This window comes from Carettochelys insculpta, chromosome 1, assembly GCF_033958435.1.
Source record: "Carettochelys insculpta isolate YL-2023 chromosome 1, ASM3395843v1, whole genome shotgun sequence".
In the NCBI taxonomy this organism is placed as follows: domain Eukaryota; kingdom Metazoa; phylum Chordata; order Testudines; family Carettochelyidae; genus Carettochelys; species Carettochelys insculpta.
In genome coordinates, this window is record NC_134137.1 from 231271307 (window position 1) to 231341495 (window position 70189).

The window sequence follows — 70189 nt, forward strand, 5'->3', positions numbered from 1 at the left end:
GGGGTTGTGTTTTCGGATGTGCTTTTCATGTTCAATTTTCAAAATTTCTTCCCTTTTTTCCCTCCTAGTCTAAGCTGTTTCCCCTTTTAGTTCATAGTAGGAAGAAGAAATGGCATGGGAGAGGAGCGTGGAGTAGGAAGGGAGGTGTGGGGCAGCAGCACAGCTGGGGTATGGCAAGGACCGGGCTGGGAACAGCCACAAGCCAGTGAATGCGGGAGGGTGCTGAAAGGACAGCACCAGGAACATAATCTGTTTTGTGGAAAAAACAGACCAGCAGTCCTGTAGCACTTTAAAGACTAACAGAATAATTCACTAGGTGATGAGCTTTCTGGTGGAGAGCAGGTACTGGTGGCACAGAGGACTAGCTTACGGAGTCCCTTCAGAACTGCAAGGGGAAAATCACGTGGTCCCTGAGAAGGCAGAGTTGGAACAGTGACGAAGGCAGCGGGGTTTAATGTCATCCTGAAGTACAGTCGAGTTTGGGAGGCTCTTTCAGGAGTGGAAGAATCTATTACATCTTGAACGTGAGCCCCTCAGGCATCCCAGCTCCTGGCTCTAATACATGTTTGATTAGCAGCCAAGGGATTAAAGAGAGAATGGCTGCTGGAGTCAGTACATTTCTGCTCTTAAATCAGCAGATAGGCCTGTCGGGCAGGAGCGGGTCTGACGCTAATGTTCCCTCTCCACCAGGAAGAGAACCTGCGACAGGACACGAGCCCCCTAGCTACTGTCGCCAGTGTGTAGAACCTTGGGACAGTAACTAGGGTGGTCTGGGCCCCATCTCCACTGGGTTAAGGTCTTGGAACAGCAACTGGGGAGCCTGGGTCTTATCTCCAGCAGGTGGAGGCCCTTGAATAGTAACTGGTGGGTCTGTATCCATTCCCCAGTGGGAAAGGGTCCCAGACAGTAGCTAGGGTGGCCTTGCATCCCATCCCCAGTGGGAAGGGGCCCCAGACAACCGGGGAAGGGGCAAGATCCGACCTCCAAGGGATAGAGGCCGTGGGCTACAACCTAACTATCTGAATCTGCCTGTTGCTGTGGTTTGCAGCATGTTGCTGTGGTTTACAGCCCTCCCCGCACACACATGCTTCTGCCCACCCTTCCAGTGATCACTGCCAGAGTTAATAAAGTGGGGGAGTAAAAGGATACAAGGATGCTTAATTACAGAGCAGCCCTGGAAACCAGCAGCAGCAGCAGCAGCAGCAGCGTGGCCAGGAGGGGAGGCAGCACGGCTGTAAATAGAAATCGCGGAGGCAGCCGAGGGGAACGGAGCAAGCGAGTTTTCTGCTCTCAACATATCTCTATCTTCCTCCTTTTCTTTCAGCTTTTCCTCTCCCTCGTCTCACTGCCACTCTGCTTCAATCAGAAATCATCATGTGATGAATAGGCCAAGACGGTAGCTAGGAAATTGCATGTAAGGGTGGAACAACAACCCTGGGACTGAACATGGAGCCCGAGTCCTGTGGCAGAGAGACAGAAGGCAGGGGGGGTCCCCAAAAGAGCAGGGAGCAATGTATATGTATTAGAGGAAAGGGCTGAAGCCCAGGATTGAGTGGGGCTGAATTCTGCATCCTTTGTGGCCAAGGACAGAGACTCGTATGAGTGATGCCCCCATCCCTGTCCCCCTAGGGTGACGGCTCTCTCGGGCTCCCTGCGCGACACTATAGACAGCAGCAGCGGTTTTCAGTATTTTGTAAAGGTTTATTTAAAAATGTTGAAACTTACATCCCACAAGAACTGAATATTTCACCACAAGGAGAAGAGAATCCTACAAAAATATATATCACAGCGCGCAGGGGTGGGAGAAGGAAAGAGTGAGTCAAGGGGGCAGACACAAAGGGAAGAATAGAGAGAAATGGGCGGGGGAGAACAGAACAAGACAGAGTAGGAGAGAGAGAACAAGAAAAGGTGGGAGACAAACAGCAGGAGGGAAGAGATGCAAGGGGGTGGGGGCGTGAAGTGAGAGTGGGAAGAGCTAAAATAGTGGGTAAGAAAAACAGCAGGCCCAGGAAGTAGGGACTGGCAGGCAGCGAGAGAAGGTGGCCTGTTCCTGTCTCTCTGCCCCCTCCTGTCTGAGGCAGGGCTCAGGCTGCAAGAAAATGGTGACTGGGGTGTGCTAGGGGATCTGGAGCTTAGCCCAGGTGCCAGTCAGGACTTTCTGGTGCAGGACTGTGGGGAGGGAACGTGGGGGCAAACTGTTAGAGTCACAAAGGAGAGACAGAGGGCCTGGTTCTCTCCACCTTGTTCTGTGCGTTGTCACTTACACTGCACAGACTGAGCATGAGCAAAGGGAGAGTTTCAGGCCCAGTGTATGCAGGTGAAAATGATTACTTCATAAGCCTCCCGGCAGAGAAGAATCAGGAGCAGTGAGATTATTTACCAAATGCAGGAAGTGTGAGTAACTTGACTGTACAGCACAGTATTTTGTACCCCCCCCATTACAAAATAAAAAGACCTTTTTATATATAACACTATTACAAATAGTGAAGATAAAGTGGGGCTTCGTGTGGAGGCTGACAGCTTGCAAACCTCTACATGATACCTCATGACCCTCTCTGAGCGGCCACAACCTCTAGTCTGAGAACCCCAGTATGTTTCCCATGAGATGATAAATAATAACAGTAGCCTATTAAACTAAATATTTAGCCAGAAAAATCAGACTCAGAACAGTTTACATGCGCAATATATTCAATATAATGTTGCTACAGACGACTTCTCTTCTATATTTACTGATTTTTGCTCAAACTTAACATTGCATTCACAATATTTTTCATTTATTATGTTTATTATTTTTCTTTTAAATAAAGTAAATCAATATACTGAGAGCTTGCAGATTGTACAAACACAAGTGAGCAAAAAATAGATTCTTCATTTTGGGAGGCCAAATCAGGAAAAAAAAAACCAGACAAACCAATTTTTAATGTTTTTTCCCCAGCTTTTCAGTTTGACAAAAAAAATTCATTTTAAATTTGGGTAACTGTTTTCATAGAAACAGAATGCTAGAAGATGAGGGTTGAAAGAGCCCTCAGGAGGCCATGTAGTTTAAACTCCCTGCTGAAAGCAAGCCTGACCCTGGCTATATCATCCCAGCCAAGGCTTTGTCAAGCCTTAAAAACCTGTAAGGATGGAGATTCTACCACCTCTCCAGGCCACCCATTCCAGTGCTTCACCACCCTCCTAATGAAATACATTTTCCTAATATACAACCTACACCTCCCAACTGCAACTTGGGAACTTTGCGCCTTGTTCTGTCATCTGTCACCACTGAGAACAGCCTCTCTCCATTCTCTTTGGAACCTTCCTTCAGGTAGTTAAAGGCAGGTATAAAATCGCCCCTCCCCCCCCCCCCGAATTCTTCTCTTCTGCAGACTAAAAAAGCCTAGTTCCCTCAGCCTCTCCTCGTAAGTGACATGCTCCACCCCCTTAATAAACTTTGTTACCCACCACTGGACTCTCTCTAATTTGTCCACATCCTTTCTGCAGGGAAGAGCCGAAAATGGATGAAGTACTTGAGGTGTGTCCCCACTGGTGCTAGATAGAGGGAAATAATCACTTCCCTAAAGCTGCTGGCAATGCTCCTACTAATTCAGCCCAATATACAGTTAGCCTTCTTAGCTACAAGGGAACACTGTTGACTCATATCCAGCGTCTCATCAACAAGAATCCCCAGGTCCTTTTCTGCAGAACTGTAACTTAGCCAATCAGTCCCCAGCCTGAAGCACTGTATGGGATTCTTCCCTCCTAAATGCCGCTCTACACTTGTCCTTGTTCAACCTCATCAGATTTCCTTAGGCCCAATCCTCCAATTTGTCTTGGTCATCTGGATTTTTTTCCCTAGCCTCCAGCTTATCTACCTTTCACCTCATCTTAGTGACATCTGCAAACATGCTGAGGGTGCAATCCATCCCATCATCCAGACCATTAATGAACACGTGGAACAGAACTGGCCCTAGGACTGACCCCTAGGACACTCCACTTGATACCAGCTGCCAACTAGACATTGAGTCATGGATCATTATCTGTTGAGCCCAGTGATCTAGCCAGCTTTTTATCTATTCATCCAGGCCACATTTCTTTAACTTGCTGGAAAGAATACCATGACACAACCTATCAACAGCTTTGCTAAAGACGAGGTAGATCACATTCACTGCTTCCCCTGTATCCACCAAGCCAGTTAGCTCATCAGAGAAGATAATTAGGTTGATCAGGCATGAATTGTGCTTAGCAAATCAATGTTGCCTGTTCCTGATAATTTTCCTTTCCTTTTTCAAAATGGATTCCTTGAGGAGTGGCCCTGGGATTTTTCCAGGGACTGAGGTGAGGCTGACTGGCATGTAGTCCCCCAGCTCATCCTCATTTCCTTTGTAAAAGATGAGCACTATATCTGCCTTTTCCCAATCATCCAGAACCTCCCTGGAGCACCAGGAGTTTTCAGAGCTAATGGCCAGTAGCTCTGCAATCACATCAGCCAACTCCCTCAGCCCCCTCAGATGCATTAGATCTGGCCCTATGGACTCATGCATGCCCAGTTTTTCTAAATAGCTCTTAACCTGCTCTTTCATTACTGAGGGTTGCTTACCTCCTTCCCACACTCTGCTGCCCAGCGCAGCCACATGGGAGCTGACATTTCCTGTGAAGATCAAGGTGAAAAAAGCACTCAACACCACGCCCACCAACTGGGGGGGGAGGGGGAGGAGAGGCAAAGGGGGCAATTGCCCTGGGGCCTGGCAATTCAAAGGGGCCCAGGGCTCCTGGCTGCTGCTACGGCAGTGCAGGCAGCTAGCACCTCGGGCCCTTTACGTTGCCACCGGAGGACTACTCCGCACGCTCCGAGCTGCTCTGAGGGCTGCGGGGAGTGAGAGACCCAGTGCCACAGTCCAGGCAGTGCTGATGGATGGCTGCCCCAGCCTCACCCCTTCTGCCCAAGGCTCCTGCCCACATCTTGCCCTGGGACTCGCAGGAGCTGTTGGCCCCCTGTTGAGTACGTCAGCATTTTCCAAATCGTATGTCACTTTCTTGCCTTCCCCCTTCAGTAAGGGTCCCACCCTTTCCCTGGCTGCCTTATTACTCACACACCTGTAGAAATACTCTCATTATCCTTCACATTCCTTGGTAGCTGCAGCTACAAATGTGCTTTAGCCTTCCTGACTACAACTCTGCATGCTTGAGCAATGTATTTTTACTCCTCCCTAGTCATCTGTCCAAGTTTCCACCTCTTGTAAGCTTCCTTTTGGTGTTTAAGCTCAGCAAAGATTTCTCTGTTAACGCAAGCTGGTTGCCTGCCATATTTGCTTTTCTTACTGCACATTGGGACGGTGTGCTCCTGCACCTTCTGAAGGGGTCTTTAAAATACAGCCTGCTCTTACAGACTCCATTCCCTCTTGTTAGCATCCCAGCGGATCCTCCCCACCAGTTCCACGAGAGAGTCAAAGTCTGCTTTTCTGAAGTCATGGGTCCATACTTTCCTGCTCTCCTTTCTTTCTTTGGTTAGGATGGTGGATTTGACCATCTCATAGTCACTGTTGGCCAGGTTGCCACCTATGTCGACTTCCTCTGCCAATTTTTCTCTGTTTGTGAGCACCAGATCAAGAGGAGCATGACCCTTACTTAGTTCCTCCAGTGCTTGCACCAGGAAGTTGTCTTCAGCACTGTCCAAAAACTTCCTGGATTGTCTGTCCACACCTGTATTGCTCTCCCAGCAAATATCAGGGTGATTGAAGTACCAAGGTCCGTGATCTGGAAATTTCAGCTAGTTGTCCGAAGAAAGCCTCATCCTCTTGGTCTGGTGGTTTATAGCTAATGCCCACAACATCATTTTGCTCTTATCTCTACACTGAACCCAAAGATTCTGCACAGGCTTTTTCCAGTTTCCTACTGGAGCTCTGAGCAATCATAACGCTCTCCTACATACAGTGCCACTCCTCCACCTTTTCTCCCCCGCCTGGTGACTAAAGATGAAATACTCACGGAGAGGGGAAAGCATTATCGTTTTCAGAATGTTTTCACCCTTCTCAAATTGGCCAAATTTTGAAAATTAAATGCAATTTTGAAAAGTCAAAACAAAATGTTTCGAAATGGTTAAACTGAAACATTGACTTTTTCATTGTTTCAGCCAAAACCATTCAGGCAGGCCCAGGGCTTTCCTTGTTCCTGTGATTTATCTACTGGAAGTTTCTGTGCTACCGAGTCATTTCTCTTTGGCTGAGACTTTAATTAAAAAGTGGCCTCTTTCCCCTGAGATGACTGTCTGACGTCGGCTAGCTCACTGTAAGATCCTAGTGGAGACAAGGCATAGGCACTTTTTACTGCCGGATAGATAGGTGAAATCAATGCTGTACCCCCACCCAGCCCATAGTTGATATCACCTAGGTCCATGGCAGGGACTCCAGAGCTTTGTCTCTGTTAGGATTGTGCAAACACACCTTCTCTGAAAGTGACAACGTAGCCATTGTGTCCCTAGGTATTCAACGCCTACCCTAATCACTGTGAATATCTCACGTCTGTCTGTCTGTCCTTGTCTCTCTCAGGCGCTGTCTGATGGGTTGGAGTGCTTCAGGAGTGATGGACCGGCATAGAGCATGGTTTCCCAAACTTGGGGGGCGTGCCTTCCTGGGGGCGTGTGAAAAAATTCCGGGGGGGGGGCATGAGTTGACCCAGCCCCCCCCTCATTTCCCCCCACCTGAAGAAAGAGCCAGCCTTTGCTTCCGGCTCTCAGCCCCTGCCATTTTACATGGGTGACCCGGCGCAGCCGCTATAAAAAGCAGGCAGTCAGCAAAGACTCACATGGAGCTGGCTGCCTTCTGCAAAGGCGAGTGAGTGTGGGTTGGGGGGAGGAGGACAATGAGGTTAGATGGTGGGCTGGGGGTGCCTGGCTCGGGTGACAAGGATGGGGTAAGAGCCTGGGGGCTGGTGGTGTCTGGCTTTGTGGGAGGGGAGGGGCTCAGGTGGGTGACTCGCAGGGTTTGTGGGGCTCAGGCGGCCGGCTGACTTGTGGGACTTGCAGGGCTTGGGCAGCTGGCCCCAGCAGTGTGGGGCTTGGGTGGCTCAGGATGGCAGGCAGCTGGCTGGCCCTGGCAGCGTGGGACTTGGGCAGGTGGCTCAGGAGGCTGGCCCATGGCTGGAGCCAGCAGCTGGTGGGCAGGCAGTTGGTTCCAGAAGCACAGGGTGTGGGTGGGCAGGCAGGCGGCTGGCCCTGGCAGTGTGGGGCTCGCGGGGCGGGGAGGTGGCTCTGGCAGTGCAGGCCTCAGGCAGGTGGGCAGCTGGCACAGGAATCTCTGGCGGCTGGTATGGGCCTCAGGCAGCTGGCCAGCTGGGGCTGCACCAGGCACCTGCAAGGGGTCAAGAAAAACTATTTGTGCTTATTTTAAATAACATTTTCTATCAAGTTTTTGTGTTCAATTTAAATTACGAATTGAATTTTTTGCTGAAGTGGGGGTTGAATGATGGTTAAGAAGAGGCAGTGGGCGTGAGGATTTCTCAAAAATCAAAAGAGGGGCATGATGCCAAAAAGTTTGGGAACCACTTGTATATAGCATCCTCAGAACATTCGCATGTGTGGCCTCTGAACTGCTTCCAGTTGTATCACGGACAGTGGGGGCCCCTCTTTGTCTGTCTCCTGTGGCAACACTTCTTTGCTGACTCCACTGCTTTCTCCTCACCCCACTTGGGATGCTTGGGTCCTAGTAGTTTTAGCTGAGCCTTCTATCTGTGTTAAATCCAAGCGATTTTCCCACCCCAGGCCAAGCCAAGGCCACAGTTCCCCGTAAGAGCTCTGTCTAGCCACTCAGGCCCACATGTCATAATTCAGCTCCTTTTTCATTAGCCCTGACTATAAAAGACATGCTCTGAGTTGTATGTAGGGCAATTACCTTGCGTGGGATTGTTTTTCATACTTGCTGAGCCACAATATAGCCAGAGGATTTTGTCTTAAGCTTTCTGGAAACATCACCTGGGAGTGGAGACCAAATGGGTCAGGAAGTTCCAAACAATGCAGGGGCCTGGAAGCAGGGTGAGCATGGGAAGTATTTTGCAGCCTTCCCCAGTGAGAGAGAGAGAAGATGACAATGACCAAGTGATAGAGGAATAGACAGAGAGAAGAGAAAACAAAACAACAGCACTGACAGAGGGAGAGGCAAAGTTCCTGGGGCAGAGATGGGGGCAGGTGCCGAGTGAGCTCTTCCCAGCACCCACCAGTAGCTGCTGCCAGCTCCTTGGTCCCTCAGGAGAGGACAGGGCCTTAGCAGAAGACAGCCCCACCCCTTAGGAATCCCTGCCTAGGGCTGGGAATTCTGCAGCCACTGGGCTCCACGTACTTGGAGACACCTCAAAGCACACAACACGGGAAGGAACAAACAGAGTGGTTGGGGCTGGGGGTAGGACCTTGCCTCTCTGCCTCCCCTACCCCCATGTTAGGCATGCACTGGCGGGTTATTCTCAGGGATCAAAGTGCGTGTGTGTATATTAGGAGAGGATCGGGAGGTTAAAAATTGCACAACATCAACTGTTCTTGCACCCCCAGATACCACTCTCTTCTCACCCCACCTGGTGGGTTACGCCCAGGCTTCCTCTCCTGCCCCTCCCTCCCACGGGGCCAGTGAAGCCCAGTCTATCCATTGCCTAAGCACATCCTGGGACAGTTAAGTTAATGATGGTAGTGGAAAGCTGTGGTACAAGCAACTCATTCCTGATGTAGCAGAGGCAACAGAAGTGGATGCTCCCTGGCTGGGACTGGAGGGGTTGTGGAAGCCAGCTCCGCTGTTCTCACAGGTTTACCAGTGGGATCCTGGAGAGAAAAAAAGAATCATAGATGGAAGATGCCTCCTTAGGTCCCCCCTCCCTCCCTGGCTAGGGCTGTTCCCCACCCCCAACCTCTCCCCAAGGCTCCTAGTAACTCAAGTGAAGGGGCTCCAGGCCCTTCCCTTAGAGAAAGGACACCAGGGACTCTCAGACTTCTTAGCACTGGAGGACAGTTCCTCAGCTCCCTTCCCCAGATACACTCTTTTTCCTCACTTTGTCCCCCACCAAACAATGCCACCGTGCTCTGAGTTTCAAAGACTGTCATCGGTAAATTTCACTCTCCCTCCTTCCATTTGCAGTCTCTTCTTGTTCCATCATTCTTTTCCTCCTCTCTCTCCTCCCTTGTCTCTGTCCCCATCTTACTGCCCCCCTTTCTGTCACTCACCGGTTGAGCTGGAAGGTCCTGCTTTTCCCCTGGCCCCCCAGTTTCTCTACACCCTCCTGGACCTGCCTGGGCTCCTCCATCTCAGATGTTGGGACCAGTGTGTCTCCGTAGGGTCCCAGGATGCTGACTGTGGTGGGTGACAGGTCCGTGAGTGGCTGCTGACTCTCCTGCTGCCGCACTCCACTCTGCTGCCCAGAGTGACGACGACGCTTCTGATTACGGTCCCAGCTGCCGTGAGAGAGAGTCACTACAACTAAGGGAACCCTCCTCTCCTCAGGTACTCAAAACCTCAAGAACAATGGGATCTGTACCCTTGTGTCCCCAGGGAAACCTGGCACGCTGAGAGCAATGGGGTCCAGGCTCCAAACCCCCCCCATGCACACAGCCCCATGAGCACAGGAGATCCTTGTGCACAAAGCCCCTCCCCATAAGTCCAAGCAGCGGCTCTGGCCCCATAGGCCCCCAGAGTGCGTGAAGTCCACGCACTTGCAGCTGCCCAAGCAGAACAACGTCCACGCCCCCGCAAACCCCACTCACCAGAACTTGAATATTATCCCAGTGGCAACTAGGACAATAATGATGGAGATGGTGATAGTAACATAGAGCTGAGGATCCACACCTAAGAGAGATGGACGGAGCATGTGAGAGCCACAGCTGGCACCCAGCCAAAGGCACTGCAGGGAAAGGGACAGGAAAGCTTGGTAGGGAGGGTCCCCGCCCCTCTGAGTGAACTCCTGGCCTCTCTCAGCAGGAGGTGCCATGAGGACCAGCTTGAAAGAGATGCGGAGCAGATTTACCTTCCCCCCGGGGCCCGAACAAGAAGGGCCTCAGTGTAGCAGGGGTTTCCCGCAGGTTGAGCCCCGCATTGTGCAGCAGCGAGTGGGAGTTGGGTTGTGCTGTTGCCATCCCGTGTGGTGAAACAAAGGTGTAACCCAGAGGCGGGAAGCCTGGATTGGCTGAGTTGGTGTCACCTCCATCCTCGTCTGACACCGTGGGGCCCCATACGATGGCCCAGGGGTACTGGGATGAAGACAGCCCCTCCTCAAACCCAGAGGGGGTGGCAGGCCGGGCCCCTGGGGTCTGGCGCCTCCGCCGCATCGGATGACGCAGCTCCCCCTCCTGTGGGGTCAGAGGCCGCTGGCGCAGTGTGATGAAGCGAGAGTCTCTCTCTGGGGGTGAGATCTTGTCCCAAATGCACACAGGCCTGGCAGCTGCAGGGCTGCGACGGGCACAGAGTGGCCGGGGAGCGAGCGGACTCCGGGAGCGAAGAGACCAGACACCATGTGAAGAGAATGATAAGGCCAGGAGCAGGAGGGTCCAGAGCTGCAGTGAGTGGAGGCAGGAAACCAGTGGGAGCATCACACTGTGGGGAGAGGGAGAGAGAACTGTAAGAAGACACCTCCTGCTGGGAGATGCCAGGCCGGGAGCTGCTGAGATGTCCCACCACAACCAGCACTCCTAGGCCTATTCCTACAGTGGCATACCTGAAAGTTCCCCCCATTAGCCAGTATGCCTTTCCCATTCTGTGTTGTGTCTTCTACATGGCTGGTTAACTTAGTTGTGAACCTACCAGGTACCTGACTCCATAGCAGAGGCAACGGTGTCTTCACTCAGCATCCACCTCGTCTCATATTCTTCACTAAGGGACAGAAAAAGGAGGTTCAGTGCATGTCATCTCCCACTCCTGGTGTCCCTCGGTAGCGATGGGCAACATTGAATCATGCCTGCTTATTCACAGACCAGGCCCGGCCACACAGCCCACAGGCACCCATCTTGAACAGACTCACACAGGCACACACCGAAGTCCCCCATTCTCCCACATGCACACATATACACACAAAGGCACATGCACGCATTTAGTCACACCCAACACTGCGCATACACACCCAGCGACTACTGTGTTTGAAGGTCAAAAGGGGAATTAAGTCTTTGTCACTAGCACAAGTTGGAATCTGCGTCCCTATGTTTGTTTACAGTGCGGAGTGAGTAATCCATTTATTAAAAAAGAGACTCCTCCATTGTGTGTCAGAAAAAAGAGAAAATGGGAAAAAACAACAGTGATAAAAAAATAATGAAAGTGGGAATGAATCATCGAGAAAAATCCAGATCGCCTAAAGAATTTGAGAGTAAAAATGTGCCCATCAAATATTTAGTCTTTACATTCTCATTGGCTAATATGGAATTAGCTTTTCCATACTGACAAGTATCAGAGAAGTAGCCGTGTCAGTCTGTATCTTCAAAAACAACAAGAAGTCCTGTGGCACCTTATAGACTAACAGAGATTTTGGAGCATAAGCGGGTCTTTGCCCACAAAAGCTTATGCTCCAAAACATCTGTTAGTCTATAAGGTGCCACAGAACTTCTTGTTGCTTTTCCATCCCCTCCGTTCCAGGTGTCTTCTCTTTCTCCACTGCTCTACCTCACACACACAGGCACACTCCTTTCTGAGGTTTTCCCACTCTCTCTATTAAACTATTGTTACCTTGCATAGATACTAGTGAGCTAAAGGCTGACTTAGTGGGTTGGATTTACATTTTGGCCATGTTCGTTCTCCTTACATTTTAGCCTGGCACTAGCAGACATGGTGGTGCTACCTTTTGTGCGCCAGTGATGCTCCAGCTCTCAGCCCTTCCTCTAAGCAATGTCCAGTGGAGACTCAGACTCTTTTCTGAGATGGGGACTTCAGGGATGACAGGCACGGTGGGCTCCAGGGCAAGGCTATCTCTGCCTTCCCAGAGGGGCGGGACTTCAGGCAGAGAGGGGTGGGGCCAGGATAGCCAGCCCTTACCACTGCATGGACCTCCTCCTCCTCCCCTGCCTGCCCCCTGCCCTCAGAGTTGCGCAAATTGCCTGGTGTGGCACACCGGCGGTGGTTCACAGGTGCCCAGGGATCTGGCTGCTGCCAGAGGGACAGCAACAGTGGCCAGGAGCCTGAAGCCCTTTTGAATGGCTGGGCCCCTGGGCAATTGCCCTCTTTCCCTCCCACCCCCTCAAGATGGGCCTGAATGGGAGGTGATGAGGTGGCAGACATTGGGAGTCTGTTATAAAACAAAGCCTTTAGGCAGGAAGTCAATACGAATATTCTGCAAATTTCCTAGAGGTAGCTACAAAATATTCACCCCAGGGTGAGTGAGGTGGTCGGTGGGGAGGACACATTGGTAGCTCCTTGCAGCTCCGGGGTAGTATCCTGGAGAGGGGTAGGAAACTGCCTGCATGCAAAGATATGGCAGAAGCTCGTGACTGGGTGAGCACGGAGACTGTCCTGCCTGAGGTGACTCAGTGGGATGACCTGTTGCACAACCTCCACGCCCAAGCTCCACACAATCCTTTGGGGGATTTTGCCACATACATACACGGACACAAGACACAGTATCCCCCGTATGCACCACATACACACAGTCTCACCCTGCAAGCCATGTACCCCCCCCTCCCCGAACACACAGAGAATCACCCCCCTGCAAGCCATCCATTAGAAACAACCTCCCCCAACCTTTTATAAATTAAACCCCTTCCTATGGGTAGGTGAGGAGTGTCGTGCCAGCTGTATGGCCAGGAAGGTGCCCTCTCAAGAGCACCTGGGGGGTGCAGAGGTTAGCATGAGATGACAGCCACCCTGCGGGAGTGGATGTCTCGCTGCTGATGTGTTAAGTGTGGATATTTTTAGGTTGCTTCTGCTAAATATTTAAACAAGGTTCACAGAGGAAAAGAATTCTCATCCATCTGCTAATGCAGCCAGCCCCACTCCCACACACGACAGGATCACCCTCTGAAGAGAACCTGGGGTTCCCCCAGTATGAAAGTGCGGGGAGATCAGCAGCTGCTGTGTCTCATTGATGCAGAGGTTACATTACTCCCAGGCTGTGAGGGACAGTGGAGCCTAGCATTCATGTGAAAGAAGTTTAAATCCAAATCCTGATGCTAGTGCCCTGGGGTCCGTCCGGAGCCCTCTGTATTTTGGAAATGATAGTGCTGGTGTTCCAGGGTGTGGATCCCACCAGGCTCAGTAACTTGGGGTGTGAATCCTGTCAAGAGCGCACTGAAGTGCAGCTTCCCACCTGCCTGGGCTGCACTAGCTGTTAGGGCCTCAGGATCTGGCTCCTGCTGTGCTTTCGGTGGTGGCAATGTGAATTTCAGATGTAGTGCTCGATGGAGTACGTCCTTCTGCACTCAATGGCAGGGAGTAGGAATTTGAACGCTATTGTCCTAGGGGTGGGAATCTTATATGGCTGTGAACCTAAAGCTCTATATAAGCAAAGGGAAGCTTTATTCCACCTATACGTTGGAGGGTGATGGTGAGATTGGAATTTAAGCACTATATAAAGTTTACATGTGAGTTTACGTGCAGGTGGCATGAGTCCCAGTGCTAAGATCCTGTAGTGCAGATCCTGCTGTGCTTGGGGGCTGTGTGAATTCATTGGTGCCTCAGGCTGCGTTAGAGGTCTGGGAATGCAAATCCTGCTGCTAGCAAACTGCAACCTGTGTGAATTCCAGCCCTAAAGTTCTGAGGGGTGGATGCCACTGCCTCTGGCAGCTGTAAGTGTGAGCCCCAGGCCGCTACCCTCAGGTGCGGATCTTGCTGTGCTCAGGAGCTGGGAGGCTGAATCCAGCTTTGCTGAGGTTCTGGAAGCAGTGTTCCCTGAAAGCTGAGTGCTTGAGTGGCCACCCAGAAGAGAGTCAAATGCTGCCTAGCTGATTAGTAAGATCTGAAGAAGTGGATCATTTTGTTAGTCTTTAGAGTGCTACATGACTGCTATTTCGTTTTGCCCTAGCTGATTAGCAGAGCACCCACAGCTGACAGCATTTGTTTCTACTGGTGGTTCACATTCGCACATGCCTCAGTGCATATAACAAAATCTATTCCACACATGGATGGAAAAAATTAGAGGAAGCATTGGCAGGAAGCATTAGTTCTGGTGCCCTTAGATGGGAATTCCATGCTGATGCTGGCAGACCAGGTTCCAGCTCATGCCAAGGTCTCCTTGTCTCAACTGAAAACTGACAGACTACTGAAATCAGTCTGGCTCACCTGGATGTTGTGAAAAACTGGTATTAGAATGATAAAAATGTGTTTAGTGTTTAGACTCCATTGAATGTTTATGAATTGCTGCATTCATTTCTCTCACAACATCTGTGTCCTATATTGTAAGATAATATATGAGCAGTTGTATTGTGAACCTCTGAACTGTGTAAATCCCCAGACAGGAGACAGACATCAATTAGAATTATGTGGAGATTTTCAACAGAATCCCAAAAAGAAAAATCTATCAATGCCAGACAGACTATTGTGGGATGTTGCAACTAGAATTTCCCTGTGTACCAACAGAAGGATAACAGACTTCTACTGTTCTTCTCTTCTTCCTGTGCACTTCCATGCAAGTAGAGTCCTTCCATCAGCTAAATTTGCAAGTCAGAGCATATGGCAGAGGGGGAATAAATCCCCCAAACAAATGGAACTTGGAATCTCTATGAGCTTGGGCTCTGGAGCAGCAAGACATTTCTAGGCATACACAAGAGATCTTCAGCTGCTTAGCCAGGGTTAGCCCTAATGGACATGTAGATTTTTTGGAGCAGAGAAGCCTCTATTACCAGATGCGTCTTAATTCTGAACCACATTGTTGTTTGTAAAGTTAAAGCACGCAAACAGATACAACTCTTTAATTTCTTTTTCCTAAATAATAAATCTGTATAAAGTCTATTACAAGCTAGGCTGCAAATGTCTTTGGGAGGAAATCTAATGTGCAACTGACACGGAGCAAGTAACAGATCCTCTGGAGCTGAAATTAACATGAATACTCTTGTGATTCTTGGCGGAAGAGACCATCTATCACAAAGGTAGGCTCACCTGGGCTGCAAGATAAATCAGCATACCCAAGGAGACGGACAGTGACTCCATGTTAAGGCTGTTGTATTACCTGAGGAGTTTCCATTTGACATGTGGTTGCTGAAATCTAAGTGAAGAACTCACAACCAATTGGGAGTTTGTGCAAGCTCTTCTAACACTCTGCCCTGAGGTTGGTATCCTCTCTCTTGAGTCACTGCAGGAAGCATCACACACGATACATCCAGACTCAGACTGTGTATACTGAGGCTCATGTACTAACTAGAAGCAGATCCCATTGCAGGTGGAGGCTGGGAATGGGGATCCAATGCTGCCACTCTGGGTTATGTAGCCGGCTGCACACACACACTGGCTCTGGCTTCCTGTGGCAGAGAGCCCACTGTTCTTAGGAACTGGTTTAAGTCTTGGTGCTTATGCCACAAAGCATGGATCCCACTATGCCAAAAAACTGGCAGTATGCCTGTCAAAACTAATGCCCTGGGCAGTCTGCTGCACTCCTGGGCTGAAAGAGTGCATGCCTGTGTTAGTAGGCTGAACCTGAGGTGGTGTTCCATTTGATTGTTGTGTATATGATTCCCACGGCCAGTGTCCTGAAATGCAGATCCTGTTGCAACCAGATGGATCCCAAAAATTCATTACAGACAACTGTTTATCCATGCTGATGCCCCTCATAGGAGGGTGGGAGCCAAGGATGCTCAATTCTGCCATCCTATTCAAAATAAAACTTAGAGAGAACTAGAGAGACTGCACGACACGATCAAGGTGCCAGTAATGATAGCCAGCTACGCATCAGCTGTTATCTATACAGTCCAACTGCTGGAAGCGGAAGTGAGACAAATTTAAATAAGCTGCAAATTTTTAAGAATGAGGATCCCACAATAGAACAACGTACTTAGGACAGTGGTAGATTGCCTTTAATTGGATGTATTTCCAAAAGCTATGATGTAGTGTCTGTAGAAGTTATGGGCTTGATGCAGGAAAGAAAATTGGTGACATTCTCTGTGCTATACAAGAGGTTACACAAGATGATCACAATGGTCCCTCATGGCCTTGCAAACTATAAATCTCATAGCTTTCTTGATGCTTCGTGGTAAACAACATCTGAATGATGAGCAACTGGCTAAATCTGAATACATATGAGGCAGGTCATGCTAGTGGGAAGAAGGCAAGCCAGGATGGTCAAAAGATTGCCACTAATTCTATCTGACATGGTTCTGGGCATAGTGATCTGTATTTCTGTAACATTTAAATAAGACGATTGCAATACTCTGTATAAGAATGAAGCACTTTCCCTTCAGAGAGCTTTGGCTAATTCAGAATGCATCAGCCTGTTTGTTCTGCAACACATTTTTTGCTGGAATGGCTCACCCTGGTTCTCTGCACCCACACAGGGCCCCCATTCAACGCAGGGCCCCCATTGAACACAGAGCCCAGTCAGGATCTCTGTCCTGATTTTCAAAGCTCTGTATGGGACTGACCCCTGAGCAATCAATTGCCTCTCCCTCTGTGAAAATGGCTACAGATGACAAACACCTTCCACTGGAATAATGAAACTGTGAACCGGATTTGGGACCCCAGGGCGGGGGCAGGGGGCTCAACATTTAGAGGAGCTGGAAGAGTTCCAAGACTATGCAGATCACTAATTACCCATTAACTCCACCTCACTGAGAACTAAAGGCACCTCTTTGCCCAATCAGATCCGCACCAAATTCCTATTCTTTATAATAATTCAAAACAAAACTGAGTACGACCCACTTCCCCATCCCCCCAGCCAAAGAGAATGATATCATGACTGTCAGCCACAGCCAAGCCTGGGACTGCGAATCCCACTGGTAGTGTCTACTATCAGACCCTACCGAACCTGGGCACTGGCAGCGTGAATATCAGGACTAGTGTGCCAGGGTGCGGGTCTCAACATACTTGATCAATAGGAGTGCAAACCCTGGTGCTAGTGGCTCAAGGCATGACTTCCTCTGCTTCTGAGAGGAGAGAGCGTGAATCCCAGTGCTAGAGAACAGGGACAAGGATCCCACTGTGCTGGGAAAGGCAATTGCCCTAGGGTGTGGGTTCTCCTGGGCGGGGTGAGGTTAAGCGGCTGGGAGTGTGAATGCAAAGGCTAAGGCCCCGAAAGGCGGTGGGGGCGGGGTGTTGATTCATGATACAAATGCACGTGGGGTATCCCTCTCCGCAGGGATAGGGAAATGAGGTTCCCACATGCTGCGAGATGTTGCCGTGTTTGGAGGCTGAGTTTGAACCCAGGGTGATGAGTGTCGGTGGATGCTGTTGTACTTGTTGGCTCTGATTGCGACTCCTGTGCTGGTCCCCCTCCCGCTCTGTTGGTCCCATGGTGCTGAGGTGCTCGGAGTATTGACCCCACGTTATTGCAATGGGGTGAGGATCTTGCAGTGTTCAGTGGCTGGCAATGGCAAGCCCAGTGGCCCAGTGCTTGAGCACACTAGGGCTTAGAGCCCCATCCTGCCCGGGCGTTCAGGCACAGTGCAGTGAGCCCTGCCCCTGGGGCCGGCGGCTGGGGAGCGTGGATCTCCCTGAGCTTGGGCCGGGCTGTGAAATCAGAGCTTGCGCTCTCGGCAGACCTGCAGCTGGGAGCGGAGTGTGACCCGCGGGGGCAGCTCTGCAGGCGCGGATCGGGCACCCCGCGGCTGGGCGGGGAGGGTCCCCCGCAGGTGTCACGAGTCTGCCGATTCTCTGCCCCTCCCGTTCCCCCCCAGCGGCCGCCCCCGGGCTCCGCAGCCCGTCTCCCCGCTCGGTGCGCCCGGCCGCTTCGGGGCTGGGGGACCCTCCGGCGGCGGCTCCGGCACAACAGGTCTCCGGGCGCGCCAGGGCCGGGGAGGTGAGGGGCGCTGGCCGGAGGGGGGCTGGGGGCGCGGGGACCAGGGCGCCGGGGAGCGATGCGCCCCCCCCCCGCAACCTGCCGCGGCGCCCGAAGCCAAACTCACCTGGCGGGCGGGCGCCCGAGGGGCCGGCGGCGCGGGGGAGCCCGGGGCTGGGCGTGCCCGGCTGGGGCGGCCGCGGCCGGTGCCTCGCATGGCCGGGCGGGCGGCGGGCTGAGCCCTGGCTGGAGGAGCGAGAGACGGGCTGGAAATAAACAGCTGCCGAGGGCTGGGCCAGCCCCGCCGCTGCCGCCCCTCGCCGGCGCGTTAACCCCCTGCCTGCCGGCGGCGGTGCGGGGCCGGGGGCGGCGGAGCCGAGCCGAGCCGGGGGCCCCGCGCGCAGCGCAGCGCAGCTTAGCGCAGCCGGGCCCCGGGAGCCCTCACCCCAGGCGCCTCGATCCTGCGTCTGCCCGTCGGCCGCCGCCCCCCGCCCGCCCCGCGGGCTCCTTCCCCGCCCCCGCCCCCGCCCCCCACACCTGGCCCCGGGGCTCCCAGCTGCCGAGCCCCCCCCCCCCCCCCCCGCGCCCTGCAGCAGGACCCCGCCCCCCACCCCCACCCCCGGCTCATCCCGCCGCTCCTTGTAGCGGGAGGCGATCACGTTGCTATGGAGCGAGGCGTCTCCAAGGGCCCGTCACTTGTGGCTGGGGCGCGGGCTGGTGCAGGCCGAGGCGGCGGAGCCCGTGCCCGGGAGCAGTGAGGCAGGGAGACACCCCCCCCGCCCCGCCCCTTCCCCCCAGCCCCGTTCCTCAGCCCCCCCCCAGCACCCCCGCCCCAGCCAGCCCTGCCGCCTCCCGTCTGTGAACGCCTCTCCCCACCCCCAAGAGCCCGAGCGCCCGCCCTGCGTGGCCCCCTCCAGGCCACTCCCCTCCTCTGGGGTCTGAGCTGTGCCTCATTATCCTACCCGCTGGAGTCAGCCCAGGAACCCTGCCCCTCTGCCCTGAACCCCTCCTCTGGGACCCCCAACCCAACAGCAGGGTGCCCCATCCGAACAGGACTGCCCTCGCCCATACAGCCAGCCACTTGCCCTGAGATCTCCCGCTTTCTAACACCCTCCCAGGGCTCCCCTTGCCCCGGACCTCCGCTCCTCACAATCTGTCGCCCCCTGTATAAACCTGGGCCCCCAGTACTTCTTCACTTCTAAAATCAGGCTGTGAAAGCTTTGCATGTCTGGGGAGGTTTGGGGGAGGAGGGTGGCAGAGAACTGAGCGTCACTGTGTATTTTGGGGAGCGTGCCAGTGTCCACATCCTGTGTCTGCATGCCCTGCTCTGTACTACGGGGTGTGTTGCCGTGTTTATTTGAGGATGGCTGTGGAAATGGTTACATGTCAGTATGTGGAAATGGGTTTGCCTGTGCCAATTTAATAGTACTTTAAATAATTTGTTGGTATGACAAGCTATGCAAGTGTTGCCAAAATGTACTGAGGCAGGTGCCCACCAGAAGGGAGTATGATTTGCCTAGGAAAGGGTTTCACCTTGTGTTTGGTATTTGATTGCCTACGTCCATGCCTGGTTATTTACCTATGGAAATAATTGTGTTTGGGGGAAACATTGGGAGGGGGGCAGGGGTGTGTATCTGAGGGGTGAGGGTGTTTCACCAGGCAAACATTTCCTTTATCACAAAGCACTAAACACAAAGCATACTTTAAATCCAGAGGGGAAGAACTATGCAACCACCAGCTGACAGAGGCAAAAGGAAAAGAGAAAGACATTTTCTATTCCAGAGTCTGAAATATGAGGGAACAAGAAGACAATTTCCTCACATTCTCATCTCCCAAGGGATGAAGAAGGATTGTTCCTAACCTTGGGAGACAGAAATGGTAGGGACAGCATCACACTGTATAGCAACCTGCCATCACCTTAGGAATGGATATTGATTACAAATAGACACACAGGATCAAACCACAAGAACAGTGTGAAGTCTGAAACAGATAGTACCTACCTTTGACGGACACCAGAAGAGTCTGTATTTACTGCACTTTGTCACCACTTCTGTAGATTGTCATGCCAATAAAGGACAGTGAGTCAAGAGTGTCAGTATGTCTATTTCGTGTGTGTGTGTATGCAGTTGGTGTGTGCTTCTTATGTGTGGCTTTTCATGCATTTTCGAGAGAGTCAGTGTGTTTCTTGTGCTTAGAGAATCAATGAGTATGTGTGGCTGGGGGTGTCAGAATGAATGTGTGGATGTTCATGAGGTTGATGGTGAGAGCTTCTATGTTTTGAGGGATGTCAGTGTGTATGTCTGGTGTGGAGCTGAGGAATTGTGTGCATTTGGGAGAATTTTTGGGTGTGTATTGCTGGAGAGATGTCTGTGTATGTGTGCCTCGGAGCCCCTCCCTTCTCCCTGCTTCTGCACAGTTTTCTGTGGAGATTATCCAGACTTCTCTCCCATTCTCCACACTGTTCAACTCTAACCTTCCTGGGACTTGTGCAAATGATCTGTACAAACCACACTCTGCTAATCCTCACCATGTTTCTTTATGCAGCCAGGGATACACAGGACCAGAGGCACCCCACTGTGAGTGGGAGACATGGCACCACTTCTCCCAAAATTAGAACACGTCTTAATCCTATGCATGTTAGTATGAAGTCTTCCACTGGCTTCCTCCTTGTCTCCCACTCCCTCCTTCCCAGTTCCTGACCTAGGGTTAGCTAAGGGGTATGAGATCCTGGGGGAGGGGTGGGGAGGGGGACTAAACGAACCACTCAGGCTCCTGCTGACCTTTTCAAGTTCTGGTGAATGCATTATTTATAATTAGGAAGCACAAAAGAGAGGAGAAAATTCAGTCAGGAAAAAGGTCAGTTAAAGGGTAAAGATCCAAATGACGCAAAGACTGAAAATCCCCCCAAGAGCAAAAATGCAGACGAAGGAAGAAGCCAGAAAAATGGAAGATACAGAATGACGTCCCCCCGATATCTGAGGTGAAAATAATGAAAAGATGATGTCCAGAAAAAGGAGACAGACAGGTGAGGGAGATAGTCCGAGGGGGGGGGAAGGTGCGAGGCTGATATCTGGGTGAGACTGGGCTAAAGCCAGGGGTTATGATGAATTTAGGGGGAGGGCATGTGGGAGTGTGTGATTAAGGGACTTTTTATTTTAAGAGACAGAATGGGCAGGTCATAGTGAGGTTAGAAGAGTGCTCTGGCTGAGGGGTTGAAGTATTATTAGTCTGAGAAGGTTCTAGTGACACTGGAGTAAGAATTTGGGTGAGGCTGGTGATGGCACTTGTTACTATGAAGCTGGGATGAGGTATGTTGTGCTTAGGATACAGTGGAGATAGATAGGGTGACATTATACACAGGGTATCACTTGGAAGGGGGTAAACTTAGAGTGCCGTAAAGGTTAAAGGATCGGAGTGAGACTGAAGTAGTGATTAGGGTGACAATACCAACGTGAGCCTAACCTCATGTCTTATTTGTTACTATAATGATATATCCTAACCTCCCCTAACCTAAATCTCAGATTACTGGCAAAATTCCACATCTGGAGGAGTGCTAATGTTGTACAAGTATTCAAAAAGGGCAAGCAGAATGACCTGGGTAACTGTAAGCTAGTTTGTCTGGCATCAGTCCTGGACAAAATAATGGAAAAGCTGGTACAGGATTCAATTGATAAAGACTGAAAGGATAGGAATATAATGCATGCCAGTCAATCTGGTTCATGGAGAATACCTCTTGTCAAACTAACCTGATTTCGGTGTTTCATAAAATTATGAGTTTGGATGATAAAGATAAATATATAACTAATAGATTTGGAGTTTTGTAAGGTGTTTGACTTAGTATTTCACGACTTTCTGATTAAAAATTTGCATTACACAGTATCAAAAATTCATGTAATTACAAGATCAGAAGGGACCATTGAGATCATCTAGTCAGACCTACAGTATAACACAGGCTAGATAACTTCCCCACAATGATTCCTAGAGCACATCTTTTAGACAATCTTGATTTACAATTGTTAGCCATAAAGAATCCACACAATTCTTGGTAAGTTCTTCCAATGGTTAATCCACTGAAATTTTACTCATTTCCAGTCTGAATTTTTCTAGTTTCACCTCTAGCCATCAGCAAGTCATACCTTCCTTTGTGAGACTGAAGAGGTCATTATTAAAAATTTGTTCCAGTGCAAGAAATGGGCAAGAGGTGAGTTAATGTTGTTAAGTACCTTGATTGAACACCTTGAGCCTCTCGTTAGAAGGCATGTTTTCTACTCCTTTAATCATTTTTGTGGCTCTCCTCTGCACCGTCTTATTAAAATCCTTCCTGAATTGTGAACACCAGAACTGGACACAGTATTCCAACAGCGGTTGCCCGCTACCAAATATAGCGACAGAGTAACCTCTCTGCTCCTTCTCAGGATTTCTCTATTTATGATCCCTACGAACACATTAATCCTTTTAAACACAATGTCACCCTGGCAGCTCATGTTCAGTTGATTAGCCACCATGACCCTGAAGTCTTATTCAGAGTCACCACTTCTCAGAATGCAGTCCCCCATCTAACATGGCTGACATTCTTTGTTCCTAGATAGGGACATATTTACACTGAGCCAGAGTAAAACACAAAGGGTACATCTACACTCACAAAAAACTTCAAAATAGCCACGCTAATGATGAAATCGAAGACTACTAATGAGCTGCTGAAATGAATATTCAGCACCTCATTAGCATGCCACCATCTGTGGCACTTCAAAAGTGCCACGGTTTGCTCGCCTGCGACTCGTCTACACAGGGGTCCTTTTTGAAAGGGCCTGGCCAACATCAAAATCCCCTTATTGGTATCAGCTGAAATGGATAGGAATAAGGGGCAAGCGAACCGCAGCACTTTTGAAGTGCCACAGCTGGTGGCGTGCTAATGAGGTACTGAATATTCATTTCAGCACCTCATTAGTATTCTTCAATTTGGCCATTAGCATGGCCATTCTGAAGTTTTTTTGTAAGTGTAGACACCGCCTTATTGTTTACTTGCACCTAAGCCATTCAGACCACTCACTCTGGATCAGTGACTTGTGCTATTCATTATTTACCACTCCCCCAGAAGTTACAGCAATAGGAATTCATCATCAAAGGAAAGTATTTCTAGTGTGGTTCTGTACAAGCCAGTGTGAGGTGCACAACTGTTCAACACATTCACCAATTCACAGTCTGGGAGTAAGTTTTCAATCGTTACTGACAAACTTTGCCAATGATACAAAGCCTAGCAGAGTGGTTAACAGTGATGAGACTGAGACAGTCATAAAGAGAGATCTGGATTGGTTGGTAAACTGAGCCCATTCAAACAATTTGTATTTTAGTATAGGCAACTGCAAAGTTATACATATTGGCTAGGTCTACACTAGAGAGTTTTGTCAACAGAAGGGGCCTTCTGTTGACATATCTCAGGAAGCATCTACACACGTAAAGCATTCTGTCGACAGATTCTCGACAGAACTCTGCATTTACCTTGACAGTATTATGCCTCAAAAATTTGAGGCATAACAATCTCTGGACAAGTATCAGAGAGGTAGCCGTGTTAGTCTGTAGCTTTGAGAACAACAAGAAGTCTTGTGGCACCTTATAGACTAATAGATATTTTAGAGCATAAGCTTTTGTGGGCAAAGACCCGCTTCATCAGATGCATGAGTGGGAGGGTGGTTTCAGAGGGGTATTTAAAGAGTGGGGTCCCAGTAAGAGGGAGGGCCAGAGCTGACAAGGTCTATTCAGCAAGGTGAAAATGGCCCATTATCAATAGCAGGTATCAAAAGAGGAAAAAACAAGTCAGATCAGACAGGGGGATGTGAGCCATTGTCAAAGTCTAATGGGGAGATATTAACACCCAGGGCAGAGAAGCTGCTTTCGTAAGATGTGAGCCACTCCCAGTCTCTCTTTAATCCTGCGTCAATGGAGTCAAATTTGCAAACAAATTGCAGCTCAGAGATTTCTCTCTCCATTTGATTTTTGAAACTTCTTTGTTTCAGGACTGCCACCCTTAAATCTGCTACTGAGCATCCAGGGAGATTGAAGGGTTCCTCAACAGGCTTCTGTACATTGCTGTTCCTGATGTCTGATTTATGTCCATTTATTCTTTTGCATAGAGACTGTCCAGTTTGGCCAACGTAAATTGCAGTGGGACACTGCTGGCACATGATGGCATATATTATATTAGTAGATGTGCAGGTAAAGGAGCCCCTGATGGTATGGTTGATGTTAGGTCCTGTGATGATGTCACTGGTGTAGATATGTGAGCAGAGTTGGCAGCGAGGACCATTGCAGGGGCTGGTTCCAGGCCTAGAGCCACTGGTTTGTGATTTGTAGTGGCTGGTGAGGATTTGTTTAAGGTTGGCAGGCTGTCTCTCTGGACAGAGTACTGTTGACAAAAGTGCAATGTAGACATTTCTGTCAATAGAGACAGCTTCCGGTTGCGTGGCAGCCCTCTTTGCAGAGCTGCCATTCCACTTTCTGGCACCATAGGACAGTGCAGTCTGGCAGTTCTCTGTTGACTGAGCAAGTTGTGTGTAGATGCAATCTGTTGACAGAGGTTCTCTCGAGATTACTCAGTCAACAGTAACTCTGTCTACAGATGCTTCTAGTGTAGACATATCCTTAGAAAATAGGAATTCTGGGCCACACTCAGAATGATGGACTGTATCCTGGAAAACAGTGACTCTGAAACGGATTTAGGGCTCATGTTGGGCAAACAATATGAATTCCCAATGTGACACTGTAGAAAAAGGGTGACTGATCCTTGGATGTATAAACAAGAGAGTAGGAATAGGAATGCTCATTACAGAACTGATGGGACCAATACCTGAATTCTGAATCCAGTTCTCGTGTCCGCATCTTTAAAATGATGTTGAAAATGTCTAGAGCGTGCAGAGGAGAGCCACGTAAATTACGTATTTGAAAAGTGGAAAAAATGCCTTACAGTGAGAGACTTAAAGAGTTCCATCTGTTTATCTTATCTAAAAGGAGACTCTGAGATGACTTGATTACAATGCAGAAGTACTGTGATGGAGAGAAAACACTAGGTAACCATGTTGACTGTAGGCTGAGTGCTTGGGCGGCTACCCAGGTGCTGCCCACCTGATTAGCAGAGTGCCCACAGCATGTGTTTCTGTTGGTGGTGCCCACCTGCACTTGCCTGGTCACACACAACAAACCTTATTCCAGCCCTGGATGGAAAAAATTAGAGGGAACAGTGCTAGCTAGCAAGGGGTTCTTAAATATACAGAGAAAGGCATAACAAGAGCCAGTGGCTGGAAGCAGAAGTCAGATAACCTCAAACTAGAAAGAAGGGGTGCCTAATTAACAATGGGGGTGGAACACTAAAGAAAAAAGGGGTGCCTAATTAACAATGGGGGTGGAATGCTAAAGAAAGCGGGAGATTTTCTACTCTTGGAATCTTCATATCAGGATGCTGGCCAGGAAGATACGCTTTAGTAATATACAAATTATTGGGCTCGATGCAGGGGTAATGAGCTGAAATTCTATGGCCTGTGATATGCAGGACGTCAGAATGAATGATCATAATGGTCTTTCCTGAGCTTCAAATGTATGAATCTATGAATTTTTCCATCTTTGAACACAATTGTGAAGAACATGGTGCTGACTGTGACCAGGTAGTGTGGAGCAAGGTAAATCATGATGAATTATCATCTCAGCTATCTCCTTTCTTCATAACTGCATTCAAAAAGAGTAAGGCTTTGTAGTAAGTAGATGCACCCTAATGGGTTTAGAATGAGACAGGATGAAGTTAGAGGAAGAGGCGAGTGGAGTTTTGTTTGGTGTGTGTAGAAGAGTATGGTTAGAGCAGAGAGAGGGGGTGAATTTTAGAGAGAGGATTAGCCCCAAGCCCCAAGCATTCAAAACGCCTGAGCCAGCCCCCAAAATAATAATGAGATTGGTCTTGATTACAATATGAGGGTGTTTTTAAAGGTCCGATTCCTTTTCTTTGCCTCCCAGTTTTAGGATACACTGGTATCATAGGATAAGAAACTAACTTTTCCAAAAAACTTGAAAGCTGTATTTTTCACATCTGCAGGAGCTGGGGCTTTAAGAAAAGCACCAAACATCCCAAATCTCGGCCGCACTAGATTTGGCCCTCAGGAAGTGTGGGGGATGGGCGGCTATGCTTTACTGAGCTATGGTGGTTCTGGGAGAGGTTTAGGGAGAGATTAGGATGAAGGTCTTGAGGACATCTCAGGGTCAGAATAAGGGAAGGAGACTTCAACAGCCTTTCCCCTGTGTTAGCCCCACAGCTGCATGAAGTGGAAGCAGACAGGCAACAGTAGAATCTTGCAGATGAGGTGGGTGAGGGGTAGGGGTGCAGAGCAAGGAGAAAGACAGGAGCACGTAGCTAGGATGATGGAGCTGCCTGGCTTTATCTGACTAATAATGAAAGGCAGCAAGGCAAGCATATCGGAGAGTGTGAGAGAAACGGATCAATAGAGAGATAAAACCTGAGATGGAAGGAGCAAGAGAACAGGGGTAGGGGAGAGAGTTATAAAATACTGCAAATCATACATTATACAGAGGCTATGTATTCACTTTGTGCTGGTGGGAGAGACTACACAAGGTGTAAAGCAGTAGTGAATTAGGCCTAAACACAGCAACAGAGATAAGAGACAGAGATCTGTTGTTAAATCTGCCTTGTGACCACTGACAGTTATTCCCCATCCTGTGTTCCTAGAAATGCTGTTCCCTCTACATTCCTCACTACGTAAGGTTTGTGGAGCATGCCAAGAAAGTGTTAACTCCGCTATCACAAATTCAAGCCTTTCCCTAGTTAACTGATCCAGCATGAGTCCAGTGTGATGCTCAGAAGAACCCCACCCACTTTTTATTAGGAGTTTACAGTGAGGCAGCTATGTCCTCTAGTTTGCTCACTGTGGAAAAAAAGCCACTCATATCTATCACTGACATGGCCCTAATGAATATATACCGTGAACAGGGCTTTCCAAACATGTTAAGCTAACTCAGTTGAGCTATCACAATAGAAAAAAAAAATATTTTTGCCCACACCCTAAGTTAACAACAATTATTTTTGTCCCTGAACGCACATTTGCAGAGTGTCTAAACTTTCCCTTACAAATATATTAATTACCCCTGGAAAACTGGCAATCAATTACTTTGACGTAAAACTCTGGTGTAGGGGTGAGGAGCTCTGGGTTCCATTCCCACTTGTGGGTAGGGTGTATCATGGAATCACAACCTTCATTATTTTGTCAAGAAAACCACTACGGAAACAAATAGGCTTGCACATAGTTTGAGTCCCAACTTTGTCTCCTTTATTTACCAGGGCTCTGTACCTTTTATGGAACTGCATACAGCACACAGAGACATCTAGTGGCTGAATAATATATTGCAAGTAAACATTTAGCAACTGAGAATTGAACTTGAGGCACTAGACCAGAGGGAATTTAGGCCTTGTCAACATTAGAAATTTGTACTAATTTAACTACATACTAATATTGTTAAAGTTGTATGATCCCTTTACAGTCCATAACTATTACTGGTATAAAAACAAAAAGCAGTCAAGTAGCACTTTAAAGACTAGCAAAATGGTTTATTAGGTGAGCTTTCGTGGGACAGACCCACTTCTTCAGACCATAGCCAGACCAGAACAGACTCGATATTTAAGACACAGAGAACCAAAAACAGTGAGCAAGGAGGACAAATCAGAAAAAGATAATCAAGGTGAGCAAATCAGAGAGTGGAGGGGTGGGGGGAAGGCCAAGAATTAGATTGAGCCAAGTATGCAGACGAGCCCCTATAGGCTCAATCTAATTCTTGACCCTCCCCCCCACCCCTCCACTCCCCGACCCGCTCACCTTGATCATCCCTCCCCGATCCATCCTCCCTGCCCACAGCTCTTGGCTCTCTGTGCCCCAAACACTGGTATAAGTCATCTTTATACCTGTGTAATTATGTCCACTCCATAGCTTTTATACTATAAACCAAATCTTAATATAAACAGTTATATTTATGATTCTTTCAAGTGTGGACCAGGTCCAGGAGCCAGTAATCTGTTCCTGACCTTGTGGCTGGAGGGGTCTAACTGTTGCACATGTAGCCTCCCAACAGGAATTTTAGGGGCAAATAATTTAATTAGTTTTAAGAGAGAGAAGAACAAATTAAGAGTGACAGGGGTTGCTTGTGATGAGAGAGGGGAAGGATCCATAGCCCTCAAGTTCACTGCTGGTTTCTTTATTATTGCTCATGCTTCAGGATTTCACTGACTGCTGGCAGCATCAGGAAGAGAGTCCTCCTCCCTCTCACGTTTTCTAGAAGGGATTTTTTAAAAATCTTCTTCCAAAATAACACGGACGGCCATTGCTAAGGTGGGGCATGGGGTGGGGAGGGGAAAGGGAGGAGCAGGGCTTTGAGATGGTACCAAGCATTCTCCCTCTCAACAGCTGGTTCTCCCTCACCCACTCAGGGTCAATGATCATCATATTGTGGGGTCAGATGTGTCCAGCACAAAAATCTCGGTTACATATACACTAGCACACAACCACCATTAACTTTCTGTGGACTCAAGGCATAATAAAACCCTGTTAATATGGTCACCCACAACCTTTCCCAGCTTGTAGAGCTCTGGGCATAAGGACTTTATAAGGAAGGGACTTCACCCCTCTGTGGCCTCCAGGCTTACCCACCCATGTATTCAAGACGTAACATCCATTCCCTGTGGACTCAGGGCTCTATGGGTTCCTGGGTCTTTTACAAGTGAAAGAGCCTTGCACAATAATATTGTTAACCCTTATTTATTAACTGTCACCAAAGCAGCACACAATGCTCACCACTCCCAATAAAGCTGATAAACGTTTCTTGCTGGCCAGTCAGGATCAGACCCACTGACAAGGGGAGTGAAGGGGGCAGTTACACTGGGGCCTGGTGAGTCAAAAGATTCTCAGGCTCTGGCTGCTACTGCTCTTACTGCAGCAGTGGCAGCAGCTGGAATGCTGGGCCCCTTTAAGTCACTGTGGGAGCACCACACCACGCAGCTCTGAGGCTGAGAGCTGGCCGTCCCCAGCCCCACACCTTCAGGGGGCATGGCACCAGCATCCCCACAAGTTGCCTGCAAGAGGTGTTAGCCCTTCTGTCTGGGGACTCCAGCTTCTGCATATTACGATTGACAGAGTGCTGAGGTCTGGCAGCTCTGGTCTCGGGGCCGTCTTCTAGAGTTGGTTCTAAAGAACTTCCTTTTGCATCTCAGTTTATACAGTGAAACTTGAGTCTTGCTTAGCTATACCGTACCCAGTTATTTCACTAAAATACCACGGAACAATTTTCTAACCAATCCTAACATATTGCAAAACAATTCTTTAATCAGTTATTTCCCACGGCCAGACAGGGTTGTCCTTAAGCATATGCAGTGCACACAGCTGTCTAGGGCACCACTAAATTTAGGGCACCTATGCTGCGTATGCCTAGGGGCAAGATGGTAAGCAGCTGAAGGCAGTGCTGGCTTTGACGGACCCATTCCCTAGTTGTGTTCTCCCCACTCCACGGGCTCAGTGCTGGCTCCCGCTGCCCCCCCCCCCCCCCCGCCCCCGGCTGCACCCAGCCCCAGCTTACCTGCTGGTGGAGAGCAGCACAATTGTGGTCCTCGGGACTCAGATGCAGCAGGGGCAGCTGTGTGGCCAATGACTGGAGACAAGCGGTGATCTCCTCTTCAGAGCATCATTTCTCTCCAGCTGGCAGCACAGCCACCCTCTGCTCCTGCTGCCCATGCTTGTGCTGCCTGTGCCTCCTGCTTGCTGCACAGAGGCTGCAGATGAGCCTCCCTCGCTGCTCTGCTCCAGATCAGCTAACTCTCCCAGATGCAGCAAATGGCATCCAATCCAGGAGATTTGGGAACCCCCTGCCATCCACGGCTTCTGCCCCTGCAGCCCCCACCCCCACCCCACTGCAGAGAGCAGCATGAACTATAGTCACTTTGTTGTGCTTTCCTGGCCCCTAGTGTTGAGTGCAGGCGGCAGGAGATGCAGACCCCTCCCTGCTGCTGCTACCAGTGCTCCTAGTCCACCTGCTGGCTGGCCCCTCCTGTCCTCAGTGTTTGCAGGGCATATGATTCATTGCCTTTCCCCACATGTTGTCCCTACAGGCCACCTGCCAGGATTATCTGGGTGTGTGTCACTTAATCATTTTCCTGTGCTGCAGCAGGAATCAAGCACTGGTGTGCCTTGGTACTTGCTAATCTCTGCCTGGGGAAAAATAGTCTACTGGTCTGCAGGCTGTAATATTTTGATCTAATTTGGGGTTGTTTAGTTTTATGTGCAGCTGCTGGGTGGTGTTGGTGGCCTGAGATACACAGGAGGGCAGAAGATGACCTGGTGGGCCTGGGCTCCTGTGGCCCTTCTGTGTATGACTCCATAGGACGCCTGTTGTTTGGGAGAGTTTTACAGAATGGGGAGTCATTACACTGATAGGCTAAATGTCTTGGACCTGTGGGTCTGGTTGCCAGGTTTTCCCAGGGTCATCCTGTTTAAGGTCGCTGGTCCTAGAAAGTCAGAACAGGAGCCCCACTGCCTGCTGGCTACTTTTGTGGGATGATGATGATGATGTCCTGGTGTTTTGTACCTGCGCGTGAGATGCTTTTCCTGATGCCAGTAATACTTCCCAGAACGAAAGCAATGTCATGATCCCCATACTGACTGTGGCTCCCCAGCGTTTATCTCAGTAGTCGCTCCGGAAAACAGGCGGTGGACGGTGGCACTGCAATAAGCAAGTGCCTGTCTAGGCTCCCACTTCCCTCACGTCCCTACAGTCCCAGGGCTGTGCACAGCTCTGGCTGGCGGAGGCCGTGCCTGGAGGGGCTGCTGGGCAGCATCCCGGGCACTTCCCTCCCGGTCGCTACTCTGCACCCCACCCTCGAGGCGGCACGTGCCGGAGCTCACGCCACCTTCCGCCGCAATGACAGTCCCGGACCGGCTGTACAGAGCCCGTGTCACTCATCCAGCCACTTGGCCAATGGCAAAGCGGCGGAGGCGGGATCAGAGAGAGAAGCAGCGGACAGAGCCAATGAAGGGAGGAGCAGAGAAAGGTGCTGTGGGTGTGGCTTGAGGGGCTCGAGAAGTCGGAAACCCGGAAGTGACCCATGGGAGAGAGGGGGAGTATCATAGAGAGGGAGAAGAGCGCCCCAAGCTCCCCTCTCACCTCTCGCCGGGCAGGAAGGCCCAGGTAGGAGCTCGGGGCAGGCAGCGGGCTGGTCCCCGCGCTGTGCCCCGCCGCCCGCTCCGAGGTCCGGCCCCGGCATGGCAGCCGAGGGGAAGGTGACGGGGCAGAGCCAGGAGCAGTTCCTGCTGCTGGCGCGCTCGGCTCGCGGCGCGGCCCTGGTCAGCCTCATCCACCAGGTGCTGGAGGCGCCCGGCATCTACGTCTTCGGGGAGCTGCTGGACCTGCCCAACGTGCGGGAGGTGAGCGGGGGGCGGCGCTGGGGCCGGGATCGGGATCGGGATCCTTGGTGTTACCGCGGGAGGCCGCAGCCCAGCCCGTTCCCCAGGGAGCGCTGCCCGGGCCAGTGGCGCTCAGCTCCCACCATTGCGCGATGGCTCCAGCGCCCCTGCCTGCTTCCCGAAACCTGCCCCCGGCCATGGCAGTGGGGTTTGCTTACGGCTTCCCCAAAGGCTGTGCCCGGGCTCTGTAGCATGTTAAGTCCCTGCCGCTCCCTGCCCCCATGCAGCCGTGTTTAGGTGGGTAGCTGAATCAGGCATCGTTAGCCAGATTGGAAAACGTTTGGGTGGGGAGGGGCGGCTGTGGGTGGAAGAAAGTGGGGGAAGGGCACCGTGTCTTGGAACTGGGAGGGGAGGTGGTGGGCAGGTGGTTGTGTGCAGAGCTCTTTGCTGTTTGTACTGAGTGCTCTTTCTCCCCCCCGCAGCTGGCTGAGAGTGAGTTCTCCTCTGTCTTCCGTCTGCTCACCCTCTTCGCATATGGGACGTATGCTGATTATTTGTGTATGTGTCTCATTCCTTTACAGCCCCTCATAGCCTAGTGCTCGAGGATGGGGCCAACACCTGTAATTTGTCTCCTAAGAGGCAGGAAAGGTGGATAAGATGGGCAACTTTCTACCTGAAGAAAACCAAATGCCACACACCTGCCATGCCCTTCTTTGAGGTCCCCTTTCTCTCCATCTCCCCACCCCACCACTCTCTCAGGCAGGGGGTTGGGGTCAGTGTTCCCTCTATTTTTTCCCATCCTTGTGCAGAATAAATTTAATGTCTACTGTTGCATGTGCAGATATGCATATTAATAGACACAAATGCTGTTGACTGTGGGCATTCTGTCAGTCAGCTGGGCAGCACCCGCTTTTCTCCTGGGCAGCTGCCCAGGCACGCAGCTTACAGGGAACAGAGGTTGGGATTCTGGGCTTGGGTGCAGGAGAGAGTTCTGGGTGCAGACTGGGCTTACCCTGAATTGTGCCCAGGAAGCAGTGACATGTTCCTCTTGCTCGTGCTTGGGGAGGAGTGGCCAGGTAGCTCTGTGGGCTATCCCTACCTGCAGGTGCTACCCCCACCCAGCATCCATTGGGCATGTTCCCAGCCAGTGGGAGCTGTGGAGCCAGTAGTTGAAGTGGGGCCAGTGCAAGGTGTCTCTGTGACCCTCCCTATGAGTCAGGAGGACATGGAGCTAGGCAGAGAGACTCCCAACTGGACTTTTAGCAACCCAGTCAGCGGTGATGACCGGAGCCTCCAAGGTATCTTTCTAACTGGGTGTTCTGACTAAAAACTGGTAACCCGAGAGACAGACGGAGAAAGGAGAAAAGGAACAGCAAATGGCACAGGGGTTTCAGGTGAGCTAGATGTACGCGAGAGGTCAGGTCGATTTTTGGAGATGCAGAGGCCTCACATTGCAGAGCAGGGAAGGAATAGTTTCTTCCTCTGCAGCTGTGAGGAGACCACCTCTAGGATATTCCTCATTGCTGGGGTCTCTGGGATTGATAAGGTAGAGAGAGCTCATAGAGTGACCAAAATGTTCTGTGAGGAGAAGGGATCCTGCAGTCAGCATGCACTGGTAGACAGAGCATTGCCTAGAATTAAGAAGATTGGGGATCTGTTCTAGGCTCTGCTACTGCACTTATGCTGGCTGCGTCTACACTACAAAACAAATTCAAATTTAATGTGGTTAGGTGAATATTACAGTGTGGCTGTCTTCATTGTAAATACCACTAGCTCAATATAGGGAACGCTAATATCAATACAACATTGTTGAAACCGGCTGGGTGTAGCATCAAGTTGGAATTTAAAAGTTCAAATAAAGGACAGCATGGAAGCGCCATGTCTTAAAATCACCTCCGGAGGTGTCCTGTATGTATCACACAAAGTTACGCGGCTGCCTGCCATGTATGGCCGCTTCCATCTCTGCTGCTCTCCAGGTGTGCAGGAAGTAGGTCACAAGAAGCCCTTGAATTTGAATTCCTTACCAGCAACTATGGAAATATGTAAGATGCGCCCAGAAGCTAGAATTTCTTTTACCCATCGCACCGGTAGCCATCTCTTTCAATCATGAGCACTCAGGGTAGTGATCTGCCTAGTGGTTCTCAGGGTTGCAAGAGAGCTCCAGCATGGAGCCATCAGGAGATTCTGGATCTTCTTGCAATTTGGGGAGAGAAATCAGCGCTGAGCAGAAATCAGCGGTAAGCAGACTTCAGGTGTCCAAGAGAAACTCATGCCTATATGATAAGATGTCGCAGTTGATGATTGCCAAAGGTTACTGCTGGGATTCTATGCAATTCCAGCTGAAGGTGAAAGAACTCTGGCAGGTGTATCACAAGGTTCGGGAAGCCAACCGGCGGTCCAGGTCCTCTCCAAAGACCTGCAACTATTATGAACAGCAGAATGTGCTCCTTGTGGAGGACTCAACCACGTTGCCCACTCTTCATTTCAACATTTGTGGAGGCACTGGTCTGGAATCCAGAGTAAGCTGAGAGGAGCTGGTGGGCCAGGAAGAAGAAGCCAATGGAGAGGAGGATGGTGGCAACCAGTGGGGGCCCAAGGAAGCTGTTCCTGACAGCCCAGAGTTCTTCCCCAAAGACCTGGAACTGCTCCCCTCTACACTGGTCCCTGAGCCCCCAGGGCCCAGCTGTTCTGGTGAGTGTTTTCTTCTGAATGCTAGGCGGGTTGCAGCTAGGTATAGTTATGGACGCAGATATAGGTTTCCTGTGGAACTGCGCCCCTCAGAGCAGCGTGTTAATGTTTTTGGGGATGGAGCACTTATTCTTTCTGGAGATCTCCTCAAAGGCCTTCTCCAGGCACTTTTGTATTTTTTGCACCAGGTTTTTGGGCAGGTCTGACTTAATGCGGCTTCCACACTAGCACACCTTGCCATGCCAGGCAACCAGATAGATTTTTTTCCAGGTTTGTGGTAACACAGGATGAGTGGCTCTTCTTTTTGGCTGGCAGTTATTTTTAGGAGGCTGATGGCTTCTTTGGCAACATAAAGAAGCATCGGAATTTGGATTGCATTTCTTTGTAATGCTCCCTTCCTTTTTACGTTTACCTGGCGCTCATTACCACATCATGTGGCTGGTGGGTGCTCTGTCTACCCCCTCCCCCCACGCACAGCTGGCAGGGTCTCTGACCCTTCTCCCCTCCCATTTGCCTTCCTCCCCACCCCACATTTCCTTTCACTTTACCGGGATCCCTCCCAACCCAGCCATTCCCACAGCTGGAATCAAAGCCCTCTCCACCTTTCCCCCTTGCCATGCGGCTGCAGACCCTGCTACTGCAAACTGGCATGTCCAGCACAGGTGGGTTTGCCTGCCTTTTCGTGGCTTTTTCTTCCCTGCTTAGGGATTCTCCCTGGACCGCTGAGAGAGTCGTTCCCCCCCGCCCCCGCCGCCCAGCTCAGCAGATGGCTAGAAAACTTCCTTCCCCCTCAACATTTTTCACTTTTCAGGGATTCCCCCTCCCGGCGCCATGTGGCTGGAATCGAATCTCTCTCCAACCTCCTTGCTTGCCACACAGCTGCTGGGCTCTGCAGACCCAGCTCCTTGAGGAGGATTGCTGAAAGCAGTTTTTCCGCTGCTTCAGGACACCATCCTGATTCCCCTGCTTTGCCCCCACCCCCACTTGTAAAGCAGACAATTGCTTACCATGTCCACAAGGAAATGGTCTGGATAAATAATGGCTTGTGTAATACTCACTTTGAATCCCTTTCTTAAGATGCCTTAAGCAGCCTTGCAAAAAGAAATTTTCACTGATAGCATAGACGGAGATACATTCATTCTATGGGTGAGTGCTTTCTGTGAATTGTATCTAAATTTTGACCTTCACTTTTCAGCAGGCATCCCTAGCGTGGGAGACAGGGCCAGGAAGTACACAAGATCTGGTTAGGATCTTATCTTGCATCACATGGAACAGACTCAAGCCGAAACCATTGAAAGCAAAAGGGACGGAGCACAGTGGCGCCAGAATATGCTTGAGTTCCAGAGAGAGCACTCGGCACACCTGAGGGAGGACATGGCAAAGCTAATACCAGCAGTGAGCGACCAAACAGAGGTCCTACACTTAATGCTGGAGATGCAGAGGGACTCTTAATGTGGCACTGCAGGCTCTGCTCACTGCTGCCTGGACTCCCCTTACTTCAGGTTGCCCGCCCCCGAATGCAGGGAGGGAAGCCAAGGGCAGCCTGCTGTTCTAGCCTCAATAGCTACTGGAAAAGGCTGCTCCACCTCCCCCCCGACAATGCTTATTTTCTCTACCACTTACCCCTCACCCCCCACCAATAAACTTATTCTTTTCGTGACCATCTCGGTGTGATTTTTTTGGTACCCATGTGTGTTGGGATGCACAGATCATTGTGGGGACTTGTGGGGGGCAGCCAAGATGTGCAGAGGACATGCAGCAGAGGAACCTGGGCAGGGATGGAGGGGGCCAGTACCGGGGCAAATAACACAGCTGCCCGGTGCTATGCGAAGGTCTGCAGGGGACGTGTGGTACAAGGACACAGATGGGGGGTGGAGAAGGCTGGAGCCAAAAGAACAGCTGCCTGGTGCTGTGCCAAGGTCCGTAGAGGATTCGTGGCACAGGGATCCGGGTGGAGGTGGCTGGGGCCAATAGCACAGCTGTCCAGTGTTATTTTGGAAAATAACTCTTCCTCCACCTCCATTCTTCCTGCAACTTAACCTGCTCCCACCAAGTAACAGCATTCTTTCTGTGAAAGCCACAGTTGGATTTATTAGTTTACATTTGGTGGGGAGTGCCAGGTGGCATTACAACAAAGAGATACAGCACTATCATGTGTCTGGCAGCTCATTCATTAAGCATATTTCAAAGTCTTCCTGATTGCTGTAGCCTCAGCATGGCTACTGGAGAACAGCCTTGTAGGTGGCTGTGAGTGAGCCCTGTTCATGGCCTCAGCCTCGGAATTCCATTTGTTCATAAAAGTCTTCCTCCTGGATTCACAAATGTTATGCAAAATACAGCATGCTGTAATCACAATGGGGATGTTAGTTTCTGAAAGGGCCGAACAGGTCAATAGGCACCTGAACCGTGCTTTTAAGTGGCCAAAAGCACATTCCACCACCATTCTGCACTTGCTGAGTCTGACATTGAAGTTATCCCGGCTGCAGTCCAGTGCCCCATGTAGGGTTTCATGAGGCAAGGGAAGGTAAACATGGCCTGTGTGACACAAGGCAAGTCACTCTGCATTATATCCCTTTCTCCTCATTTGTATATCTTACCTGTCTAGACTCAAAGTTCATTGTGATAGAAATGGTCTTGTATAGTGTGGGTATTTAATGGCTAGCTCAGTAGAAGCATGATCTTGTCTGAGGTTCTAGATGCGACTGGAATACAAATGGTACAGGTTTGAGTTTTGGGCGGAGATTCTACATGTTCAATCGTTCCGTTTAGCTTCATGGCTCTGGTGAGATGAGGAGTGAGGGGGCTGTTTGATGACCATCTGCTGCCGGCTAGGGGGTGTGGATATTGTCAGGGGTGGGGGGAGGTTCTTTAGGGATCACTGGAGAAGTAAGAAGAAGAAGTAGGTGGAGCAGAATGAGAGAAAGTCAAGGTGCTCAGAAACACTTCCTCCGGGCTGAGGAGTGTGACAGCTTTAGGAGATGCCTTGCTAAGAAAAGGCTATGCTAGAGGCTTTGAGTAATGGATGTGGAGTAAAGGGCACTGGCCAGGGGTGGGAAGAGGAGAGATGGGACATCTCCAGCTCTAACATTGTGCTCTTTCCCTGGGAGCAGCTGAAGCTGGGAATCTCCCTCCATTGAGCGAGGCTCAAAAGAACAAGCTGAGGCACCTATCAGTGGTCACACTGGCTGCCAAGGTCAAGGTAATGGCTTAGTTTTTGCTGCCCCCACCCCGGAAGCCTCCAGCTTGTCTTCTTGTTGGGGTTATCCTGTGCTAATATTTGTGTTTACTCCACAGTGCATCCCCTATGCAGTGCTGCTAGAACAGTTGCAGCTGAAGAATGTGCGGCAGCTGGAGGACCTAGTTATTGAGGCTGTGTATGCAGACGTGCTGCGTGGGAGCCTTGACCAGCGCAATCAGCGCCTTGAGGTCGACTACAGCATCGGGCGGGACATCCGCAGGGAGGAGCTCAGCACCATCACCCGCACGTTACAGGAATGGTGAGGACAAACCCCCCAGTGCCAGTTGCCATCTCCTCCCCCACCGCCCCAAGCTGTAGGAGTGGTGAAGAGATTCTCCCGAGCTGGTCATGAAGAGGCACACAACACACCCTGACATGTGGAGGGAATGGTGAGGAGACCTCTCCTAACCCCTTTCCCCATCGTTATACAGATGAGATGCCCCCACCCCTCTATGTGGCAGGCATGGTGATGAGACTTCAGGCCTGTAGAGTCACTGCAGCACCTCTAATTGCCCACAGGCTGCAGGAATGCTGAAAACCCCAACTTCAGGCAGCCCAGCCCAGCCCACAGATTCCCCTCAACAGGTAGGGAGGAGACACCTCCAGATATGGGGGGGAGAATCTTCTGAGTTCTCCTGTGTGCTGTGGGAAGAGCACAGGGGGCCACTGGTACCCTTGTCAAAGCCCCTCTTTGTGACAAGGGGTTCCCCCAGCATACTCTGAAACTTACTGGGCTAAATCTCCCCTCTCACCCTGAGCTACCTGTAGCCTTTCAGTGATTCCATCAGCCCTCTCACTGTCATTCCCACTGTAGTCTGTTTTCCTTCCTCATTGGAGACTACCGCTCCTATGCCCTTCCTGCTCAGGTCCGTTCATCTCCTCCTAGATGCTTGTTGATGCCTCCAATGTCTAGCTGTCAGCGGGCGGAGTGCCTGTGCTGTCCCACTTCCCCACTGCAGTGCTTTTGTGTTGAACTGTCCAGTCTGCTCAGCTCTGTCTCCTTTCTGCAGGTGCCTGGGTTGTGAGGTTGTCCTTTCGGGGATTGAGGAGCAGGTTAGCCGAGCCAACCAACATAAGGAGCAACAGCTAGGCCTAAAGCAACAGATAGAGAGCGAGGTGAGTGTGCTGTTGCAGGACAACCAGTTCCCCTGATCTGAAGCTGGAATGGAAACCGTGCCCTTGAGTAACAGCCCGTAAATTCCATACCTGAGCTAGCTCTTATGTTCCACAGCTCTTTCTCCTCATCAGGACCCACTGGAAGCTTGCACCTGGGGAGGGTCATTGTGTAATGAGATACCACCCCCTGCTATAGAGTTCTCAAGGGCTGCTATGATGATGTTCTCTTTAGCTGTTGATCTGCATTGCAAACTTCACTCTAGCTCAACATGGCTTTTCCTTGAGAACTTCCTTTGTTCTTGCTTTCCAATCTGGGCAGGTGGCAAATCTGAAAAAGACAATTAAAGTAACGACAGCCGCAGCAGCGGCAGCCACATCCCAGGATCCAGAGCAGCATCTAACAGAGCTCAGGGAGCCAGCTCCTGGCACCAACCAGCGCCAGGCCAGCAAGAAATCTTCTAAGGCCAAAGGGTGAGGAGCAGCAACCGCTGAGCGTGACCCCTTTCTGTGTGTATTCAGGGGGGTGAGTCTCCGGGGCCTTTCTTCCAGGGCAATAACTCTGCCTGCCCACCCGTGCTATGGCAGGCTTAGTGCCAGCCGAGCCCTGCACCCCAGTCATCTGAAATGAATCTCTGAGCATCTCAGTTTGAGGCAATGCACTTCCTCTTGTGGCACTTGTCCTAGCTGAGCATCACAGCCACTTCTGCTCAGGTGTCTTGGGCGCGGAGGTGGGGGTGAGTCCGTGGGCATCCGTGCTCCATTTTGAGATTTTTGTGTCTTTCTCTGCAGGCTCCGGGGCAGCGCAAAGATCTGGTCGAAATCAAACTAGCTGGATCTCTGAACTCTTGGGAGGGTGAGAGAGGGAAACAGCAGGTTTAAAAAGCAGGTGTCCTGAGTGTGATACTTCTCTCCTCATCCCCAGCAGCTGTCTGTCCAGCCAGTTCTCCTGCACGTTCATTCTTTTGCCATCGGCTCTATGCTTCTCTCTCTCCCCTCAGCCCTCCTAGCAATCTTTCCTACTCTTCCACTACCATCTCCTACTCCCTTAACTCTTCTGTTCCACATGTCTCTCGTTCCCTGTCCCTTGGTAGGCAAATTTAAAGAGCCATAAGACTAATTCCATTTCAGTCACCTTAGCGCCAGAATATCATGGAAGCCTGCAAAGAACTAGCTCTGGTGCTCAGCAGCCATTTTGGCTGTGTGGGATCCTGGAACAATTTTGCTCCAGGGTCTAGCTACCATCTTGATTTTTTATTCTTTGTTTTGCTGGGTGAGCGTGTTGGGGGGTATTTTTGTGTGGGATTGTTTAAAAATATAAATATATATATCTATATATATATATATATCTCTATATAAAAATAAAAATAGATCTGTGAATATACCTATATAAATTTTCCTTCCTGGAATGTTGTCTCACTACACTGGGGGAAGTTTGCGGATGCCTGCAGTCACAAAGTGTGCGGTGGTGGTGGAGAAGACCACCTTCTGTAGGCAGAGGTGGGTAAGGGGCCTGACTGGAATTCATTTTCCATCCAGCACAAGATGGAGAGAGACTTTCTAATACCTGCAGGGGGATAAGTTGTAAGAATGGAATGTCCTCTGTCTTCCACAGCCGAGGGGGCAGTGCTGTAGTCCAGCAGAGGGGTGAGTCACTCACCCATGGCTGTAAAATCAGCAATGTTCCTGCTTCTGCAGACGTAACTGAGGGTGGGGAGGAGAACACCCTCTGTCATGGGTCTCAGACACACGTTGGAAGCAGGAAAGGGTTAATAGGTTGATAGTTTATTCTGATTTGCATGACACAGGCAATAGGGTTTCTGCATGTGAATCCTGTATCAAGCCAGTAACTTCTGGTGAGCTGTATCATTAACTGCCCTCAATGTCAGTACAGAGTAGAAGTTTCCCATGGGTGTCTCATGCCTTTCCAGAATGTCAAGTCTAGCCACACCGTACCTTTGAAAACCAGGATATTAAGAGTTAAGGTGGGTGCTATCCCTGCCATAGCCTCTTGCCCTGAGTTGGCCATAGCTGTTGAGAATAGTTCCAAAAGGGGTGGGCGGTGCATGCTTGTTTAATGCCAGCAGACCTGGGTGGCTGGCCCTAGGGATAGAACCTGCAAGCATAGGGTCTGAAGCACTGCACTCTACCACATGAGCTAAAGGCCAGCTGGCTCTCAGTTGAGGCTGTAGAGCAGAGACTTCACTCACCCCAGATGAGGTCTCAGTGCCTCTGGGTACTACACTTGTATCACAGTGGACTTGAAGGACTATGGGAAGCTGCCACAGTGTGTGGTGTTTTTGAATGGCCTGAACACCAGCATTTAGCTGTGCATACACAAGCTACCTTCGCTGTGCCAGGTGTAGCCATATTGAATAGCACTGGGATTGTTTGGAGCATGTTGGCAGAGCTGTCACTGTGATGTGAGGTAAGGTGCCACGTGTAAGCTCAGCATTGGGTACTGTAGATTGTCAGAAGAGGTTTGTGGGGGACCTTCTTCCCATGGGGATTGGCAGTGGCCTACATGTCTCGGAGCCTTAGGGATGGGGAAGGTGAAGGTAATGTCTCAGGAGTCCTTGGGGCAAGAGTGAAAGCCTCGTACTTCCAGCAAGTCTTGGATAGTTTGTGTGGAGAGGGCTCAATGTTTGAGTGTAGGTGGCTCCTGTTTACTACGCTTTACCTAAACCTGAGTTTTGATTTAGTAAAGAGAAAGTGTTAGACTCTTTCCTACAATGGCATGTGCTCTGTTCCCAAAGGTCTGTAGTTTTCTGTAAGGTCAGAGTGCTAGTGTGTGCTTTGGAGGGTGCCCCAGCATGCCAGGAAAGACAGCACAGTTGAGATTGTGGTCTCCTGCTTTTCATGGGTTTGAGTGTAGCTGAATTTCATGCTCTGGAAAGGCGTGAGACACCAGTAGGCCATTTTAACTCTGCATTAAGTTGTGGGGCAGAGAACTTCCTTGGGTTTGCATTTCTTGTGCTGACCGTTTAGAAGAACGACCTCCTGTGTACCCCAACTCAGCTCTCCCACTCCATTGCTCCATGGCACTGATTAATCCAGCTGTAGAAGTCACTGGGTGCATGTTAGCCTCATCGCTGCCCTGACAGCCTAGCATAGTCTCCCATCTCTGCCTATCCAGCACCACCTGGTCCTTCCAGCTCAGCATTATTTCCCTGGCAGAAGATGCAGGGATTAAAGGGAGTCAGTGGGCTCACGAACGCAAGAACAGCCATCCTGAGTCACACCAAAGGTCCATCTAGCCCCACATTCTGTCTTCTGGCAGAGGCCAGTGCTTTGAAGAGGGAACAGAAGTGGGGAGCTATGGATACAGGGTGGAGCTGAACCCTCCTCCCATGCATGATCTCACCTGTATTGTTCTGATCTCTCTTCTCCTAGAAGCAGCAGCAGCTCCAAGGGAGAGGGTAAGCCTCATATCTCTTCACCACTGCTGGGGGCCTTATAGGGAAGGACAGCAGGGTTGGGTCGCAGGTCACTGAAGGTGCTCAGTTGCTTCCTCTTTCTGCTCAGGATTCTGCTCTGTCAGCACCTCTGAGCTCTCAGCGCAAAGGTCCCCTTTGCGGATGAGACATTTGGTGAGATTTTAGACTAGAAAACTCAGTTTCAAACTTGCCAGCATCAAAGTGGCTTTTCAAAAGCACTGTGTATGGATGACACAGAGGTTCCAAGACCACCAGGGAATCTTGGATCATCTAGTCTGACCTCCTGGAGATCATAGGGTGAGCAGGTGTGTGCTTTTTGACCGAAAACCCTGCTAAAAAGGGACCCTCTCTATCCCTTGCTGCCCCACTGAAAATGAGTGAGTGAGAGCATGGGAGAGTGAGTGACAGAGGAGGATTGGAGTGAGTGGGACAGGGCAGGAATGTTTGTTTGGTCAGAAGGGGAACCCCGATCATAGGCCATAGAATGTTACCTAGCAGTGAGCCCAATCATTTGCAGTTGGTTAAAACATATATTCTCAGCTGTGGTATTTTGTTCCCCTTTACTAAAAGGCATATACTAGCCCTGCACTAGGGCTTTGCTCTAACGTGGACAAGAGGCAGAGCCCCTACCTTGCATTTTCCTAATCTTTGTGCCCCTTTTATTGCTGACACCCCTGCCCTCACCTGCCTGCCCTCATGTTCCCTAGTGCTACGCAAAAGGAAGCTTCATGAACCTGAAAACATGAACAGCTCTTGGAAGTGAGGAGTCCTTCTATCAGGAACCTGTTAACCAAGCAACCCACTAACTTGCATCATTTTGATCACATTCAGTTTCATTGTTTGGAAGATGGATGAAGAACATGAGTCATGTTTACCTTAACCGAACCACACTTTTTTCCCTTTTGGCTAATGACGGTACTTCCCAAGTGAGGTCCGGATGTGCCTGTGCACAGCAGAGCATTTTGTAATAGTCCCAACAAGAGAATTCAAATTCTGGGTCCTTAGGCTCACAGAGTAATGCCTGCTCCCCTAAAGCACCAGGCCTTGTCTACTGGGGGGGGGAAAACTGATTGATACCGGTTTTCTGAAATAAAGTGTTCTATAGTAGCTCTTACCGTAAGAATTTGCTATTCTAGAATACCTCCCCTGGGTGGACACTGTTCTGGAACAAGTGATTTTATTCTTGAATAACTACTGCACTTCCAAAAACGACTTTTATTTCAGAATCCAGTATATGCATGGATTCCAGAAGAGCTAGGCCAGTGAATTTCCTGGAGTAGCCAAGCCCTGGAGGTGTGTCATTTATAAAGGGGGTTGGAGGCTGCCTGTGGAACTTGGCAGATATGCTAGATTATTTCTAGTGCACAAAGCGTTGAAATACTGGGTTTCTGAACTTGTGAACAACAGACATCCAGGCAATCCAGTGACATACATTTCATGAGGATCAGAGCCACACTTGGTTTTCTTTGGTCTATACAAAATTGTTATAAGAATGTGAAAATTTGCAGAGCAACTCTGTTTGGAAGTATGTAAGAAATTATAGAAATGGTCCAAAGTAAATAGGATGAAATTCAATAAGGACAAATGCAAAATACTCCACTTAGGCTATGTCTACAGTAGATGATAGGCAATTTTAAGCAATCAGAGAGGTAGTCATGTTAGTCTGTATCTTCAAAAATACCAAGAAATCCTGTGGCATTTTATAGACTAACAAATATTTTGGAGCATAAGTTTTTGTGGGCAAAGGTCTTTGCCCATGAAAGCTTATGACCCAAAATATGTTTGCCTATAAGGTGCCACAGGACTGCTTGTTAATTTTCAGATAGTTAGTGCTCCCTTAAATCGACCTAATGGTATTTACAGGGAAGACAGTGATGTTGTAAAATCAAGCTAAGGTCACTGTAACACCCACAAAGCCAGTTGGCATAGCGCCAAGTTTGAATTTAAAAGGTTGAATTAATTCTAACGTGGAAATGGTAGTTATTTACAGTGACTTTATTGGCCTCCAGAAGTGTCCCATGTGTATTCCTTAATGCCCTATGGTTGCTGCTCTGGCTGCTTTCATCTCCGCTGCTCTCCAGGGGCACAGGAAGTAGGTAACAGGAAGTCTGTGGATTTGAATTGGATATTAGGAAACCAGTGGTGGCTAGGCTGTGGGGGTCATACTGGTATGAGAGGCCAAGAAACTTCTTTCTTTATTATCAGCATGATGATCGCATGTACCCATGAAAAAATAGCCCCAGTGTGGAGTGGTAGCTTCTTCCCTGCACAGAATAGAGCAGGAAAGGCTGAGATTTTGTTTTTTACATCTGGCACCCCGCAATCCCCCACCATCCTATGTGGCGGCTAGGCTGTGGGGATTGTGCTGATGTGAGAAGCTGATAAACTTCTTTTCTGCAGTTCACATTTGTACAGGGACAGCCCCTACCACACATACACAGGCACCATGCAGTCACGGTCTAACCCCAGCCCAGCTGCATCACATGGCTAGCCCCCGACCCAATAAAAGCTTGCATGTGGTGAAGGCCCCAAAGAGGCCAAAGATCGTGGGGGCTCACTGTCGCCGTGGGGAAGCCAATGAGGGGACCCTGTAAACAGGTCCCTCAACTACACCCCACCATGGGACAAAGCCCTCAAAGGGACCAGTCCTCCGACGGGGCCATCTCAACTGGTCCCTCAACTACCCACCCTGATTGCATGGGGGGCTGGCCCCCACACTGAATGATATTTGGGGCTGGCTCCCCCTGCTGGAGAAAGCTTTGGAAATTTGGCTCCATTTCAAGAAAGCACTTTTGTTTTCATACCACACATACTGTGCTTTCAAGGGAGGAATTGTACCTGTGGCCCAGTTGAGAATGCACAGTCACCTGGGTCATCCCAGAGTGGTATGGGCTGTCTTGTATTCACATGCATTGTGGCTCTTGAATTATTGAGTTTTTTATCAAATTAGAAAAAAATGGCTCTTCTTGCTATTTTGGTTGCTGACCCTTGAGCTAGTGTATCTTTACCAGGAGAGGCAAGGGAATCCCTGCTATTTGCAGGCAAAATAATCCTTGAGTGTGGCCAACAGGTGCCAAATGACCGGGATGCTCCATGGTCTCCCAAGTAGCTTCTGATGAGCTCCATGCCCCATATAGGACATGTCTGTGTAGTGCAGTGGGAAGCCAAATATCCCTTCTAACTCAGTGCACCACAAATTGTCTTCTTTCCATTCATGAGTATGGGGAACTGCAGGCTTTTCCCCTGCCTGAAGGAGTTGGCTTTAGTTGTTATGCTTTTCACTTTCCTCAACTTTGCCATTATCCTACTGTACTTCAGGTGGGTTGGCCCCTAAATAGCACACTCTGATGGCATCTGTCGTTACTGGGTTGCGCTCCAGCAAGTGGCCTGAGTCGGGCAGGCTTTGGAAAAATGGTGTGAAAGTTCCTTCGGCTGTTGGTTTTCAGTGGCGGGAAGGTGGGGGCCTTGGCTATCACAAGCAGTAATCTGTTCCTGTAATACTTTCAGGGAGGATGTTTCTGGTTTCAAGGTGGGGAAAAGTAACTGAGGGGCCAGTTAAGATGGCACAATCATGTGGGTGATCCCAGGGCAGTATGCCAGTCTCCTGCCTGGCACGCTGCTTAGCTGATAATGTAAAAGTTATACCATTCTGGCCAGACAGGTGTGGTATGTGGGGGGTAAAGGTGGCTGGGGGGCCTGTTGAGATGCCACAGTCAACTGGGTGATCCTAGGGCATAGATTCATTCTGGCATGTGGGTATGACAGTCCCCTGCCTGGCGCACTAGTTGGCTGATCAGGCAAAAGTTGTACTTAAAGGTGTTCTTTCTACTGGGGAAGAGCAGCTGAGTCACCAGTTTACAGGGTTTGGTCACCCTCTGAAGCCAGCCTATTTGGTTCTTTCACCTGGGATTCCCTGAATTTCCTTCTGAAAAAATGGCTGTTTGCTTTCCACAGGAGGGGAATGAGGGCAAAGCAACGTGGGAAGTTGACATCACATACCCACAACCACTTGTGGGGCATTTTTTTCCCCCATACTACACCAGCAAAAAAAAACCAGAGCGCTATGGGGCTGAGGGATAGGTTCCCACAATGTACTGCTGCATCAGTGGCTATTTGGCGATTCAGTGTGGCAGCACTAACTCAAATTTGTGGAGCGGTGAGGATAATCAAAATTGAATTTATAATACCCAGTGTTATAAAATTGAATTTCATAAAATCATTTTTATATCATAGCGTGGGCATAAGTTGCATACATACAAGATGGGAAATGACTGTCTGTCTAGGAAGGAATAGTGCGGAAAGGGCTCTGGGGTTCACGGGATCACAAGATAAATATGAGTCAGCAGTGTTACACTTGCAAAAGAAATGTAGTTCTGGAATGTATTAGCAGGAGTGGTGTAACCAAGATTTAAGAAGTAATTCTTCTGCTCTACTCTGCACTCATTAAGCCTCAAATGAGCTATTGTGTCCAGTTCTGGTTGCCACATATCGGGAAAGTGGTGGACAAATTGGAGAAAATCCAAAAAATAGCCATAACAATGGTCTAGAAAATGTGACCTATATGGGAAAACTGGAAAAACTGGGTTTGTTTGGTCTGAAGAACGGACAAAGTTTGCGGCTGGGGGAAGGTTAGGACAAGACAAGTTTTCAACTACAAAAATGGTTGTTACAAGTGGAGGGAGAAAACTTGTTCTTTGTAACTTCTGATGATAGGACAAGAAGTAATGGGAATAAATGCAGCAAGGGAGGTTTTGGTTGGACATTAGAAAAAACTTCCTGTCAAGATGGTTAAGCCCTGGAATAAATTACCTAGGAAGGTTATGGAATTTCCATCACTGGGAGATTTTTTTAAAAAGCAGGTTAGACCAACACCTGTCAGGGATGATATTTGGTCTTGCCACGAGTGCCTAAATGAGCTCTTGAGGTCCATTCCAGTCCTACAATTCTGTGACGTTACACAGACACCGCAAAGTTTGCCCCTCGTAAATGTGGGATTTCCAAGCACTTTGATCGTTAAAAGCAGTTGCTTTTCGGAGACTTAAATATCAGCACCCACTCTGGACCAATTAACTCCACACCTGACCCTGATATGGCAAAGCAGTCTTCAAAACAATCTGAAAACCTGAAAAATTAGAGTCCTTTGAAATTTCTGCTTTTAAACAGAAAGCTCGATGTTAAACATGATTCCATCATAACAATAATACTGTCTTCACTAGATGAAAAACATCTAGACATCTGTACTAGCCCCTCTGTCTGAGAAAAAGAATGAGCACAGTATCTATTCTTGGAAGTCTGCCAAGGAAAGCATGTAAACCTCTCAATCTGTAGGTGGTGCACAGATTTAAGGACTACTCCAGACTTCACTACAGAGTTTCTATAGGTCTAGGCATCCTGATGTGGGAGCCCAGATTAATCAAAGCCGAGTAAGAGCATCTGTACTGCTAAGCCATGTAAATCCTCTCCGACGACAGGCACTTCTGGAGCAGGGCCACAAATATAGTGTGGTGGGATCACATTGGCATGATCAGGAGTGCCTCCAAAACTTCCATATGAAGAAGGATACTGTAGCTGCGTCCACACTACGAGATAAGTTGGAATTTAAGGCAGTTAGCTCGATATTACCACGTGACTGTCTTCACAGTAAATACCATTAGCTCGATTTAGGGAGCACTAATCTTGAGATTACAAAATTGCATGTCCCTGACGGATGTAGCGTCAAGATCGAATTCAGAAGTTTGATTAAAGGCCAGTGTGGAAGTGCCACATCTTAAAATCGAATTTACTAGCCTCCAGAGGTGTCCCATATGTAACCCACAATGACCCTCTCTGCTCTGGCCGCTGGTCTCCAGTAATAGGAAGCCTGTGAATTTCCAAGTGGGAGCAGGGAGCATTAGCTGTGGGCTCATGTTTGTATGAGAGCCTGAGAAATGTCTTTCTTTGCAATTAGCGCTGTGAGCACATCTACCCATTATATATAGGCCCTGCAAGGAGTTGTGATTCTGTCTCTACACTTGGTATTTTTTTCTGTGCTGCCTGGCACCAGTCGGTGCCCCACCGTACCACATGGCAACAAGGCTGTGCTGGGGTTCACGCTTGCATGAGATGCTGAGAAACTTCTCGGCAGTTTACATTTGTGTGCGAACCCCCTACCCTCCCCCACAGGCGTTGCGCAGTCTGGGTCTTTCCTGCTCTCTGCCACATCACGTGGGTAGCCCCCTCACTCAACAAAAGGATTTCTCTGCTGTTCGGTGCTGACCATGCTGCCAGGTAGCACCATGTTAGATTGTGCGCATTTAGGGCTCTAAGGGCAGGAAAGATATTCACGGACTTGCTGCCGACATGGGAAGTCTCCCCAGTGTCCAAGATACTCATGGAGGGTCATCTCAACTTCCCCTCCCCCACCCGCTGAATCCACCCCACACACATAGCATGGCTTGCTGCCACCAGGGGGCAGTCTCCCCTGGCAGCTAAGGTACACTAGGGGAATACTTCCGCTACTTCAGCAATGATGGCAGGTGGGACACTCAGTGGCTGGCCAGTTGAGAACACAGTTGTTGCACATAGGCTTTATGGTGCACCGGAGAGCCAAAGACTCTCCCCAACAGAAATGTAATGAGGGGGCAAAACCAGCAATGCTTTTTTCCTGCACTTTTTTATCCTCTTTCCTCTTACTTCAGAATACATTCCAGTCCCCTGTTATTTTCAGGGATCACATGCAATGATGGGAGGTGGGACAGCAGTGGATGGCCAGATGAGAACCCAGTTGTTGCACAGAAGCCTTCTAGTGCACTGGAAAGCCAAAGATGCTCTCCATCAGCAGCTCTGTTTTCTGAAAAACTTTCCTATCTTCTCTGTCTTCATGCTTTTCGGGCTCCCTGTATTAGTTGCAATAAAGTCAAAAGTCTTTTATTCTGAGACTTTTCTATCCTCTAACTTTGAGGGCCCCTGTGTTATATCCAGGGATTAGCATATTTTCAGGATTGGGGGTGGGGCATGAGGAAAATGCAATGTGGGAAGATGATGTTAAAGACCAACGAGCATACCCAGAATGCTACGGGGAGGAAGGAACTGTGGGATAGAATCCCACAGTGCACTGCTGCAGCAATCAAAGTTAGCCAATTTGAGTGTGGAAGCAATGAGTCAACTTTGTGAGGCACATGTGGGAAGTGAGGATGGTCAAATTCAAACTTACAAATTCCAGAATTACAAAATCAATATTAATTCAAATTTATCTTGTAGTGTAGACCCAGCCTATATCACAGAGCTCACCCTCTCCTCTCAGTGCCAGGGCAGCCAGGTGAAGGCCACACTGTTACAGAAGTGGATTGCTATAGCCATCTAGCAGCTGAGGACCTCAGACTGGTACAGCTTGGTGGTTAGGCAATTCAACTGCTGGTGAAGGAGATTTATAAGGCAATTTCTGCCAGTGCCTTATACACAGATGCTGAGGATTGCTAATGCTTCTGAAGGAGCAGCTGGCTTTGAACAAATGTGGCTCCTGACTGGTTCTGGGACCACTGATGGCATTCATGTGCCTGTTGTCTGCCCCAAAAGGTGTACATCAGTATATCAACCGGAAAGGATACTACAGTCCCATAACACAGGCTTTCGTAAACCCTGGAAGGAGGTTCCCGACCACCAATGTGGGAGGCACTGCCAGAGCGTTCTGGAGCTCTGGCATTTACCCGTCTGGACAAGGAGGGACTCTTATGTCCTCTCAGTAACACAGATATCAAGTGCAGTATCTGTGCCTACTGCTATTGCAGGGACCTCCCCCCACCCTCTCTTGCCCTGATTCATGATGCCTACCCTAATGTGAGAACAGCTGGTAGGCATAGGTTGAAGTACACACTAAGCAGTTCCAGGATGGCAGTGAAGTGTGCATTTGGCTGGCAAAGCAGGATAGTGCTGCTTACCCCGGGAATGAGGGTATGGCCAGTGCTGCTCAGGTCAGCGGCGCATGCTGTGCACTGCACAAAAGCAGCAAGGATGAAAGACAAAATGCTCAACAGTAGTGGGAGAAACAGTAAATTAGTCCACTTAATAAGTTCGAGCCCAATTGTGCATCTATTGTCACTGAACACTCAATGGGATAAACCAACAACTTCATTAAACAATTGAACTCTTAAACAAATCTCCGGTTGTCACTACAACTATAAAAACACATAGATATAGATCAATGATAAGTCTCCCTTGCCCAAAGTCCATTCATACCCAGGTCTTCACAGCAGGACAGCTAAAATGAAACAACAGCCACTGGATTCCTTTCTTCTTCCTTTAATCTTCCGTTCTTCGTAGTCTTCCTGGGCGTTGTCCTGCATGGGGACTGCTTAAAATAAAATGGATTCTTGCATGCAGGTAAGACTCGCAGTATCTATATCAACTAAACTAAATTCAGAACTCAGTCCCTCATTGACCAGACTTCCCCAGTATTAACATACGAGTCTCTATAGGACATGTCTCTCTCCCTCTCCCTCTCCCTCTCCCTCTCCCTCTCCCTCTCCCTGTCTCTGTCTCTGTCTCTGTCTCTGTCTCTGTCTCTGTATTCCTCTTCTTAAGAAAGGGAGAACTGGTCATAGAGGAAGCAGCTCACAAGTGCCTACATGCTATGTTCTTACATACCCACATGCCTATGTGTCAAACCTGAGGTAAACAGGCAACCCTTATATAGAATTCCAATATGGTCACAGGACCTCAGATTTTTCCCACCTTTTCTGAGGTAAACTCTCTAGTCATCATGACTCAGCATTCCTTCAGGCGGCCATGATTCAAAATGGATGTCACGTGGAAGCCATTTTGAAAACCTTATAACTTATTCAAAAGAAAACCTCTCAACACCCTGGTTCATGACACCTACCCTAATGTGAGAACAGCTGGTAGGCATACGTTGAAGTATACACTAAGCAGTTCCAGGATGGCAGTGAAGTGTGCATTTGGCTGGCAAAGCAAGATAGTGCTACTTACCCGGGGAATGAGGGTGTGGCCAGTGCTGCTCAGGTCAGCGGGGCAAAAGAAGCAAGGATGAAAGACAAAATGCTCAACAGCAGTGGGACAAAGAGTGCTGCTTTACAGGCTCAGGCTAGAACCCAGAAAGTATATCTCTGATCAGTGTCCCACCAATCTTTTCCATCTATGAGCAGAATAAATTTTGTTATGTGCATCAAGATATGTGTAGTTGTGCACCACCAATAGAAACACATGCTGGTGGTTGTGGACACTCTACTAATCAGCAGGGTGGCACCTGAATCTCTCCAGGGTGGCCACACAAGCGCTCAGTTTATAGAGAACACTGCCGCTGACCACTATGTCTGGCTCCAGGATAGCAAGCAAAGTCAGTGTTGCCTAGTGCACCATATTCTTCCTGTACATGGGGAAACATGTTGCTGTGGAGCAATGTGAGGCGCCTGTTCTATACATACCAATTTATCTACTGTTAATTTGCAACTTTATTAAAAGCTTTGGTTTAAACTTCCTCCCTCTTTATTGTTCCTGAAACCTGCACACCAGTGGATTGTGCAACCAAATGCTTGTTTAAAAACAAACACAGCCCAGCTGCCACCACACAGAAGAAAATGCAAAATACAAAGAAACACAACAATAGAGCTAATTAGTGCAACATCATGGATAATGGAGTTGCATCTGTTCTCCTTCCCCACAGTTGCACGCGGTAGAGGGGACAGCTGCCCTTGCCTGCTTCCATTCCCTGAGATCATTGATTGCCTCAATCCCCAGTCAGAACTGCCCTCTGGCTGCACTGGTTGCCAAATGGGGGGCAGCATGAAGGAGAGTTCATTGGCAGTGGTTGCACTGGGGTGGCCTGGGCAGTGGCAGAGCTTGCTTGCTGTCAGGCTGAGGAGCTACTCAAACCATTCTTTCTCCTGTTTTTGGTGCTGCTCCCTCCTCTTCCTGTGATGATTAATGCCCTCCCCCAACATCCTGCGCTGTCCTGTAACCAAAGTCCTTATGCAAGTCCAGCAGCGAGTGTCCCAGACTTTTTCTTTTCCCTCACTGGTTCAGGGTCCTTGCCCAAGAAGCTTGGCTGGGTGCCTCAGTCCAATAGCAGGAGAAGAGTCTGTCACGGCTATGAAGATTTTTTTTTCTTTCCCCAGAGGGGTTAAAAATAAGAGTTTCTCCTGATTAATGTTCTGCATCACAGCACGGCCAAAAATGGCCAATTTTGTCCTTTGGTACAACTTTGGTCCATCTCTCCACATCTGCTGCTCAGAAGCAAGTGCATCCTAGGTCACCAAGAGCATGGCATGTATTTCATACTTATAAAAAAGAAATTCAGCAGCATTTTCCTCCCCATGTGTGGTTTGTTGGTGGGCACAGACAGGGATCTGTCACTGATGGTGGCTCTAACACTATTTCAGGCAGGAGAGGCAATAGAAGGTGTTGATCTGCTGCAAATTCTAGTATAGAAGAGGGAACAACTGTTTCCAGCCTCTGGCAGAAGCCCATCTAGATATGCTAAGGATGCATTTGTATCGCCTAGTGACCAATTAGCATATCAATGACTGAAAACGTCTAGTACGTTATTTCATGTTGGGCTGGATAGCATAGGTACTTTGCCCTGCCCAGGAATCTCAGAGGCCATCTAGAAAGTCTCTTTCTATAAAAAGCTCTCAAGCACCATCAGCCAGCGATGCACTAAAATTCAGGAATGCTGACGTTTGCTTAGAGCAGATGTGTCCGTTCAATGCCAGCCTCAACTTTAGCCCTCCCCAGACAGCAGACTCCAGAGATCAGGTAGCAGTAGACCCAAAAGACTTCGTAATGTTCTCTGCTCTCACTGTGGCTTTAGGCCATGTGGGGACATGTGATTTTGGCTCTCTTGGACAATCCTTCAATGCTAGTTTCAGTATGAGAAAAATAGAATGTACAGGTTGGACCTCCCTGGTCTGGCACCCTTGGGATCTGACCGGTCCCAAATGAGGGAATTGGCTGGACCAAGGGATATCCCCTGCCACTGATTCCCCAGACTGCCGCCCTCCCTGTCGCCAGCTCTGATTCTGGCCCCGGCAGGCTCTCTTGCATCCAGCCAGGCTGGGTTGCCAGCCCTGGCTAGGATTGTTGTACTTCTACTACCAGCCTCAGCTGGCCCCAGCCAGGCTGCCAGCCCTGGCCACCCTGCAGCCAGCTATGCTGTTAGGCCTGTCTCAATTCCCTGCTGCCGGATGCCAGTTCTGGCCCCGGTCCCCCTCTGCTCCAGCCTCTGCTGGGCTGCCAGATGCCAGACCTCCTGCTACTGGGCTCCCAGCCCCAGGGCTCTCTAGTCCAGGAACACGTGTGGTCCTGCTGGACTATAGATGTTACTGAACACAAGGGTCCTGGTTTTTGAAGGTAGAGTCTGCTGTTTTTATATATCGAGATTTGCCTGTACATTTGAGCTGCACACATACCATCATGTTCGCGCACTGCTTAGCGTGTAATAATAACCCCAATTTTTCACACACACACACAACAGTGGGTAGTAACAGAGAGGGAGCCATGCTAGTCTATATACTATCAAAACAAAAAAGCAGTCCAGTAGCACTTTAAAGACTAACATAATAATTTATTAGGTGGTGAGCTTTTGTGGGACAGACGCACTTCTTCAGACCATCGCCATACCAGAACAGACTCAATATTTAAGGTCAGGGCTTGTCTGTGCCTTAAATATCGGGTCTGTTCTGCTATGGGTGTGGTCCGAAGAAGTGGCTCTGTCCCAAGAAAGCTCCTCAGCTAATAAATTATTTTGTTAGTCTTTAAAGTGCTGCTTGACCGCTTTTGTGTTTTAACAGCGGGTTGTAGAATAAATCAGGGTTAGAAGGAACCACAAGGGTTATCTAATCCAACCCTTTACCCTACAGGACAGACAGCTAACTAGTCTCCTTTCGAACACCTCCAGTGAAGGAGCTTCTACAACCTCTCTCAACAGCCTGTTCCATTGGCCTGCTCTTTATACAGACAGTCAGTTTTTCATGAGATTTAATCTAAATCTGCTACACTGTAGTGTGAACCCATTGCCTCTTGTCCTGCCCTCTGTGGCAAGAGAGAACTTGTCTCCACCTTTTTATGGCAGCCTTTCAAGTACTTGAAGACTGCTGCAATGTTTCCCCTTAATCTCTTTTCCAAACTAAACATACCCACTTCTTTCACCCTTTCCTCCCATTCAGTCCCTCTGATCATCTTTATTGCACACTTCTGGATCTTTTCCAGTTTACATCCTTTCTACACATTGGTGTCCAAAATTGGACACAGCACCCCCCAGCTGAGCTTAAGCAGCACCGAGCAGAGCACTACTATCACCTCCTGTGCCTTGTATGCTACGCCTCTCTTAATGTAGCCTGAAATGTCTTTTGGTTTGTTTTTGTTTTTTCCCATCTACATTGTATGGCATGGTGAGGCTGTGATCCACAACTCCCAGATCCTTCTCAGCAGTGTCACTGTCAAGGTAGTTGTCCTCCGTTCATTTGGTTTGTCTTTGCTAAGTGTCACACATGACATTTGTCTGTGTCAAGTTTTGTTTTGTTGTCGCTAGCCTAGTTTGCCCATTTATTAAGATAAGTTCTATCCTCCAAAGTGTTGACAGCTCCAGTAGCTCTCTGTCATACGCACAGCTGATTAATATGCTCTCCATTCCAATATCCATGGCATTAATAGAAAAGTTAAACAACACTGGACCCATAACAGATCCTTGTGAAACCACACTTGAGACCTCCCTGCAATATGACATTACTCCATTAATAGTTACTCTTTTTTATTGTATTTTATTTTACTTTATTTTCCAGTTGTTTAACCAATTATGTACACATTGGTAGTTCCACCAAGCCCACACTTCTCCTGCTTACTGACCAGAACGTCAGCTGGGACTGTGTCAAAAGCCTTGCTGAAGTCTAAGTATATCACATCCATTACAGTCTCTCTATCCACCAAACCAGTTACTCTACCAAAGAAGGAAATCAAGCTCGTTCGGCACATTTTTTTCCTTGGTGAATCCATGCTAGCTTTTATGGCTACCCCTTCACCTGTCTTGTAGTCACAAGTTGAATGTTTTATACAGCACATTGCTCTAGTAGCTTCCCAGGTATTGAAGTCAGGCTGACTTGTTCATAGTTCCCTGGCTCCCTCCTCTCCCCGTTATTAAAGTTGGGAACTAAATTAGCCATTCTTCAGTCTTCTGCGACTCTCCAGTCATCCATGAGTTTGCAAACATAATTGTCAGCGGCTCCAAGAGTTCTTCAGCTAATTCCTTTAGTACCTTTTGGTGAATAACATCTGGCCTCACTAACTTGAATTCATTTACGTTGGTCAGAAGATCTGGAATGTGTCCATGCAGGTTACTTGCTCTGTTGCATTTTAGTTTGAGATTTTAGATCTGGAGATCCGGGCTGCCTCACTTGGCATTAATCACCCTGTTTTGCTAAATCCATGTTTACGCCATGGAGACTCTAGCACCATAAACATGGTGCCATAGCTAGGCCAGCATAACATGATAGCATAGACACAGCCGGTGGCAATGGAAGGAGTCTTTCCTTTGCTGTAGGAACTTCACTTGCTTGAGCAACAGTAGAATGGGTGAGGAGCACCTTCTTCCAGGCACTAGGTCTGCATAGCTCCAGTATTAAGTGTGTGGATTTTTTACAGCTCTGTTGACCTAAATTTTAAGTGTAGACCAGACGTAAGTGTCAGTGATGGCCCTGGTCTCCTTGGCTCTCTACTGGTCCGCTCCTCCCCATGGGTGGTTGCACTTTGAGCTTGATGAGATTTTAGGGTATAATGGGTTTTGCCGTGGAAAATTACAATCTCTCAGAACTCTTTTCCCATTTTATTTATTTTCAAAGGAAACCAATTTTAAGAGCTGGTTTAAAAATATTGTTTCCCAAAAGCAATTGGAAGAAAAAATTATCTTAGGCTTCATGTGCTATCATTAACAGCTCAAATGAATGAGAATGGTTCAGTACAGAATTAAAGCCTTGATGGGAACTTTATCAGGAGCCTGGCTGTAATTAACAAACAGGATGATGGGTTTTCCTTCACCCATACTCCAGGCTTTTTGTTTTGCATGGCTGCTCAAGCACTCTGATTTTGAGTTTTACAGCCAAGGGATGGTGTGAAGATTAATTAATTAGTTAATGTTTGTAAATCACTTTAAAGATGGCAAGTGCTAGATAAGTGCTGAGCACTCCGATAAGTTTTAATTTTAAATTTCTTTGGTTTTTTTAACCCTGTTCTCTCCCACAGACAGGCAGATTCTGAAAAGGGGGATCTGGGTAGTTAGCAGGGATTAAGAGGACTCCTAGATTCTATATCCAACTCCTGCAGCTACATTAGGAGATCACCCAAAGGGGGCTGCAAGACAGGGTTCCTGGGGTCTAGCCCCTGGGAACAAAAAGGCTGTACCAGCATTACAAGTTCAGCGCTGCAGAACTAGAGACCACCTCAGGGTTACACTCATGTATTTTATCAAATGCCACTGTTGGTTTAAAGGAAAACGGGGAACTAGCTTGTAAGCATCCACCCACCCATCCACATACATACCCTCCTACACTCATACTCGTACACAGCGAGCTCATGCGGGTGAAGCGTTGCATAGGGACAGCAGAGGAAGCCAAGGCGTTGCACGTCCAGTGAGTCTAGCTGCAATCATGAATCCAGAGCAGCGAGCTGCTTGGGTGACCCCCTTGTCAGCTTGCTCTCTCTCATGTAGCACTCTGGAGCAGTCAGTGTCATCCATCCTGGGGACAGAGGGAGGGGCCATGGCCAGGGCTTGTGTTCGAAATCCATGGGGCTGGCCAAGAGGTGGGGGGGAGGGGCAGGGAGAGGGATAGATGTGGGGAAGCCCTTGTATCACCTACTCAGGTTTTCCTGTGATTCTTTGCATAGCTGGCCTTGGAAATCAGCAGGAGGCACTGCCAACTGCCCAGTCTTACGGTCTCAGGATGCCCTGGGGATCTTGTGGCTCCTTGGAGAAGGCAACCCCACATCCAGGGGCTGGAGCATGGGCCACAACCCCCTTCTCCTGCCCACGAGGGGCTGCGTGTCTTTCCCAACCTGTGTGCAGCCAGCCCAGCTCTCTGGGGAGGAATGGGGATGGGGCAGGTGGGCTCAATACCCAGTTGTTGGCAGAACCCCCTAATATTTAACCCACATTCAATTTTTCCGGCTGAACAGTGGGCCAGCAGCTCCAGGGAGCTCTCCCAGGTATCCTTCTAGCTGTGCGTTAGCCAAAGAATAGCACCATGTACTCAGCCTTGAGCCTGCAGAGCACAGGAGGCCACATCACCCTGACCCATCCACCCCCAAAATCACTATCAAAAGCCTGAGGAAACAGACGTCCTGCCGCTGGTTGGCCCACAGGCCAGTTCCCTGCAGGGGATGATGCTTTGCCTTTACCTGTGTGTGAGGGGCATCTATCCAGTTGCCCCGTAACACCACCCCAGCCTAGGTGAAGATGCCCAGAGATGGAGGCGGGAGGCAAATCACCTTGGATCATGGGCAGGATTGTTCCATGTTTAGAGTTCCTTAGCACCCACTTTCCCCTGTGCTGGGGCTCCGAGCCCTGTCTTCAGGGAGACAGTGCCCCAGCCTCACAAGCCTCTCAGTGCTGGGAGACGGCTCCTGGGCACTATTCCCTTGGGTCAGGGGCACCTTGTTGCCCCTGGATGTCCCTCCCCCTGCAACTCACATCCCTGCAACTTGTTTTGCAACAGTCCCCTGTTGTCCTGAGCTTGCTATGCCAACCCTGCTGGACTTAGCTCGTCAGGGGTACTTACTGAACTTGACTCCTCCAGTCCCTGGTTGTTTCCTGGTCGAGTCCCCTGGGTCTACTCTGAGTTTCTGTGTCTTTGGGGGCTTGAGATGCCCAGGGCTAAGAGCTCTGTCCCAGGGCCAGAATATGTAACCCACACACCTAGGAGTGGTTCATGTCCCATGCAGTGGCAGGTAGACTGCTTCACAGGGAACAAATGTGTGTCCTCTCCAGCCTAGGTTGTGTGCTAACAGGCTTCTAGCTCAAACTAGGCTAGTGGTACCTCCAGTAAGCTCCTGGGTCCCAGGTTCAAACCTGCCTTTGGGCAGGTACAAATGTAGGGGCTGTTCCCATCCTCCTTTGTGGAGGTGCCAGCAGGATTGCTGGCTGCTTGCTCTCTCTGACAATGTCTAGAATTGCTCTCCTGCTGCATAGCTGAGGTTTGCATGATTTTCCCTGTCTGGACCAGATAAATTATGTTTTATTTCTGCTCTCATTTTTAACCAGTCTAGATTTCCTCTCCCTCTTGTTGCTACTGGCTCTGTCAGTGGCTAAGCTAGTGCTAGTAGCCAGCAGGGCTGTGGGCTGGCCAGTGTGTTTGTTGGGATGGGACAGGGAGCCAGGATTCCTGGGTACTATTTATAACGCTGAGAAGCCTCTGTTCCTCATTTCATTAGGGTTGCCAGGCACCCATTTTTTCAACCAAAATGCCCAGCTGAAAAGGGACCCTGGTGGCTCTTGTCAACACCAATGACTGGCCCACAAAAATTCTAATTGGCCACAGCAAGACCACAAGCTTCCCGTTCAGCTCTGCACTGCAAAAGTGACTGACACGACCAGCTCTGAGGCGAGTGGGCAGCCAGAGGGGCATCACCCAGCTTGAGTGCCAGCTCTGCAGCTTCCATTGGCTGAGAACTGTGGCCAGCTGGAGCTGTGCCTCTGGGCAGGGACAGCATAAGGTGCCCCCTGGCCATCCTTCTGCCCAGGAGCTGTAGGGACACGTTGCCACTTGCCAGGAGCTGCCTCTGGTCAGTGCCACCCAGAACCTGCACCCCCACCCATGCCCTAACCCCCTCCCCCACTTAGAACCCTCTTCTGCACCCCAATCCTCTGTCCTAGCTGTGAGCCCTCTGCTGCACTCAGAACCATGCAGCCCCAGCCAGGGGTCCCTTCCAACAGCCCAAACCCCTCATCCCCGGTTCTGCTCCAGAGCCCACATCCTCAGCCCAGAACCTGTACCCCCATCCCCAACTCCAGCTCAGAGCCCCTCTCACACTCCAAGACCCTCAGTCCCAGACCAGCGCTCACACCTCCAGCGGGAGACCTCCTTCCCTCCAGCACCCCAGCCCCTGCCCCAGCCTGGTGAGAGTGAGTGAGCAAGGGGTGAGGGGGGGATGGAGTAAGTAGGGGTACGACCTCAGATAAGGGGCAGGTGTGCTGGATTTTCTGCAGTTAGTTGGCAACCCAACATTTCATGGGTGCTGCTACACACCCTGATCTGGAGTTTCCCCCTCAGATACAGGGTTTGGTCTGGTTCAATGGCGCTCAGCTCCTCCGCTACACCAACTGTTCCAGCGCCCCAGCCTGCCTTTTGTGGCTCATGTGAAGTTGCAGGATTCATTAATTTGTGCCTGTAAGGCAGCTTTGAATATGTCACCTCAGCTGACCCTGTTGCCAGGGCTCCAATCTGCTTTCACCAGGTTCTGACTTTCCTGTAACTACCTCCAAAATCTGTTTTCTATTACCAATTTCACTTGTATTTTGTACCAGGAAATGTTTCATCTATGCTCAAAATCATGCTGGCTTTAGCTGGATCAATATAAAAACCAATGATTAAATTAAGCTAAATCCATATATTCAAGTCTGAAACCAATTCAATTGTATCTGCACGAGCACTTTGCACGTTTCATGAGATCAGTTTGAAGACTAACCATATTATTTATCAGGTGATGAGCTTTCATGGGATAAACCCACTTCTTCAGATCTGTAGTACACTGATACCCGATATGAAGAGAATTTAAAAGACAAAAAAGAAATTAAATAAAAACAGATGAATCAGCTAAATAGGGCAGAAGGAGCGCAGGAAGCAAGAAGGGGAAAAAAAACCTCTGCAAGTGTCTATTAAGTAGGAGGCCTGTGGTCTCTGCAAATATCAAAGGAGGGGAAATAGTCCTCGTAAACGTGAGATAATTGCTATCTTTGTTGAGTCTGAGGCAATAGGTATCACACTTGAACATAAGTTTCAAATAGTTGATTCATGCCTTGTTTACTTGCCTTTGGATTAAGGTGCCCTATTTCAATCATCATTTTAATTGGTAAACATAATAAAAATAACCTTATTCTGGAGTATGTGCCCCTCCACATCCAACTCTCAGCTACCAAAGTTGTGAATTACAGCGGCTTTCATTCCTTTGGTTCCTGTTTGGCCAGAGACCAGCCCTTTTCCCTGACCTTCTCTACAGGCCAGCGCAGCCGTAATTTAACTAGAAGGTTTGAATTCAGAGAGGTCAATCAGACCAGTGCCAACTCCTGACAAATATTCTATATTAAACAGAATCATTGGTTTCTAGCTTAAGTTTATTTGGGAATCAGTTTAAGCTAAACTGCAGCAAGATACTCAACCCAAACTAACAGCATTCGCCAAGGGGTATGTACCAGTCTACTTAAACTCCTTTAAAAACTGACAAATTAACCCGATGCAGGTTTCTCATGGAGACAAGATCTCTGTCTCTCCATGATGTTTTCTACTTATCTGCACCTCCCCATGGTCCATCAAACCCCAGTGAGAAGTGTACCACTAAACCTGGAACATCAGCCTGGAGCAGCCAAGGTGGCTCCTTCAACAGAGCCTAGACCAGGAGTTTGCAACCTCCACCTCTTGTATGAGCACTTGAATTCATACTAATGTGGGACTGTGCTTTATAAGGAAGTGCAGGAACATGACAACTTTTTGGGTCCCCCAACCCCAGTGGCTAATTCTTCACCTTTTGGTTCAGGCCAGGGGTTTTGGACATTCACCATTTATCAAAAATAATCTTGAGGCTTTATTTTTTTACTTTCCAGTTACAGCAACGGGAGCCACAAAAGAAGTCCTCCAAGAGCCACACATGGGTATTTTTCTAGCTGTCACCTCTGCTTTCCATTTTGTTCCTTTTCCCCAGAAAGCCAGAACTCTATGGTGCCTAGAAAAGGCAGAGATCCTGGAAACAACAGGGCAGCAACCAGAGAGGCTCAAGAAACTAGATACCATAGAATCAGAATCATAGGGCTGGAAGGGACCCCAGGAGATCATAGAGTCCAGCCCCCCCCCACCCCCAGCCAAAGCAGAATCAACCCCAACTAAGTCACCCCAGCCAGGACTTTGTCAAGCCATGAATCAAAAACCTCTAGGGATGGAGATTCTACTACCTCACTGCACAATGCATTCCAGTGCTTCACTCCTCCTGGTGAAATAGTTTTTCCAAACATCCAACATTTTTAACAGATTCCAGTCCCTCTCCATATAGCTTGTGTCAGGGTGAGTGAGGGACGGGCAGAGGGAAGAGTGAATAAGTTTGTGTCCCATATTTAGCCAGGCACAAAGGTTGAAGTCAGACAAAATTTGATTCCCTACTAGCCACAGACAATGCACAGAAAGGGCCCAACTCCACACTCTTACTCCAGTTTTAGGCCAGTCACTCTGCTGCAACAAGTTACTCCTATTACTGTCCTTCTCTGCATTCATTTTCAGGCTAAGTTGTGTATCCTTCACCAGGAGGAAGACATAGTTTTGAACAGCTACATGGAAGGATCTGTCACGGGACGGGGGAAGCAGCAAGGGAGTCAGGCTTTGAAGCGCCTGAATAGGACTCCCACTTGCTACCTTCTCTCCTCAGACACCGTTGTCTTCTCAGATGGGCAGGAGTTTGCTGCTGGTTACCACCACTGCTTCAGTGCTGTCAGTGCATTCCTGAGCTCTGCTGGTTCTTCAGTAGATCAAGACTTGAAGTCCCAGATCTTCCACAGGCTGGAGCTCACACCTGTGACCACTACTGCCCTGGCCGTCTCCATCCTCATCCCAAAGTCCTGCTCTCTAATGAGCCACAAGCATGCTTTCTTTGGGTGGCCTCTCCTTCCTTGCCTTGCAATCACCAGCTCGAGATTCCTAGTCCTTACCTGGAAGTCACATGTCTCACCCCTGCCTTGTGGTCACAGCTGTCTCTCTCTCCTTCACTCTCCTGGGCTCATCCAGTGGTGCCTGTTAGACCTCTGATGTGCACGCCCTGAAGAGCCCCCCTTAAGGTCCTAGCACCTGGTCCCAGCTACTAGGCCAGAGCAGAATGTGAGACAAGGATCCATCAGACTCACACCTGTAACATGGGGGAAGCACAAATGTTCTCCACCTGCTTCTGAGGGACCTGCTTCTATACCCCATCTCCAATGCACAGGAAACAGCTCCCGAGAACCTCTAATTTCTGCAGCTGTTCTGGAACAGGGCAGTGAGTCTGTCAAACAGTGCATTGGTCTGAGACATTTCCATACGGGACACATTCAGAAGCAGTGCACAGGGACTCCATGAGCCTGGTGAACTACGGCCTGATTTAGCAACTACTCCAATCAATGTTTACTGAGTTCCTGTCGATGCCCATAGCTAATATTTATGCGATAACAAGGTAGGGACCCTTCCTGAACTAGTACTATCAATAAGGAATTCATCAAAGAATCTATTTTGAAGCACTTAAAGATGGGAAAGTGATCAAGAGTAGTCAACATAGATTGGTCAGGCATGACGTGCCCTAGGTGAATCTGATTAGCTTCTGTGATGAGGTAACTGGCTCGGTGAACATGGGGAAGGCAGCGGATGTGGTATATGTTGACTTTAGCAAAGCTTCAGATAGTCCACCGCAATATTCTTGCCCATAAGTTAAGGAAGTGTGGATTGGATACGTGGACTGTAAGATGGATAGAAAACTGGCTAGACAGTCGGGCCCAACGGGTAGTGATCAATGGCTCAGTGTCCCACTGGTGGTCAGTTTCAAGTGGAGTGCCCAAGGATCCGTTTTAGGGGCGGTATTGTTGAAAATCGTTATGCATGACCTGGATGAGGGGGTGGATTACACCCTCAACAAATCTGCAGGCGACACTAAGCTAGGGGGACAGGTAGATATGTTGGAGGGTAGGGATAGGGTCCAGAGTGACCTAGATTAATTGGAGGATTGGGCCAAAAGTAATCTGATGAAGTTCAACAAGGACAAGTGCAGACTCCTGCACTTGGGATGGAAGAATACCAAGCACTGTTACAGGCTAGGGACCAACTGGTTAAGTAGCAGAGCAGCAGCAAATGACCTGGGGCTTACAGTGGAGGAGAGGCTGGATATGAGTCAACAGCGTGCCCTTGTAGCCGAGAAAGCTAATGGAATATTAGGGTGCATTAGGAGGAGCATTTCTAGCACATCTAGAAAAGTTATTCCCCTCTACTTGGCACTGGTGAGGCCACATCTGGAGTACTGTGTCCAGTTCTAGGCCCCCCGGTACAGAAAGGATGTGGATGCATTGGAGTGCATTCAGAAGAGGGCAACAAAAATTATTAGGGGCTGGGGCACATGACCTATGAGAGGCTGAGGGATTTGGGCTTATTTAGTTTGCAGAAGAGAACGAGGAGGTGATTTGATAGTAGCTTTCAACTTCCTGAAGGGGGGCTCTAAAGAAGATGGAGAGAGACTGTTCTCAGTAGCGATGGATGGCAGAACAAGGAGCAATGGTCTGAAGTTACAAAGGAAGAGGTGTAGGTTGGATATTAGCAAAAACAATTTCACCAGGAGGGTGGTGAAGCACTGGAATGCATTACCTAGAGAGGTGCTGGAATCTCCATCCCTGGAGGTTTTTAAGCCCTGGTTTGACTAAGTCCTGGCTGGGATGATTTAGTTAGGGTTGATCTTGCTTTAGGCAGGGGGCTGGACTTGATGACCTCCTGAGGTCCCTTCCAGACCAAGGATTCTATGAAATCCTGCTGTGACAAGTTTGATGCTAAGTAAAGTATTATTTCTTTGGCAGATGTTTTTGTAATTTCACCACGTTCCCCCGCTTGTGTTAAGGGCAGAGAGATAACTGAACTGGTAATAGCCTTTAACAGCTTCAGCCTCAATTCCAAAGAAAGAGATTAACTGAAATATTCTCCTGCATTGTATAATGACCCAGGAGTCTTTTCTTCTGAGCACAGAAGACCTGTAAGAACCACCAGCCAATTTCCTTCCCTTGTGTGCGTCGAGTGAAACAATAGCATTTGAAGCAAATTAGAGGTTTCTTACTGTTGCTTTTTAACAATTCCAATCTCATAAATTATGGTCTCCCAAGTAAGAAGGAAGGCTGGGGGTGTGTGTGGAGAGAGAGAGAGAAAAACCATGGGGACTGTCAAATTGATTCACCAAGAAAGTGAAGGGAGGGATGGGACAGCCCCCTAAACGGTGCTAGGCTGAAGGGAAATGGTTGTTAGGGCAACAGTTCTGCAGCTGGCAAGTCAGTGCCCTTAGAAAGCAGAAATGACCCGACTCCATTTTCTTTACAGTTCTTGTTCCTTTATTCAGTAAACACCTAGGTACAAGTTTCACAAACCAAATTAAAAAAGGGGAAAGATGACTGCAAAGGGGCTACACTGGCAGGCAGATAACAGGCTGGTTCAGTTCTTGTTCCCCTCCCCCTCCCAAACACATTTCCTTCCACCTCACCATACCAGGAAGCAGGGTTTTTTGTCCCCATGGTGGGGGCAGGGGGGGACTAACAATGAGGCAAGAAATTCTTCTACATTATCATTTCAGAAGGGACCAAATACCACTCCGGACCCAGCCCAACCTGGTGCATGGAGGAGAGCTAGAAAAGACAGGAAGGATGATGACCCTTGTGTCCACAAACCCCAGCAAAGCGAACTGAGCCAAGGATGACTGGAAGAAGAGGAGGAAGAATTGGAGGGAGAAATTGAGGCAGGAAAATAAATGTGTCCTTTGTATACCACCGAGGTCCCCGAACCACCCTGTAACACCCCACCCTGGGGTAGAACAAGAGCAGGGTGGCAGGTTAGTCACTTTATTCAATGCTTAGAGCGTGGGGGTAAATATTAAAATTTGAGAAGATTCCAAGCAGTGCTTTGTCATCAGAGTTTCACTGTCTGTACCTGAAAGGAGGCAGAAAGAGGAAGGAGAGAGAGAGAATGCAAGTTACAGGATGATAAATAAAGGGGCGGTACAGAAGGTAAAACCAAGCACTGCAATTTTAACTTCAGCAAGAGAAACTGATCAGATAAATGAATAAATCCTTAGCACTACATCAAAGCCCAGTAAGCCCAATTCAGAGCGCTGGGAGGAAGGAAAAAACCCTGAAATCCTCTACAGACTCGAGCTGATCTCAGGAGAGCTCGGTTTCATCTGTAAACAGACATTTCCTGCGTACAGTCTCCAACTGCAATTCAGTAACATTTTTGCACACTAATTCCTCGACTCTCCAGATGCCGCTTCCCCATTTCCTTGCACATTTAGGTTTGCCTGCTGAGGGAAGACAGCAGCTCCACATAACTCAGGGTGCAAGTGGCAGAAACTCCCCAAAGGGTGTCCACAAGATAGACAGGAAAAAAAAAAAAAAAATCCAGGGAAACCATGTTTTGATACTCCCACACTATCAGCCCGAAACCAGGATAGGTGGTCTCCCCTCTCACAGTGTCTGAAGAGACCCAACCTGAAGCCACCCACCCTATTTTGGATGCTGGCAAAGATGAACTGCCAAGAGGGAGCTTCCTGCTGGACTCTGGAGCATGCCCCCTTCTCCAACTGACACCCCCAAAGTGGCTCAAATGGAGGCCTTGAACCCCATGTTGGGAGTACTGAAAGTAGGGTTCAGGGGGAGTGAGGCAGCCACACACCGGGGGGGAGTGGAGAGGACAGTCAGACTTACAAGAGAAAATAGATGGATTTGGGGGTGACTAAGCTGCACCCCCCCAAAATCTGCTCCGGATTCACCAGTCGTACCGGCGGGCCTGTCTGGATGGGGAATCCTCAGGGCCCTGAATAGCGAGATGTGTTCCCTCAGGCCGGCGGCCGTTGCTGTTCTCGTGACGCCGATAACCCAGTCCTCGTTGTGGCCGGAACCGGGATGTCTCTCGCCTCCACTCATCATCAAACGCTGCCGCATCGCCTACGCAAGGAAAAAGACCAGCCGGCTCAATGGTTAGGCAGCCTGAGATCGGGGAGCCCCAGGGAGAAAGGAGCACTCACTCTCATCCAGGTTGATGTATTCCTGCCTCTCCTCCTGGTCCCCCGTGCGATGGTTTCGTGAGCGCTGCATGATGTGGGCTCTCTCCCGGATGTGGTGCCCGATTGACATCTGCTCTAGGCCACTGTTCGAGTCCCGCACAGTCCGTCGCGTTTCACGGATCTGGGTGCAGAACGTAGTGCAGCGTCAGTCTCTCCCTCCCTCACGTCCACCCGCACGGCTCCAACAGAGGCACTGGTTTTCTCTCCACCTCTTCCAAACAGAGGTATCAAAGGACAACGAAATCCTTTTTGTTGCCCCCGGCACGATCCCACAGGCCACTTACCACATCACACTTCCAGAGCTTTCACTCACCTCTGTGCAAAAATGTATCAAACATAAGCTGCTTGTCTTCAGTTTGAATGGCCTTCCCAGTCAATCCCCACACTACTTATCACAATCTCATTCACTACCAAGCTGTCAAGGTCATCTTCAGGAGGCCCACGATGCCAGGCTCCACACCCCCACTTCTTACATTTTCAAAGAAGCACCTTTGTGCTTCCTCCCCTGCTGTCCTCACCCTGGGGAGGTGCGACCTGCAAAACCACTTCCTTGTCCACTTTCAAATTACTCCTCTGCAACGTGTAGCCTGTTAGCTCATAGAGCATATTAGTTTGTTTAAAGCTTATGTTTTTATATATCTATTAATCCTACCAGTTTATGCACTCATTGGCCGTGTCTACACTAGCCCCAAACTTCGAAATGGCCATGTAAATGGCCATTTTCAAAGTTTACTAATGACGCGCTGAAATACATAGTCAGTGCCTCATTAGCACGTGGGTGGCCGCAGCACTTTGAAATTGACGCGCCTCGCGGCTCGTCCCGACGGGGCTCCTTTTCGAAAGTACCCTGCCTACTTCGAAGTCCCGTTATTCCCATCTGCTCATAGGAATAAGGGGACTTCGAAGTAGGCAGGGTCCTTTCGAAAAGCAGCTCCGTCGGGACGAGCCGCGCGGTGGCGAGCCGTGTCAATTTCGAAGTGCCGCGGCCGCCCGCGTGCTAATGAGGCGCTGACTATGTATTTCAGCGGTTCATTAGTAAACTTCGAAATGGCCATTTACATGGCCATTTCGAAGTTTGGGGCTAGTGTAGACACAGCCATTGTGGTCTAGTGAATTTAGGTCAAAGGGGAGGCCTGTTTTTCCTGTCTATTTTGGCAGTAGCTGCAAGAAACTTGCAGAAGGTATCTGCAAAAAGGGGCTTTTGCAAGGGGATTTTCATCTTAGAGTAGAGTTTTCCTCTGTTTATGGTAGATTAGTCTGTGTTGAACAAATGTTTACATACATTGCATCAATCTTCCACCTTATTTTGTGCTCAGAATACCCCCCCCACTCCTCTCCCCAGCTATCAACAAGAATATGTGATGGCAAGAACTGGCTACCACCTTGTTGACTCAAAGCATAATCAAGAGTCACATAATGTCATTTCGTGGTACTTTCTTGATCCCCTCTCAGAATTTCCTCACAAGGATTCACCCCACATCTTGTGCATAGGTATGTGGTCACAGGAAAGAAACCCTAAATTAATTTCAATCAAATCTGCATACCCCAGAATTCCAAAGAGGTGGAAGACTAATTTAGTAAGGGTATTTATTTAAGCACAGTAATTAAAATGGCCTATATAACACTTCACCATACGCAGAGAAGCAGCGAGTCCCACCCAAGGCAGAACAGACTCCTACTTTGCTGAGCGTACCTCCTTCCTTATCTTGGCACCAACCTCTCTTTAAAGTCTCTTCTCTACTCATACTTCCTACGGTCACATCCCCTCATTGGCTGTGGAGTGGAGGAGCCTCTTCTCCAAGAGCACGGAGGAGGCAGTGTGTATGGCATTTTCTCTTATAGTGTTAAGTGCAAACCATGAGTGGATTTAGTTGAGCAAGCTGCATTAGAATAGTTAATTAAGTCTATTTTGTTTGTAATCAGACACCTATTCTGCAACTCAATGCCATTCAGTTTGTATCCCTTGTACCTGAGTGTGTGTGTGTTTGATACCGTCATGTTGCTAAAAATAAACAAACCCTAGTTGCTGCTAACAGTGTTGCCTGTGTAATCGCTGGGAATCACGAGAACCACCTCAAGTCCAGGGCATGTCTCGCTCTGGACTAAAGCTGACAGAGGGAAAAGTGTGAACCTTTAATTTTAAGTCAGATTGGTGAGCCGACCCAAACCAATATTCCCATCTTGATTTCCTGAGGTTAACATATGACACCTACAGAAACTTGACAATGCTTAGACTGATGGTGCATAGAGATCAAGCCTACCATGCTATCCAATACTGTCATTGTCTACTTATTCACCTCCTGCATACAATATGCATTTATCTCTTGTGCTATACTTAGCCTGTAAGCCTCCTTATGGTCTCTTGTTCTGTGTGTCACTGCACCTAGCACAATAAAGTCCTGGTCCATGACTAAAGTGCCTAGTCGCTATATGGTAAGACAAATAATAAAATGCTCAGGGAAATCAGTGCTGAACAACCAACGCACAAATCCACCCTGCCTCCAAACCCCAGCAAAAGCAGCTGCCTGTGGTGCCCTGCCCACCACTTGCTGTAGGAGCAGCAGCTTCCTTCTCACCCCGCCAGGTGCAGAGCGCGTCTCTGAGGTCTCCTGATAGACTTTGGGGCCGTCACCCAAGTTGGAATAGGAGATGACAGTTGAGGAGGAAAACGTTTGGCAGTTGGCACCACTTGTCATATGCTCCTGGTGAGGGAAGGAAGAAAAATATTCAGCTGCTCCTATGGGGCCCTCTCTGTGGGAATACTTCTCTCCCCAGCATTCACCTTGTTTTTTTTCCTGACAAAAAGGGAACCATCCTCCTTCTCTTCACACCCACCTCTCTCCTGTTCATTACCCACACCCCATTCCTTCTGCTGCATAAGTGAGGGGGACCCCCTGTACACCCTGCCCACAGCCCCATCTTCTTTGCCCTTATACTTTATGGTGCTCCAAATATATTGGCAATACTATCTTTACAGCATGGGAAGGCACAATGTGTTGGGAGTGGCATTAGCCCTTGTGAAGAAGGTGGGGAAAAAAGGAGCAACTGATTGGCAACTGATTACCCAGGATGGCAGAGGTGATTGCACTGACAGCCACACACTGACACCAGCGATGAAGAAGACTCTTACCACATTTCCAATCATATCATTCATCATCCCGAACATGTCCATGAAGCCACCTGCCTGGGAGGAGAAACAGAGTTAGGTGGGAAGGGACAGAGCAAGAGGAGATGAGTGAATGCACTAAAGCTAAAACCGCACTACTGCGGAAGAGCGACCCACTCAGGTTTGATCTTCTGGGTTTTCTTTTGCGCATATATGAAAATAGCACTTTTCCGGGGTCAAAAATCTACCCCAGAACTTCTCATGAGCAGCAAGGATTAAGGAAGGTCTACAGGAGAAATGTTCCTGTCAACCTTCTTCCATGTAGACAGCCACTGAAGCCAACACTGAGAAGTCGATTTTAGCTATGCAATTGGCATAGCTAAAATTGCATATCAGTAGTCGACTTCTATGTCTAGTTGAGACATAGCCTAAGGACACATGGAAGCTGCTCACCTGGGAGAATACACTGTGGTTCCCAACCCCTCAATCTATCACAAGACCCGGCTGTGGTAAGAGAGCTGCCCAAAGCTGAACCCTAACATCAACCCTTTGTCCCCAAAATCTCATTCTAAGCTCATCAGCTCCCAGAATCTTGGCATGAGCTGTGTTACCCCACTCTTAGTCTACGGTCCCCTGATCCAGGCTCACTAGATCAAGCCAGTATCCTGTTTCTGACAATGGCAGGAACCAGCTACGACAACTGGGCTATGTCTACACTAGCCAAAAACTTCGAAATGGCCATTCGAATGGCCATTTTGAAGTTTACTAATGAAGCGCTGAAATGCATATTCAGCACCTCATTAGTATGCAGGCGGCGGCAGCACTTCGAAATTGATGCGGCTCACCACCAAGCGGCTCATCCAGACGGGGCTCCTTTTCAAATGGACCCTGCCTACTTCGAAGTCCCCTTATTCCTATGAGGAGATGGGAATAAGGGGACTTCGAAGTTTTTGGCTAGTGTAGACACGGCCCTGAAGGTAAAAGAAACCCCTCTGTGGACAATTATGACACAGCCTATCCCTAGGGAAAGCTACTTCCTCATGTATGCCACTTGTTGGGGGACTTAGCTCTTCTACTGCTTTTCCTGATCTAACAACTCTGGATTATCTCATTTTCTATAGTCATTTTCGGTATCTTAGAGCAGAGTGCACCAAGCAAATCATAAAAGATACGAGAGAAGTTTATGTCAGCTTCAGCTGTGCTATCTTTCAATTTAATTGATCAGTCTCATTCTTGCAGTAGGAGAAAGGTAAATTGTTTTTATTAATTCTATCTTTTCTATCGTTCATCTCTTCTTTAACACAAATAC

The 70189-nt window shown here is 49.1% G+C and overlaps 3 protein-coding genes across 8 annotated transcripts in view; 1 reads left to right on the forward strand and 2 right to left on the reverse strand.

Moving 5' to 3' along the window:
• Nucleotides 1-8452: 8452 nt before the first annotated feature.
• On the reverse strand, nucleotides 8453-18082 carry PIANP (PILR alpha associated neural protein). Its single transcript, XM_074983603.1, has 6 exons — nucleotides 17978-18082; nucleotides 10752-10820; nucleotides 9979-10544; nucleotides 9719-9800; nucleotides 9182-9409; nucleotides 8453-8782 (listed from the first exon to the last, which is right to left on the reverse strand). Exons 2-6 carry the CDS (start codon nucleotides 10796-10798, stop codon nucleotides 8761-8763), a joined length of 945 nt encoding a protein of 314 aa, XP_074839704.1. The 5' UTR covers nucleotides 10799-10820; nucleotides 17978-18082; the 3' UTR covers nucleotides 8453-8760.
• A 12885-nt stretch (nucleotides 18083-30967) lies between these two features.
• Nucleotides 30968-39709, forward strand: COPS7A (COP9 signalosome subunit 7A). The gene is made up of 7 exons (XM_075001522.1): nucleotides 30968-31307; nucleotides 31769-31844; nucleotides 37085-37173; nucleotides 37269-37471; nucleotides 38223-38328; nucleotides 38648-38799; nucleotides 39118-39709. Exons 1-7 carry the CDS (start codon nucleotides 31146-31148, stop codon nucleotides 39155-39157), a joined length of 828 nt encoding a protein of 275 aa, XP_074857623.1. The 5' UTR covers nucleotides 30968-31145; the 3' UTR covers nucleotides 39158-39709.
• A 24324-nt stretch (nucleotides 39710-64033) lies between these two features.
• The window catches only part of MLF2 (myeloid leukemia factor 2), a 9336-nt gene continuing 3180 nt past the window's right edge, over nucleotides 64034-70189 (reverse strand). For 4 of the 6 annotated variants that reach the window (XM_075001564.1, XM_075001573.1, XM_075001534.1 and 1 more), the window contains exons 5-8: nucleotides 68905-68958; nucleotides 68351-68476; nucleotides 65736-65895; nucleotides 64034-65655 (exon numbers count right to left, since the gene is read on the reverse strand). In XM_075001564.1, coding sequence (XP_074857665.1) covers nucleotides 65477-65655; nucleotides 65736-65895; nucleotides 68351-68476; nucleotides 68905-68958 — 519 coding nt within the window. In that variant the 3' untranslated portion in view covers nucleotides 64034-65476. The remainder of the gene's footprint in view (nucleotides 65656-65735; nucleotides 65896-68350; nucleotides 68477-68904; nucleotides 68959-70189) is intronic. The other 2 variants (XR_012646420.1, XM_075001547.1) reach the window with 2 other exon arrangements.

What these genes read in the sequence shown, in the direction of transcription:
- PIANP (XM_074983603.1), bottom strand. Translation starts at nt 10,798, where the DNA reads ATGCTGAGTGAAGACACCGTTGCCTCTGCTATGGAGTCAGGTACCTG. An exon ending in GCTATGGAGTCAGGTACCTG is followed by an intron (nt 10,545 to 10,751) that starts GTAGGTTCACAA and finishes CTCTCCCCACAG; the next exon opens with TGTGATGCTCCCACTGGTTT. An exon ending in GGGATAATATTCAAGTTCTG is followed by an intron (nt 9,410 to 9,718) that starts GTGAGTGGGGTT and finishes CTCTCACGGCAG; the next exon opens with CTGGGACCGTAATCAGAAGC.
- COPS7A (XM_075001522.1), top strand. Translation starts at nt 31,146, where the DNA reads ATGGCAGCCGAGGGGAAGGTGACGGGGCAGAGCCAGGAGCAGTTCCTG. An exon ending in ACCTGCCCAACGTGCGGGAG is followed by an intron (nt 31,308 to 31,768) that starts GTGAGCGGGGGG and finishes TCCCCCCCGCAG; the next exon opens with CTGGCTGAGAGTGAGTTCTC. An exon ending in CACTGGCTGCCAAGGTCAAG is followed by an intron (nt 37,174 to 37,268) that starts GTAATGGCTTAG and finishes TTTACTCCACAG; the next exon opens with TGCATCCCCTATGCAGTGCT.